At 42.1% G+C, this 57,481-nt stretch overlaps 2 protein-coding genes across 2 annotated transcripts; one reads left to right on the top strand and one right to left on the bottom strand.

Annotated features, from left to right (window-relative positions):
* Nucleotides 1–4,347: 4,347 nt before the first annotated feature.
* On the top strand, nt 4,348–48,557 carry LOC138361224 (uncharacterized). Its single transcript, XM_069320641.1, has 4 exons — nt 4,348–4,893; nt 4,996–5,122; nt 5,506–5,605; nt 48,413–48,557. The coding sequence occupies exons 1-4, from the start codon at nt 4,489–4,491 to the stop codon at nt 48,555–48,557; spliced, it is 777 nt and encodes a 258-aa protein (XP_069176742.1). The 5' UTR covers nt 4,348–4,488.
* LOC138361220 (zinc finger protein 543-like) lies at nt 46,787–50,504 on the bottom strand. Its single transcript, XM_069320635.1, has one exon. It carries the CDS (start codon nt 50,323–50,325, stop codon nt 49,366–49,368), a length of 960 nt encoding a protein of 319 aa, XP_069176736.1. The 5' UTR covers nt 50,326–50,504; the 3' UTR covers nt 46,787–49,365.
* Between the last annotated feature and the right edge of the window lie 6,977 nt (nt 50,505–57,481).

Genomic DNA, 57,481 nt, shown 5'->3' with positions numbered 1-57,481 from the left:
CCTCTACACCTACACCTGTCTCCTCTACACCTACACCCGTCTCCTCTACACCTACACCCGTCTCCTCTACACCTACACCCGTCTCCTCTACACCTACACCTGTCTCCTCTACACCTACACCCGTCTCCTCTACACCTACACCCGTCTCCTCTACACCTACACCCGTCTCCTCTACACCCGTCTCCTCTACACCTACACCCGTCTTCTCTACACCTACACCCGTCTCCTCTACACCTACACCCGTCTCCTCTACACCTACACCCGTCTCCTCTACACCTACACCTGTCTCCTCTACACCTACACCCGTCTCCTCTACACCTACACCCGTCTCCTCTACACCTACACCCTCCTCTACACCTACACCTGTCTCCTCTACACCTACACCCGTCTCCTCTACACCTACACCTGTCTCCTCTACACCTACACCCATCTCCTCTACACCTACACCCGTCTCCTCTACACCTACACCCACATACAATATAAATAAATCAAAATAAAAACGCTTGCATAGATTAATCAACATTACCTAGAACATCGTCAGTGGAGAACAATTGATATTACTGAGGAACAAGTAAGTTGAGAGCCAAGAACATTCTCATGAAGAACACTCTGGCGTAGAACAATGAACATTTCCCAGAACACTCTGAGAAGCAGGTGAGGAAACACCTCAGGAGGAGTTTTTCTCAGATGTTTCAAGAATACATGTCTGAAGATTTTCAAAGTTATTTTTTTTTCAGTTCAGTGTTGAAGCGAAAGTCTTTTATGCCTTTGATAAATTACAAAAAAGAGAGGAGGTAGTATAATAAAGTTTTTATGGAAGTATTTTAGTAATATTTCATGAAAAAAGGTCCTTTTTGACGAGTACGATAGCAAGGACTCCACGCCGGGGCGGCAACACATAAAACAAAACAAAAAAGCCAAACTGCATGCAACAAACAAAAGACTTCTCTTAATGCCTGGTAAGAATTGCTACAAAAGTTCGATTTTTAGAGCTTGTTGGAACAAAGAAAGAACTTTAGAGCTGTTGTCCTGCGACCTTTGAAGAAACGGGTTGTCTGGGAGAACTGACGGAGAACACTGCCCTAACTTTCTCACTCTCAGTCACAGCAATGTCTCGTGGTTACGAATGTTGCAGGTCACTGCTCGTGTTGGCCTTGGTGAGTTTCTGTATTTACTACTAGCTGTACCCGGCCATGCGTTGTTGTGGCTCAGCAACCCTTCCCTGTCCTCTCGTCCTCCCCGCCATTCCCCACTCTCCGGTCCCCGGTCCCCCTCGTCCTCCCTACTATTCCCCACTCCCTCGTCCCTTGTCCTCCCACCATCCCCCACTCTACTCCTTCGTCATCCCCACCATCCCCAACTTCCCCATCCCCTCGTCCTCCCTGCCATTCCCCACTCCCTCGTCCTCCCTGCCATTCCCCACTCCCTCGTTCCTTGTCCTCCCCACCATCCCCTACTCTATTCCCTTCGTTCTCCCCTCCATTCCCTACTCCCTCATCCGATGCATTCCCAAATGATCTGATGAGCACCCACTGTACACAGCCCACCTCACCACCGTAGGGGCGAGTGCCATTTCGTTCCTCCCTTCTGCTTAGCTGTGACTCCGTAAGCTCCTTTGCCATCACCTGGGAGAGAACCTAACTCACTTTTGTGACCCAGAAGCACAACGCACGCTGCCTCCTCTGCGTCCCACTGCGCTGTCCCACCCGAGCACGCTAAGAGGTTAGGACAGCGGGAAATTCTCTTAAAGTTTCAAAACGTCATGAAAAAACGTTAATTGAAAGTTTCCTCTCCTAACCTTACCGAGTAGGCCGGACGACTCAAACAGAAAACGGGACAGTACGTCACTTTCATGAGCCGATTTCATTTCATATTATGTCCAATTTTGGCCAAAGCAGACGAGCGAAAAGCGACATTACTTTAAGAGGACGGGATGTAGTGTTATCGTGTTTGTCTGTCTGCGTGACGAGGTTAATTGAAGAGTCAGTGAAGTAAATTAGTTGTGGTCATTAACTGTCCGGTGAGGCAGTGTAATTAGCGTAATTATGTGAGGTGACACATTCTTGTTTGGGAAGCTGTCTTGAGTGATATAGTTGTGTTAATGTAATTTGTCTTGATTAAGCTGTCCTCCGTGTGTCAGTACTAATTACTTACTGATTGTTTAATTGTCTTGATGACAGAGTAATTACTGTTAATTATTGCTTCAGTTGTCGGACTGAGTGACAGGTGGTCATTAACGTAAATTACTGTTGTTGTTAACTGTCTGGATGACAGTAATTAACGTAATTAATCATTGTAAATATCCCAAATTGTGGTTTTGATTAAACTGATTTGTAGTCAACTGTTCTTATCTGTGTGATACGAACAGATAAAGTAATTGTTTTGATTGTCGTCCTTAATGACATGTATTAAGGTAATTTGTGAGGGTTTACCACCCTGGAAACACAAACCGAAACTGTCTCTATTTTCCGCTTGTTACAACTTGTAATAACGTGGTTACATCGTGTTTATAACGTATTAGAACGTTGTTACAACTTGCTATATTGGTTGTTATAACTGGTTAGGTGTTAAAACTTGTTCCAACGTTGTACCAACGTCGTAGTTTCGGTGTGTGTTTGGTCTCCATGGAGACCGTCTCAGTGACCCAAATTCAAATTTAAAATTCAAATTAAAATTTTTATTGAGGAAAAGTACACACACATAGATGATTTACAACATAATGTTGTATTTATAGATAGAGCTAGTACATACATTACCTAGAGCCACTAGTACGCAGCGTTGTAGGCAAATAACATTGTTGTTATTGTTTTGTTGCAATTGTTTGGAGTTGCATCTTGAGTGCAAGTGAGCACCCGTATTGTTGAGTCTAGTTCAGGAGCCAGATTCACGAAAGCACTTACGCAAACACTTACGAACCTGTCCATCTTTTCTTAATCTTTGGCGGCTTTGTTTACAAATATTAAACAGTTAATGAGCCCTGAAGCACCAGGAGGCTGTTTATAACAATAACAACAGTTCATTGGCAATTTTTCATGCTTGTAAACTGTTTAATAAATGTAACCAAAGCCGTCAAAGATTGAGGAAAGATATACAAGTTCATACGAACATACGTTCATACGAACATACGAACATACGTTCGTATGTTCACTCAGCCACCGGCCCCCTGTGTGTGTGTGTGTGTGTGCTTGCAGGGGTTGAGCTCTTGTGGGATATTTGGGGCTTGATTGTGATTATTTAAATATTAATGTAGTAAATTAAATTACGAAGGACCACCCGCTTTTATAGTAAAGAGGGAAACTGAGAATTTCTGATCATTAGATAATTCCTAGATGAACCAGTAACTATGGATAAAATACTAGAGAATATGATCATAGAAATAATTAATGGGCTGTATAATTAAATGAATCAAACCCTCAAACACCTACATTGGGGGGTTATTACTGGAGGTAAGTACGTCCAGGAATTAGTGTGGTTCGTTCACTAATTCAATTAATAATAATCTAATCCTATAAATTTTATATTGAAACTGATATCATTACCATAAATGAGAACATAGATTATAAGTATAGTAATGAGAGTTACAGTAAACACATATTAATCCTGAGGAATTCTGCACATAAAGAATTGCAATAGATTCATGAAAGAATATAAAATCTTAGCTTAATGATGATTCCTCTAGACAAGCCATGGAGTTTCCTCTTATTCTCTGGACTCGGTTGGCTGACGAATGGGACGGATTAACATGGGAGAAGGCGGCAGGAAGAATTCTTCTCACGTGCTGCAAGACAAATATTTACAGTAGCAACTAATTTAACTACTGAATCTCTATATTCAAGAAATTGAGAGTTACAGGTGACAAAATTTAATCACCTGTTATTAGATGTTATCATGCGTCATAACGGTCAATCACCCAGCTACTACAAAACTCTTTACTAGATGCATCACATAAAGGGAATATACTTAACTGAAAGGGCACTGTATTAGTTTTAAGATTGCCGGAATTCGCGTCCCCAGGCTCCGTCTAAGCCTATCCTGGATAGTGGCGCACTTCGCTGGCTGGTCACGTGTCGTCAAGAACCAGGTTAAGGGGGCTTATCATCGCAAAAATTCGGAAAAATCGAATCTTTTTGAAAAATTTATAAAAATACTACAACGTTCTGGCAACACTTTGGCGCAAACCCGAGAATGTTATGATATAAATTAAAGTATTTATGGTACATTTCCATGCGTAATTGTGCAGAATCCGGTGCCCCGCGGCTGTGGCGCGCCAAGAGTATTGCGTCATATGTTCTAAACGTCATTTTTTTCGTAATAACGTCGGAAATAACTCTGTATATATGACAACAAATATACACTCAATGGCAACCGTCTGCTAGTGCAGGTGGGTGAGACTACCAGTCACATGTTGTGTCCTGTTGAGAGTGGAGGGTGTTGATGCGCGCTCCATTTTTGCTCCTGGAATCTCGCTTTTGTAGCGTCTAGCGCACAATGACCTATAAACGGAAGGGTCTGAATGCAAGAGTAGCCAATTTGACACGCGGTCGCCGTCGTTGGCTGGAAAGGAGAGACGCTGTAGCACAAGGGAGGTTATTATCAAGTGAAGCCCTCCCCGCCTCACCTGTGAGAGGCATGACGCAGCAGCCACACCCTGCTTCGACCCTCCTCACACATCCTCAACCCCTCGATGTGTATGGACCGGCCACGACAGTGCCATCTACATCTGGTGTGGCAGTGCCATCTACATCTACTGCTGTGGCTGGTGTGGCAGTGCCGTCTACATCTGGTGTGGCAGTGCCATCTACATCTGGTGTGGCAGTGCCATCTACATCTGGTGTGGCAGTGCCATCTACATCTACTGCTGTGGCTGGTGTGGCAGTACCGTCTACATCTGGTGTAAGTCATACAAGTCGAAGTCTGGTAATATGTATGTGCAGGATATATATATGTATATATATTTTTTTTTTTTTTTCAATTTTTTTTTTCGTTTGTTATCAGGGGATGTGCATGGAACTTGCACACCTTGCTCAATGGATGCCTATCTGCAAGGGTGCCAATTATGAACGAAATCGGTCGATGACACACTCGACTACAGGTGGCCGAACTTTGATCTTATTTTACTCAGGTAAGTAATTTACAACTTCAAGGTGTTTCTCAGCTTTCATTTATTAATCAATTTACATGCAAATTACACCTTATATGTAGAGTTTGTGCTTCTACAATCCTATTGAGACATTTTAGTCCAAAGTCCATTTGTTGATTTTATAAAAATTTATAAACATCAAATATTGCATATTTTTGGAAGGGTAACTTTGAATAATTATATTATTGCACTAAACACTTTTTTTGATAAAACTGCTCAATAGAATCCTTTATTATGTGCTAAATGTAATATCTGATTGTTATAGAAATATTTTTGTTGACACATGTGTTCCCTGAAATTATTTGAAAATGTTGAAAATTCGTTGCATAATACGTTGTGTATTTTTTTTCTCCTTTTCTGTTTAGGGTGTGATGCTGAAACTTGGACCAGTTGCAGCTCTTTCTATAACCATTTCATAAATAAATTTATAAACAAATTGAACAATTTTTACGAAACCCGTAATATGCCCCCTTAAAAGGTTCCTTATCTGACACCAACACCAGCTGAAGATATTATCTGCAAGGTTATTCACGCCTCACAGTGGCGACTTTCATCTGAGGATGGATAACGTCTGCCCTAGTGGCTGGGCAATGGCGTCTCCTTGTGAGTACGGTATGCGCAGGTCTGCCTCTGAGCGGCTCCACACGTGTACTGAGTTGGTCCTCTTCAACCCACGCCACGTCGCGCGTTCATAAAACAAATTATGTCACGAACATTAATATTTCTCGCATTTACGCTTGAAACGTTGAAGACTGGACGGGTTTATTATTTAGAGGAGGAAATTATTATTATTTACCACTTTAAGAATAGTTAATATATAAGGGAGAGGAATTAATGTCTCCCCATGGCATTCACTGGTGACGTTAGCTTTATTACGAGATAAACGTTATGACTCCAACGCTCTATTCGGCTTTTAGTTGGAAGTCAATTCATCTGCAATTAGTTATCATACAGAATGCCTTAGTTATAGAGAATCGATTTTAATTCTCACATACATTGGATATAATGTGTTTACTGTAAGGAAATCTGACGCAATACTGGCGTCAGGTGACGTGAGAATTCTAGCCTACTGTACAGATGGAATTATTAGTACATGAGAATTCTACGTGTTGTTAATTTTACTTACTACAATAATTAATATAGTTAGTAATAAGTAATGAGAATACAACAGTGTTGTATTCGGTGTTGGAAATATCCAACAGCTCTGGCTCTTTGGTCCCACCTCTCAACTGTCAATCAACTGGTGTACAGATTTCTGAGCCTACTAGGCTCTATCATATCTACATTTAAAACTGTGTATGGAGTCAGCCTCCACCACATCACTGCCTAGTGCATTCCACCTGTTAACTACTCTAACACTGAAAAAATTCCTTCTGATGTCCCTGTGGTTCATTTGGATACTCAGGTTTCCACCTGTGTCCCCTTGTTCGCGTACCACCCGTGTTAAACAGTTAATCTTTATCAACCCTGTCAATTCCTCTGAGAATTTTGTAGGTAGTGATCATGCCTCCCCTTACTCTTCTGTCTTCTAGTGTCGTGAGATGTATTTCACGCAGCCTTTCCTCGTAACTCATGCCTCCTAATTCTGGGACTAGTCTTGTGACATACCTCGGAAATTTTTCAAGCTTCGCCTTGTGCTTGACAAGGTCAAGACACATGGCGGTGATGTACCTTGGTAGAGTGTGTCTATAAGACACATGGTGTCAATGTACTATGGGAGAGTGTGCCTGTAAGACACATGGTGGTGATATACCATGGGAGTGTGTGCCTGTAAGACACATGGTGGTGATGTACCATTGGAGAGTGTGCCTGTAAGACACATGGTGGTGATGTACCATGGGAGAGTGTGCCTGTAAGACACATGGTGTCAATGTACCATGGGAGAGTGTGCCTGTAAGACACATGGTGGTGATGTACCATGAGAGAGTGTGCCTGTAAGACACATGGTGGTGATGTACCATGGGAGAGTGTGCCTGTAAGACACATGGTGGTGATGTACCATGGGAGAGTGTGCCTGTAAGACACATGGTGGTGATGTACCATGGGAGAGAGAGCCTGTAAGACACATGGTGGTGATGTGCCATGGGAGAGTGTGCCTGTAAGACACATGGTGGTGATGTACCATGGGAGAGTGTGCCTACCCATCAACATTGGTGTTCCTCAGGGCAGCATACTTGGCCCTCTCCTCTTTCTCATCTACATTATTGACCTTCCAAATGCCTCCCAACACCTCAAACCAATTCTATTTGCTGACGACACAACCTTCATTTACTCCAGTCCTGACCCTCTTGCTCTAAATGCCACAGTAAATACTGAGCTAAATAAAGTCCATCTTTGGCTAACTGCCAACAAACTCACCCTTAACATTGACAAAACTTTCTATATTCTGTTTGGCAATAAATCCTCTAGTCAAATAAATCTCAAAATAAACAATACCCAAATTTGTAACAAATTAGATGGCAAATTCCTTGGCATTCTCATTGACCACAAGCTGAATTTCCAGGGACACAGTCTAAATATATCAAAAAAAGTTTCAAAAACTGTGGGCATTCTTTCTAAGATCAGATATTATGTACCACGCCCTGCCCTGGTGACTCTCTATTACTCCCTTATCTATCCATATCTCAACTATGGTATTTGTGCTTGGGGTTCTACTACCCAAAATCACTTACGTCCTCTAATTACCCAACACAAAGCTGCTATTAGAACAATATCCAACTCTGGCCCCAGACATCACTCGGTACCCCTACTCAAATCTCTGAATATGTTAGATATTAAGTCACTGCACATTCTCTCATGTGTATTATACATATATAAAACGCTAAACTATAATGCCAATCCTGATCTCAAAAGCTTCATAGAAGGTTGTAACAGAACCCATGAGCACCACACCAGAAATAAATACAGTTTTGATATTCCTAGAGTACGACTTAATCAAACTAGAAATTCTCTGCAAATCAAGGGGCCCAGAATGTGGAATGACCTTCCCAACCATGTTAAAGACTGTACCTCTCTCAACCAGTTTAAGATAAAAACTAAACACTACCTAATAAATTCCCTGTAACCTACCTCACTCCTCTATTGTCAACCCATGTCTTATTTTCTTTTTTTTTAATCAACACTGTTTGTCAACCTATTGTATTTGTGCTGCTTTTTCAGTCATGTTCCCCCCCTTTTTTTTATCTTTATTTGTATTTGTTCTCAACACTTTTTATTCTTTATGCTCAATTAGTATTAAGTTCTAGATATTAATGTTTTTCTTGCCCGAAACGCATTGCGTAATAGTGGCTTTAGGCATTGTATGTACTAGCTCTATCTATATATCAATCCATTAATGTAACATCACTTGTATGTATATACCTTACCTGAATAAACATCTGTAAGACACATGGTGGTGATGTACCATGGGAGAGTGTGCCTGTAAGACACATGGTGGTGATGTGCCATGGGAGAGTGTGCCTGTAAGACACATGGTGGTGATGTACCATGGGAGAGTGTGCCTGTAAGACACATGGTGGTGATGTACCATGGGAGAGTGTGCCTGTAAGACACATGGTGGTGATGTACCATGGGAGAGTGTGCCTGTAAGACACATGGTGGTGATGTACCATGGGAGTGTGTGCCTGTAAGACACATGGTGGTGATGTACCATGGGAGAGTGTGCCTGTAAGACACATGGTGGTGATGTACCATGGGAGAGTGTGCCTGTAAGACACATAGACATTCACCCATAACGCTATGCGTGCTATTGGCTGTACAAGAATGTAAGAACCCTTGTATACAAAAATAATAAATAAAATACAGTAATATATCATAATATATTACTGTATTTTATCATAATTTTGTAAAATATCATCATTCCTATTGTTTAGCTTTCTAAGTTTTCTCAGCCATTACATGGGTTACAGTGTGCAGGTGTTTAACATTAGGGGGGGGGGCAGGGTTCATGCAGGCTTCACATACAGCTGTAATTAGGTCAGTTTCAGTCTCATCTGTCCTGCACCTCGCAGTGTTCTACAATGTTAAAGATTTTTCTTTTAAACCATTTCATATATTAATGGGCCCCGGAGACATCATCCATAACTTTTGTTACTCCTCTGCATGAACCTTTTTTTCTAATTTCACCCAAAAAATCATAAAACTTTTTCCTTGAAAGATTATCGACTACTTTTGATATCACAATACTATCTTTCTCTTTCTTAATCCTCTTTCTAGATGATATTGAGCCCTGGTGCCACACCTGAGCTGGGACCACCAACCATCTCTGTCCCCCCCCCGGCATCTTTCCGTAGGTCATGCCAAAACGTCTGCAGTATCATGCATCTTTTTGTGGGTTATGCCAAAAGGTCTGGCCGGGACACCCTGCATCTTTCCATAGCTTATGTCAAATGGTCTGGGAGCACCCAGCAACTTTCCATAGGGTTTTCCCAAAGATCTGGAGCACCCTGCATCTTTCTGTAGGTTATGCCAAAAGGTAGATCTATTTTGAAATTCCCTAACATGATTGTTCCAACCAGGCATACTACTTCTTTTATTGGTTATAAGATAAATACTCTCTTCCCCTGCCCTATCTAGCACTGAAACGACTGATATGAAAAAGTCCTTGAGATTGTTCTGATGCAAATTGCACTGAATAATATTGCAAGCAATTGCATCACTTGTGATTTGAGTATTCGTTAAGCAGGCATTTAAACTTATCCAGGTCAGCAAGAGTGGCCTTCCTACGTTTAGGTGTGTTCTAGGGAGGTTTATGTTATCTTTGGCAGCAGCAACTTGTGAGTGAGGTATATTGGAGGTGGCCATGGCAGGATGATACCAGGACAGGTTGTCATCACTGACAGCCTTATACTTAAAGGTGTGACCAGTTATATCATCAATAAGAAAATGATCAATATGAGACCTTCCATTCCTATCTCATGACATAAAGCTATAGTATTAGTAAATAAATTGCAGTCTCCATGGTGTAGTGGTAAGACACTCGCCTGGCGTTCCGCGAGCGCTATGTCATGGGTTCGTATCCTGGCCGGGGAGGATTTACTGGGCGCAAATTCTTAACTGTAGCCTCTGTTTAACGCAACAGTAAAATGTGTACTTGGATGAAAAAACGATTCTTCGCGGCAGGGGATCGTATTCCAGGGACCATAGGATTAAGGACTTGCCCGAAACGCTACGCGTACTAGTGGCTGTACAAGAATGTAACAACTCTTGTATATATCTCAAAAAAAAAAAAAAAAAAAAAAAAAAAAAAAAAAAAAAAATCATTAATAGCAGGATTATGTAAATTTTCAGCATCCATGAATGCATTAAACAAATTTAAGTATACATCTTAGCGGGTAAAATCAGTGTTAAAAATCACCTACCACCCATGAGTTCAGCATTATGATACAAATTAGTCAATTGATATATTCCTGATCATATATTTCCATACTCATCTGCACAGTTGATATTGCTTGTGGAAACCATGCATATACACACACACATAATCAAATACGCCTGAGCACCTTTCAGGCCCCTGAGCAAAGGGGCCTGACAGCTGAGCGGACTGCACATCGGATTTGTAGTCCTGAGGTTCCGGGTTCGATCCTTGGTGGAGGCGGAAACAAATGGGCAGAGTTTCTTTCATCCTGATGCGTCGTTTCACCTAGCAATAAATATGTACCTGAGAGATAGACAGCTGCTACAGGCTGCTTCCTTGGGATTGTGTAACAAAAAGGCGGCCTGGTCGAGGACCGGGCCGTGGGGGATGATAAGCCCCGAAATCATCTCCAGATAACTATAGGACACAAGTATAGCAGGAGTGAGCCCTGATACAATATTGACAACCTCAACTTTACATTGCATATTGTTATGCCCAGGATAGCAGCAGCACCATAGGGTCTTCCAGGACCTGACTAGTCAATAGACATGTCAATACTGGCAGTGAAAAAAGAACTATCAATAAATTTGAAGTGGTTTTGAAATTCATAAGATGTAAGCCATTCATAAGATGTAAGCCAGTGTTCTTGCAAAACAAGAATATTTTGCACATACCAAAATGCTTTTAACGTTCATATATTCAGGGTTTGTTATTTCTCTAATTACCTTAATAACCGGGAATTATAACTTTACAAATACTGAAGCATTGTCATGGGGGTAAATAAACCATATTACGTGAAGATCATTTATGTGCTAATTAAAACAACACTTATAGTAAGAGGACAGTAAATTGGAATGTTGAGACAATTGTCAAGTAATAATAATATAATAATTAACAGGTTTTAAGAGCCATCTATTGCACATTATTCTATCTATAAATAATCTGAACTAATAACAGAGCCTAAATAAATAATAATTAAACATCATTCACATCCATCAAGACAAGAAATTAAACGACCAATCAAAACCATATAGGTTACTCCTACACCTCATAATACAGGCCAATAATGATCATAAATATACTTATCAATTAAACAATATTCAAACTAAGGACTTTACATCAAATTTTTTAAATCACTAATTTAAAGCAAACATCCTTTTATATTAATAAATTGTCAGATTAAGGCATCTGTAAAGAAATGAAATAAATATTAGTAATTAAGCCTTCGATGAAATACTCCGCATTATAATACAAATTCTGGAGTCACTCATATATATGCAAAGTTTTGGTTTATAAAATACCAGATATAAGATAATACAAATATCAGAATCAGGCTAATATTATTGCCAGATTCATATACAGTACTGTATATATATATATATATATATATATATATATATATATATATATATATATATATATATATATATATATATATATATATATATATATATATAAATATATATATATATATATATATATATATATATATATATATATATATATATAAATATATATATATATATATATATATATATATATATATATATATATATATATATATATATATATATATAGAATTGCTTGCTACTTATATATATATATATAATTGCCAGATTCATTTATACATATATCGAATTGCTAGATCCATATACTGTAAATATAAAATGCCTGATTCTAGATAATGTAACATATTTATGATATATATATATATATATATATATATATATATATATATATATATATATATATATATATATATATAGCACATATATATATATATATATGTGCACATATATATATATATATATATAATAATAATAATAATAATAATAATAATAATTTTTATTTAGGCAAAGGTACATACATAAAGAGATTTTACAAAGTTTGTTGGCTTTATAGATAGGAGCTAGTACATACAATGCATAAAGCCACTATTACGCAAAGCGTTTCGGGCAGGAAAAAACACTACTGACTAAAGCTTAAAACTAATGGGTAAAAAGAAAAAAATGCGTTGAGTACAAATAAAAATAGAGGTAAAAGAGGGGGGAACATTGTTGAGAAAACAGCACAAATACAATTACAAATTATTACAGAAAATTACATTAAAACAGCGTTGATTTGAAAAACAAAAAAAAAAACAAAAAAAAAAAAAACATACATGGGTTGACAATAGAGGGGTAAGGTAGGTTACAGGGAATTAATTAGGTATAGCTTCGTTTTTAACCTAAACTGGTTGAGAGAGGTACTGTCTTTAACATGGTTGGGAAGGTCATTCCACATTCTGGGCCCCTTGATTTGTAGAGCATTTCTGGTTTGATTAAGACGTACTCTAGGAATATCAAAACTATTTCTGGTGTGGTGCTCATGGGTTCTGTTACAACCTTCTATGAAGCTTTAGAGATCAGGATTGGCATTACAGTTTAGCGTTTTATATATGTATAATACACATGAGAGAATGTGCAGTGACTTAATGTCTAACATATTCAGGGATTTGAGTAGGGGTACCGAGTGATGTCTGGGGCCAGAATTGGATATTGTCCTAATAGCAGCTTTGTGTTGAGTAATTAGAGGACGTAAGTGATTTTGGGTAGTAGAGCCCCAAGCACAAATACCATAGTTGAGATATGGATAGATAAGGGAGTAATAGAGAGTCACCAGGGCAGGGCGTGGTACATAATATCTGATCTTAGAAAGAATGCCCACAGTTTTTGAAACTTTTTTTGATATGTTTAGAATGTGTCCCTGGAAATTCAGCTTGTGGTCAATGAGAATGCCAAGGAATTTGCCATCTAATTTGTTACAAATTTGGGTATTGTTTATTTTGAGATTTATTTGATTAGAGGATTTATTGCCAAACAGAATATAGAAAGTTTTGTCAATGTTAAGGGTGAGTTTGTTGGCAGTTAGCCACAGATGGACTTTATTTAGCTCAGTATTTACTGTGGCATTTAGAGCAAGGGGATCAGGACTGGAGTAAATGAAGGTTGTGTCGTCAGCAAATAGGATTGGTTTGAGGTGTTGGGAGGCATTTGGAAGGTCATTAATGTAGATGAGAAAGAGGAGAGGGCCAAGTATGCTGCCCTGGGGAACACCAATGTTGATGGGTAGGGTGGGAGAAATTGTATTATTCACAGAAACACATTGGAGCCTGTCAGTAAGGTAGGATTTGAGGTATTGTAGGGAGTGTCCTCTGACACCATAATGATGTAATTTAAGAAGAAGGTTTTGGTGGTTGACAGTATCGAAAGCTTTACGCAGGTCCACAAATAACCCAACAGGGAACTCATTTTTATCAAGAGCTGTATGAATTGAGTTAAGCATACTAATATGTGCATCGTTAGTGCTTTTTTTGGGCCTGAAGCCATATTGGCAAGGGCTAAGTATATTGAGTTTGGCTAGATATGAGTAAAGCTGCTTATGGATTAGTTTTTCAAAAATTTTTGACAAGTTTGGCAGGATTGATATAGGTCTGTAGTTGTTAACATCTGTGAGATCACCACATTTGTGGACAGGCGTTACTCTCGCTTTTTTTTAGAATATCTGGAAAGGTTTGGAGTTCAAGTGACTTGTTGAAGAGCAAAGCAATAGCAGGGGCTAAAGATCTGGAGGCTTTTTTGTAGATTAAAGTTGGTATCTCCTCAAGGGCACCAGACTTGGTTTTAAGGGAAAGGATTATCTCATTGACGTCAATGGAATTAATAGGCTTTAGGTACAGAGACTGGGGATAGTTCCCTGTAAGATAGTCCTTAATGTCAGTACTGGAAGATGGAATATCATTAGCAAGGGATGAACCAATGGAAGAGAAGAACCTATTGAACTCAATAGCAGAATCAGAGGCTGAAAGCTGACCATCGTTATTAGACAGGAGAGTCGGTTTGTTATTTAAAGACTTCTTTGATCCCAATATTTGTGAAATTGTTCTCCATGTTTGTTTAACGTTGCTCTTTATTTGGGTAAATTTATCTTCGTAGTATTTAGTTTTGGCTTGTCTAATTATCTTAGATAGCAATAATGAGTAATTCTTTGAGAATTATTTGGAGACAATTCCTAACCTATACTTTTTCTCAAGGTCATGTTTTTTATTAATAGATTTAAGTATTCCCTTTGTAAGCCAGGGATTGTTAAGCCTTTTGGTTGTGACTTGTTTTGTAAGCATGGGACAGTGGGTATTATAAAGGCTAAGAGTTTTTTGAAGAAAAGATTGAACTGCTAGGTTGATGTCCTCTATGTTACCTAACTTGGACTCCCAGTTGACATTATCAGTAGCAGTTATAAAATTGTCTATAGCAGTTTCATTGTGTAGTCTAAAACGTATCTCTCTTGACTCAAGAGGTGGTTTGCTAATGTTAGTTAAGAGAAATGTGGGGTAATGGTCTGTAGTGCTATCGGTGATTATACCTGAAGTAAGCGGAGAGGTTATATTTGTCCAGATGTGATCTAGAGTCGTGGCAGTGCTATCAGTGATTCTAGTAGGTCTAGTGATTAAGGGTATGAGGAAGCAGGAATTCATACAGTTGAGGAAGCTAACAGCAGTAGGGTGTTCTGGCTCGCAGAGGTCAATATTAAAGTCCCCTGCGATAATTAGGTGGTTTTTGTTCAGTCTGTTATCAAGTATTAGATTTCTAAGGTTTGAGTTGAATTCGGACACATCAGTGTTAGGAATTCTATAAACTGCACCCACAGACAGGATAGACTCGGCACCCTTGACTCTGAAGCTGGCGAAGATATACTCCCCATAGCAGTCTCTAGTTCTAATTTCTTTTAAGCATGTTAGTTCTTGGTGATAGTAAAGAGCAGTGCCACCACCTCTCTGAAGTTGACGACAGTTGTGGATTGCTGAGTAGTTAGGCATGTTAAAGAGTTGAGTAGTATCATCTTTCAACCATGTTTCAGTAAGTATAATAAAAGAGAATTTGTTGTCAATACCTTCAATCAAGGCACTAACATCATTGAAGTGTTTACCTAGGGATCTAACGTTCAAATTGATTACAGAGATATTGTGACTATGAGTTAATACATTGTTTACATCATGTGCTGCAAAATATCTGCAATTTAGATCATTAAAGTGATTATTGTCATAGATAGTGGATAAGAGGTTAAGTTCTGGGTCTATACTTGACTGCATAAAAAAAGCTGATTGCAGGAAAAACAAGAAAAACAAAAAGAAATAAATGTACACAATACTGTACCAAACAAACACAAAAGGGGCTTACAGGGGTACAATGGAGTAAGGGAGTATGGCTAGGCTAGGAAACCTAGGTAATGAATGAGATTAAAGAAAAAAACATATAAACATGGACTATACAAAACACAAGATATAGATATACAAAACAAAAATATAAACAAGACTAAGCAATACAAAAAAAAAATTGAGCAAAAATGAAAAATGAGGTAGATTGCTTACAGGTACTCTCAGGTACACTGTAAGTAACAATAGACAGAAAATATATATCAATATAGAAAAGAATGTCACAATACAATAAGATAAGCAATTACATGAACAGATGAAAAACAAATCTGCTGTAAAATAGGAAGTAATTATAGCAAAACACAATATAATAATATAACAATACAATAAGAGCTTACAAAGTATTGAGTCTGCTAAATTAGAGAATAATTATGGCAAGACACAACAATAAATGCAAGCAAACAAGGAAGTGAAACAATATATATATATATATATATATATATATATATATATATATATATATATATATATATATATATATATATATATATACATATATACACTTTATATGAGTTTTATAATTGCCAGTCTTAGGATAATATTACTGCCAGATTCAGATTAATATAATTGACAGTCAGGCTTTGATACTGTAAGCCATACCTACCTTTTACTTAAACTTAATCATTACAGAATCTGAGGCCTTCCTGATAACTATATTCTATCATATCTTAATGATAGACACCAATATGTAGCCATTAATGACATAACCCCCCCCCCCCCACATCTCTACTGTAACCGTAGGAGTGCCACAGGGCAGCATCTTAGAACCTCTCCTATTGCTTATATACATCAATGATTTACCAAATGTCTCTAACATCCTTAAACCAATACTATTTGCTGGCGATACTGCCTTCATCTATTCAAACTCTAATGCATCACACAATAAGTAATTTTGTAAACAACAAATTGAAACAAAATGGATGTGGTTGGATGTCAACCAACAAACTAAATATAGAGAATACCTATTACATTGTATTTGGAAGTAAATTATCAAATGAAATTCACCTTCAAATATATAATGTCAACATTACCATTAAAAAGACGAAAAAGTTCCTTGGCCTATACATAAACAAGAGACTAAATTGAAACACTCACATACAGTACACAGGCAAAGTCTCAAAGTGTTGGTATATTCTCAAAAATCACATATTATATTCCCCACTCTTCTATCCTTTCACTATACTATTCCATAAGTTATTCTTGTTTAACATAATGATAATGCTAAAGATGATAATGTTTTTTTGAGAAACGTACATAGAAAATGGGTTACAAGCACAATGTTGGATTTCTAAATAAGGCAAGAATATACTATGCCTAACGCCACTAATATGCACAGTGTTTCAGGCATGCTGTGGATAAACACTTAAAATTAATTGGTAAAAATAATTGAGATGAAAAGCAAAAGTTGAACAAAAGTAGAAAAAATAAAAAGAATGACAATAATTACATGTTGAACGGAACAGCAAAACTGCAACAGAACAGCCGATGGTAATTTTAACTAAATAAACATGGTAACTTTTTTTGTTTACTTGGCATATAGCAGTATTACAAGTTCAGTCATTATTCATTATTGTTTAATAATAGGAAGACATTGGTTGACAATCAGTAGGTAAGGTAGGTTACATGGCATTTATTAGGTAGTACTTAGTTTCTCTCTTAAACTGGTTGAGAGAGGGACAGTCTTTGATGTTATTGGGAAGAACATTTTACATTTTGGGACTCTTGATTTGTGGAATATTTCCACTTTGGCTAAGTCGCACTCTTGGAATATCAAATAAATATTTGTTTCTAGTGTGGATTTCAAAGATTCTGCTACAGCCCCCTACCATGTATTTAAGAACAGGTTTAGCATTGCAATTCAGTGTTTCATATTTTTTATATATATATATATATATATATATATATATATATATATATATATATATATATATATATATATATATAACTGAAAACTCACACCCCAGAAGTGACTCGAACCCATACTCCCAGAAGCAACGCATCTGGTATGTACAAGACGCCTTAATCCACTTGACCATCACGACCGGACAAAATGAGGTGATAGCCGAGGCTATTTGAACCACCCCACCGCCGGCACTCGGATAGTTATCTTGGGCATAGCATTTTACCAAATCACCTCATTCTTTGGGGCAACACGTGAGGAACAATTTGTGTTCCTCACGTGTTGCCCCAAAGAATGAGGTGATTTGGTAAAATGCTATGCCCAAGATAACTATCCGAGTGCCGGCGGTGGGGTGGTTCAAATAGCCTCGGCTATCACCTCATTTTGTCCGGTCGTGATGGTCAAGTGGATTAAGGCGTCTTGTACATACCAGATGCGTTGCTTCTGGGAGTATGGGTTCGAGTCACTTCTGGGGTTTGAGTTTTTCAGTTGCATATGTCCTGGGGACCATTCAGGCTTGTTCGCATATATATATATATATATATATATATATATATATATATATATATATATATATATATATATATATATATATATATATATATATATATATATATATATAATGCACTTGACAGGGTGTGAAGTGACTTAGACTTAATACCTAAAATATTCAATGATTTAGATTTAAGAAAGGGCGGGGGGGCTGAATGCTGTGTGCTTCAGTTTGTTATTGTTCTAATTACTGATTTATCTTAAGTAATTAGAGATCATTGATAATTTTAGGGAGAACCCCAGGCAATGATACCAAAATTGTGATATGGATAGACTAGAGGCCAATAAAGCTTAACCAAGGTAGAGGGTGACGTACATAATATCTGATTTAGAAAAGAATGCCAAGTGATTTTAAAATATTTTTTAGCTATAATTTGTATGTGGCACTGGAAATTCAGCTTTTTATCAATGAGAACATCATGGAATTTACCATCTACTTTATTACCAATCTGGATATGCCAATTCTTAGGATTGGAGGGAATAAGGGTTGTGTAAACAGCAAATAAAACTGGTTTGAGGTATTGAGAGGCATTCGGAATATCATTAATGTTGATGAGAAAGAGTACGCAAGGTAAGGTAAGGTAATTATCAAAAGAAGGCACCAAACCGGGAAGGCTATGTAGCACCATCAAAGTGCGAAATAATTAGAGGGCGCTAAATATCACCAAGAATGCCAATACGAGAACAAAAATGCATAAGGCGAACGATATCAAAAGTATCCGATTCACCTAGAATTCTATCGAGGGACAAGTGACCGCGAGGGACGGTCGGAAAGCAAGACACACACTCGTCCTGGAAGTCAGGACATTCAACAAGTATATGCACAACTGTAAGAGGGACAATGCAATTCGGACAATAAGGAGCAGGGCGGCGCTCCATTAAGTGACCGTGGATTAAGCAGGTATGACCAACCCGCAGCCGTGCCAAAGCAGTTTCCCACCGCCGGTTACAGTGGTAGGAGGAAGGATGCATGCGGGGACACACTACGTTTGAGAGTACGCAGCTTGTTACCAACCACAGAGGACCAACAACCCTGCCAACGGGCAAGAATGGAAGAATGAATAACAGGATAAAAGTCAGAATAAGGAATACTTTTACGGGAGATGGGACAAGAACGGATAGCTTCCTTAGCGGCAGCATCCGCACGCTCATTGAAAGAAACACCAATATGGCTGGGAACCCAGCAAAACTCTACTGATTTAAATTTACTAGAAATAAGAAACAGCCAATGTTGAATCTCGATGACCACCGGATGGACAGGATTAAAGGACCCTAGAGCCATGAGGGCACTACGAGTGTCAACTACAACCACAAAGGAGGAATGATAATGAGAAAGCAAGAGACGAAGAGCATAGAGAATAGCATAAAGTTCTGCCGTAAAGACGCTAGCCTCTGAAGGGAGGCGACACATATAAGTACGGTCAGGAAAAACAACAGAGTAGCCCACACCGCCCGCAGACTTAGACCCATCAGTGAAGATGGAAATAGAGTGGGAGTGCGAAGAAAAGTGCTCAAGGAAGAGGCTTTTCAGAATAGTAGGAGGGGTAAAGGCTTTAGTAATACAAGTCAAAGACGTATAAAACTTGGGAAGGGGGACTCTCCACGGAGGTAAGGAAGGAACAATACGAGGAGAAACATTAGAAATATGAACAGAAAGAGAATCCTGTAAGCGAGATAACCGGACAGAAAGTGGGAGACAATGAAGAGGAACAGGAACCACAGGAGGAGGAAAAGTCAATGCACGACAGAGGCGAGAGGAAGGATGTTGGAAGGACCGCGCAAGATAGCGAAGACAGTAGCGATCACGGCGGTCCTGAAGAGAGAGAAAGCCAGTGTCAACATACAAACTAAAAGCGGGAGTCGAACAAAAGGCACCAGAGCTGAGACGCAACCCAGTATGGTGCAAAGCATCAAGACGGCGATGAGTAGAAGGAGAAGCAGAAGAGTATGCAGGGCAACCATAATCGAGTTTAGACAGGACGAGAGAGGAGTGCAAATTGAGGAGCGTGCGCCTATCTGCTCCCCAAGAAGTATGGGACAAAACCTTAAGGAGGTTAAGGGCCTTAGAGCATTCAACTCGGAGGTAAGAGATATGGGCTGACCAAGACAAACGAGTGTCAAAGACTAACCCCAAAAGCTTCGCGGAATCCCTGTACACAATGGGATGACCATAAAGCGACAAAGAGGGACGAAGAACGACATGCTTCCGAGTAAGAGTCATAGCACAAGTCTTAGACACAGAGAACTTGAAGCCATGATCGGTGGCCCAAGACGACACGGCATCAATTGCAAGTTGAAGCCGCTGTTGAAGGAGAGGGGAATCATCGCCCCGACAGCAAAGGGTAAGATCATCACCATAGAGAGCAGAGAAGACACCAGAAGGAAGAGAGGAAAGAAGACCGTTGAGGGCAACTTGAAAAAGAGTAGTGCTCAGAACACTACCCTGGGGTACACCCTCATACTGCTGAAAAGGGGCAGAGAGAGCAGTACCAAGCCGCACATAAAAGGAACGACGAGAGAGGAAGCTCCGGAGGAAGAGAGGGAGGTTCCCACGAAGGCCAAAAGAATGAAGTTGAGACAGAATACGATACCGCCAGGTAGTGTCGTAAGCCTTTCCCAGGTCAAAAAGGACGGCAACAACGGAGGTCTTCGCAGCAAAAGCAGTACGGATATAGACCTCCAAGTTCACCAGGACATCTGTTGTGCAGCGGCACTTGCGAAAACCAAAATGAGAAGGGAAGAGGTGGCGATAGTGCTCTAAGAACCACATCAAACGAACGTTGACCATACGTTCAAAGAGCTTGCAGACACAACTCAAGAGAGCAATAGGGCGGAAGTCCTTGGGGGATGACCCGAGAGACCCTGGTTTCCGAACAGGGAGGACAACAGCATCGAGCCAGTCTTCAGGGACTGACGACGACTCCCAGACCCGATTGTACAGACTCAGTAAATACTGAGACGTGCACGGAGGGAGATGGCAAAGCATTTCATAATGAATGCCATCGGAGCCCGCTGCCATAGAACCACAAAGGGCTAGGGCAGATTGAAGTTCAGAGAGAGAGAAGGGATCATTATAGGGAAGGTGAAGATAAGTGCAGAAATTTAAAGGACGAGATTCAAGGAGAGGCCTACGAAGAAGGAAGGATTGGGGGAGATGAGAACCAGAACTAACAGAGGAGAAATGGGAACCCAGTTCGGTCGCAACCTGCAACGGGTCCGCCACAAGAGTACCATGAAGGCGAAGGACCGGTGAGACATCAAGAACGAACCTACCCGCAATCTTGCGAATACGCTTCCAGACCAGTGGAAGAGGAGTTTCGGACGTAACGGTGGAGACATAAGACTCCCAGCAAGCATGTTTAGCCGCACGGATGGTCCTACGGGCCACCGCACTCGCCATCCGAAACAAAAGAAAAGACTCAACCGTCTGCCGGCGGCGATGTCTCTTCCAGGCTGCACGCTTACAGCGGACAGCCCGAGCACAGTCCATACTCCATCAGGGAACACACTTCCGCGTTCCCCGAGAGGAAGAGCGAGGAATAGAGTGGAGGGCAGCGTCAAAGACAGTGTCATGAAAAAGAAGGAGGGCGCGAGGGAGAGGTAAAACGGAGAGGTCGGAAACAGTAGCACGGAGAGTAAAGAGGCGCCAGTCAGCCTCGGCAAACCGCCACCTAGGGAAGGAGAGAGGAGGGCAAAAGGAGAAAAAAGTGACAAGGATAGGAAAATGGTCACTGCCATGGAGGTCATCAAGGACTCGCCACCCGAAATCTAAGGAAAGGGATGACGAGCACAGAGAACGATCGAGACAAGAAAGGGAGCGAGTCCGAGAGTCCAAATGAGTGGGCTCACCAGAATTAAGAAGGGACAGGGAAGAAGAGAGGGTGAAAGGTTCAAGGAGGCGACCCCGGGTGTTTGTCAGCACATCACCCCAAAGGGCATGACGACAATTGAAATCACCCAGCAGGAGCACAGGCTCCGGCAAGGAGTCTAGGAGGTGTTTAAGATCGGGAAGAGAAAGTGGGACAGTGGGGGGTAGATAAAGAGAACAAACCGTGTACCATCTACGCACAAAGATACGGGTGGCAGAACAGTGGAGAGGCGAGGAAAAAAGTAAGGGGACAAAGGGAACATCGGAACGAATCAAGAGAGCAGAAGAATTATGGACCCCAGCAACAGCTGGGGGAGAGGAGAGAAAAGAATAGCAACAGAAGCTACCAGGATGAGAACCAAGCATCGGCTCCTGGAAACAGACACAAAGGGGCGAAAACTGTGAAATGAGAAGTTGCAGGTCAAGGAAATTGGCGTAAAATCCACGGATGTTCCACTGGAGAAAAGACATCAGCAAAAAGAGAGAGGAGAGCAACAGAGAGCAAAGAAGAAACAAAGGTGAAGAAGGAACACAGCACGCTAAAAAAGCACAGAGTCAGGATCAGGGTCAGCGAAGTCAGGGTTAGGGGGCATGGGTAAACTGAGTAAAGAAGGAGGGCAAGAAGCAGGAGGACGGATCAAAGGTGGACGAGCAGGGTCTGGAGAAGAAGGAAGGGGAGAAGGGGGGGCAGAAAGAGGGGAGCGCACCTCAGCAAGGGCAGTAACCGAGATGGAACCAGGGGCTAAAGAAACCCCCACAGTAGGAACAGGGGGCACCACCACCGAATCGGGAGGGGAAGGAATGATAGAATCAGAGAGAGGGAGTGAAGAAGAAAGCGAAGCTTTCTTACCGACAGGGGAGGAGGAAGGAGAGGAGCCAGGTTTCCGCTTCTGACTCAAAGATACAGGCGTCCCAGCAGCAACGTACTGGGCAACAGACTCTAGTGTCTTGATAGGAGAAGAAGATCGAGAGCGAGCAACACAACCATCAGGAGAGCGATGGATGTCGGCCCGCACAGTCAGGCGGCGTGGAGAGCCAGGAGACGGAGGAGAAGGACGGGAAGGAGGACTAGAAGGAGAGGAAATAGAAGACACAGGAGACGTGACAGACTGGATAGAAAGAAGGGGAGCCCTAGACAGAGAACCAGGAGGGGGGCCCTTCGGAACAGAACGGAGGGAAACAGGGGAGGTGGTGGTGGGTGTGTCCGGGTCTAAGGCTCGGAAACGGTTGTGAGACTGAGGAAGGCGGGAAGGACGAGGAGAGGAAGAGCGCACCATGCGAGCATAGGAGACACCAGCGAAAGAGGGGAGACGATGACCTTGGCGCCAAGCCTCAGGAAAAGACAAACGGTCTCGGTGCTTCAAGCTGAGGACAGCCGTCTCAAGTTTGTAGCGAATACATGCATGGGAGAAAGTAGGGTGGGCCTCACCGCAATTGAGGCGGTGGGTCTGGGAAGGAGTGCACTCTAACTTAGAGTGACCTTCGCTTCCACACAGGGGACAGAGAGAGACAGGACTAGAGCATTTGAGGGTACCATGCCCAAACCTCCAGCACTTACCGCAGAGCCTTGGAGAGGGAATATATTCCTGAACGGAGCATCTGACACCAGCAAGAATGACAGAGGGTGGAAGGGACCTACCATCAAAGGTAACCTTCACAACCCTAAGGGGCAGATGGCGATGACCACGAGGGAGACGAGTAAATGTATCCACCTGGAGTACAGAATGACCCTGAGCCTCGAGGATATGCTTGATATCCTCGTGGTAGTCCTTGATATTCCTAACACCGGTCGCAACATGGTGCAGGGGGAGAACAGTGCCAACACTGGCATTCAATCGGGCGTTCTTCGAGACCCGAACAGGGGTCTCGCCAAGGCAGGATAAGGCGGCCAAGCAGGTGGCTGCATCCTGAGAAGGAGCAGCAACGACACGGGTACCAAGACGAGTGGGGTTGAAGGTGATAGAGGCACCCACGGAATCGACAAGATGCCTATGAAGGGAAAAATCATCAGGAGGAGTTGAATCCAAAGGTAGGAGGTCAAAGTATTTAGTCCATGTAGCAAGACCAAACAAAGCATGGAACGAAGTAGGATGGGAAGGGAGCATACGAGAGCGGCCATGGCAGGGACGGCGATGAGGACCCGTAGAGAGACGGGTCGAAAGATGCAGTAGTCACAAAGGATGGAGCCGTGCAAGGGGACGAGACAGTCACCACAGCAGGCTTGGGGCTCGACCCAACCACAGGGGAGGGAGGGGAGCAGGGAGGAAGAGTCCGGTTTGGGCCTAAACCGGGTCCTGTAGCGGGGGCTACAGATCCCGGTCTTCAAGGACGGTCCGACTCAGGGGCCTGGTCACCCACCCCATGAGCCTGGGTAATAGAAGGCAAGTCGTTATCCATATAGCAAACCAAACAAAAGAGATGGGACCTGGAACCAAGGGATACCACCTACCAGGGCAGCCAGGGAGGCCGAGCGCGGGCCAGTGCAGGAAGGGTGTGTCGTCCCCAGCGGTGCTCCCCCTTTTCAACAGGGGAGTCCTACTACTTCGTTCATTCTCCCACACTGGTGCTAAGACCCCAGTCCCCCTATCGCCCCAGCCTGGACACCCAACCATCCACTCAGGGCGGCCTCTCACAGGTGACCCCTCCAGCGGGTGGTCCGATGGCTCACAAGGCCCCTACATGGTGCCCTTCAGCACGTACACCACCCAAAGAGGGGGCAGGAGAGGGGGCACAGGCAACCCACACCCGTCCCAGGGAGGTGTACGTGAGCCCCTCACCAGAAAGAGTACGCAAGTAATTATCAAAAGAGGGAACCAAACATGGAAAGCTATGAAGCACCATCAACTGTGTGGGAAATAAAAAAAAATGGTATATATCACTCAGGATGCCATTTCGAGAACAAATGCGCATAAGGCAAACAATATCAAAAGGTATCTGATTCATCAAGGATTCTATCGAGAAACAAGTGACCACGAGGGACAGTCAGGAAACAAGACACACACACCTCCTGGAAGTCAGGACATTCGACAAGGATATGCATGACCATAAGAGGGACAATGCAGTTTGGAAAATAAAGAGCAGGGCGGTGCTCCATTAAGTGCCTATGAATTAAACGATTATGGCTAACATGTAATCTCGTCAGAGCCATTTCTCACCACCAATTATGGTGATGGGAGGAGGGCCATGGGGACACACTACCTTTAAGAGTATGCAGTTTGTCACGAGTAACAGAAGACCAACAATCCTGCCAATCGGTAAGGATGGAGGAATGAATAACTGGGTAGAAGTCAGAATAAGGAACACCTTTAAGGGAGATGGGGCAAGTGTAGATAGCCTCCTTAGTGACAGAGTCCGCACGCTCATTTAAGGACACACAAATATGGCTGGGAAACCAGCAAAAATCCACTGTCCTAAATCTATTGGAGATAAGAAACAACCAATGTTAAATTTCGACTACAACCGAATGAACTGGATTAAAGGGCTCCAGAGCCATGAGGGCACTGTGAGAGTCAACTACAACAATAAAGGAAAATTGACAGCAAGAAAGCTGTTGACAAAGAGCATACAAAATAGCACAAAGTTCTGCTGTGGAGATGCTAGTCTCTGGAGGCAGGCGACACATAGGTGTGGTGAGGAAAAACAACAGAGTAGGCTACACCATCTGCAGACTTTGACCCCATCTGTGAAGATGGAAATGGAGCGGAAGTGTGAAGAAAAGTGTGCAAGGAAAAGTACGACATAAGCGAGAGTGAGGAGGGTGTTGTACGGACTGTGCAATGTAGCAAAGACAGTAGCGATCATGGCGATCCTGTAGATACAGTATGCCTGTTTCATCATACCGACTTAGGGTAGGAGTCAAACGCAAGGCACCAGAGCTGAGGTATAACCCATTATGGTGCAGAGCATCAAGACAGCAAAGAGTAGGAGAGGCAGACGAGTAAGCAAGACAACCATACCTGAGTTTAGACAGCACGAAGGTGGAGCGTGCTTGTATCAGCTCCCCAGGAAGTATAACTTACCTTAAGTAAATTAAGGACCTTAGAGCATCCAACTCAGAGGTTAGAGATATGGGGAGACCAAAACAAACGAGTTTCAAAGATTAACTCCATAAGTTTAGCAAAATCTTTGCACAAAAGGGGATTACCATAAAGCAACAAAGGGGGATGAAGAACGACCTACTTCCGAGTAAAAGTCATCGCAAAAGTTTTAGTTGTAGAGAACTTGATGCCATGATTGGTGTCCCAGGATGACACGGCATCAATCGCAAGTTGAAGTCGCCGTTGAAGGAAAGGCAAGTCATCACCTTGACAGCAATGGGTAAGATTGTCAACATAGAGAGCTGATGAGATTCCAGAGGGAAGGGAGTAAAGAAGACCACTGAGGGCAACCAGGAAAATTAGTAAGTGCTCAGAACACTACTGTGAGGTACACCTTCATATTGCCGTAAAAAGGCAGAATGGTACAAACCATCACTAAAGGAACGATTAGAGCGGAAGCTTCGTAGGAAGAGGAAGAGATTACCACGAATGGAGTTGGGACAAAATATGGTATCTCCAGGTGGTGTCATATGCCTTTTCCAGGTCAAAAAAGGACAGCAACAACAGAGGTGTTTGCAGTAAAAGCAGTACATATATAGACCATGTTCACCAAGACATCAGTCATGACACTTGTAAAAGCCAAATTGAGAAGGTAAGTGGTGGCGATAGTGTTCTAAGAACAACATCATAAGGACATTGAACATACGTTCAAAGAGTTTGCAGATGCAACTCGTGAGGGCAATGGGGCAGATGTCCTTAGCAGCTATCCCTAGAGACCCTGGTTTCTGAATAGGAAAAACCACCACCTGAAGCCAGTTCTCAGGGACAGATGATGACTGCCAGATAAGGTTAAACAGATTCAGTATATACTGAAACCATGCATTGAGAGAGGCGACATTCATTAGGAGATGTTTCGCTTTCTGAGCCCGCTGCCATAGAACCGCAGAGTCAGGGCAGACTGGTGTTCGGAGAGAGAGATCATTATAGAGAAGCTGGAGATGCATGCGAAAATCTATAGGACAAGATTCATGAAGGTGCTTATGAATAAGGAAAGATGGAGGAAGACTAGAACTGGAGCCACCAGTCGAAAAAGGGGAACACAGTTCGGTGGCGACTGACACAGGATCCGCACAATAGAATCATGGAAGTGAAGGACTGGTGAGACATCTGGAACAAACTTACCCGCAATCTTACAGGTTTTCTTCCAGATCCGGGGCAGAGGAATATCAGACGTAATGGTGGAGACAAAGGTTTCCAACTCTCAAGTTTAACCGTACGGACCGCAGTCACCTTATAAAACAAAAGAATACAGCCGTCTGTCTGCATCTGTCTTTCTTCCAGGCTGCACTCTTACAGAGGACAGTCGAAGCACCCAGCATTCCACCTGGGAACGCACTTCTGCATTCCCCTGGAGGTAGAGCAAGGAATAGAGTGGAGGGCAGCATCTAATATGGTGTGATGAAAAAGGAGTAGGGCTCGACGGTGAGGCAGATAGGAGAGGTCAGAAAGAGTACCATGTAGAGTGAATAGATTCCAGTCAGTCTTGGCAAACTGCCACCTAGGGAAGGAGAGAGAAGGGTGAAAAGAGAAAAAGGTGACAAGGATGGGGAAATGGTCACTGTTATAGAGGTCACGAAGAACCCGAAACGTGAAATCTAAATAAAGAGAAGACGAAAAAGAGGGAGGTGGTGATGAAGAAGAGGAACTACAGGAGGGGTAAAAGTCAAAGCATGACAAGAGGCGAGAGGAAGGATGTTGCAAGGACCGCGCAAGATATCAAAGACAGTAGCGATCACGGCGATCCTGGAAAGATAGGAAGGCAGTATCAACATATAAGTTGAGGGTGGGAGTCGAACGAAAGGCACCAGAGCTGAGGCGCAACCCAGTATGGTGCAAAGCATCAAGACGACGAAGAGTAGAAGGAGACGAGTAAGCAGGGCAACCATAATCGAGTTTAGACAGGACTAGAGACAAATGTAAAGAGAGGAGTGTGCAGCTATCAACTCCCCAAGAAGTATGGGACAAAACCTTAAGGATGGTAAGGGTCTTGGAGCATTCAACTCGGAGGTAAGAGATATGAGGCGACCAAGACAAACGAGTGTCAAAGATTAACCCCAAAAGCTTAGTGGACTCCCTGAACACAAGGGGATGACCATAAAGCAAAAGAGGGACAAAGAATGACATGCTTCTGAGTAAAAGTCATAGCACAAGTCTTAGACATAGAGAACTTGAAGCCATGATCAGTGGCCCAAGATGACATGGCATCAATCGCAAGTTGAAGCCACCGTTGAAGGAGAGGCGAATCATCATCCCGGCAGGAAAGGGCAAGATCGTCGACATAGTGAGCGAAGAAAACGCCAGAAGGGAGGAAAAAAGACCATTGAGGGCACCTAGAAAAAGAGTAGTGCTCAGAACACTACCTTGGGGTACACCCTCATATTGCCTAAAAGGGGCAGAGAGAGTGGCACCAAGCCTAACTCGAAAGAAACGAGAGATAAAGCTTTGGAGGAAGAGAGGGAGATTACCACGAAGGCAAGATGAATGAAGTTGTGACAGAATATGGTATCTCCAGGTGGTGTCATAAGCCTTTTCCAGGTCAAAGAAGACGGCAACAACAGAGGTCTTCGCAGCAAAAGCAGTACAAATATAGACCTCCAAGTTCACCAGGACATCTGTTGTGCTGCGGCATTTGCGAAAACCAAATTAAGAAGGGGAGAGGTGGTGAGTATTCTAAAAAACCGCATCAGACAAACATTATCCATACGTTAAAAAGAGTTTGCAGACAACTCATGAGGGCAATAGGGTGGAAGTCCTTAGGGAATGTCCTGAGAGACCCTGGAAACATAACAGGGAGGACGGGGAGGACAACGGCATCGACCCAGTCCTCAGGTACTGAAGACGACTCATAGACCCGATTATACAGACTCAGTAAATACCGAGACATGCATAGAGGGAGATGGTGAAGCATCTCATAATGAATGCCATCGGAACCTACTGCCATAGAACCACAGAGGGACCGGGCAGACTTAAGTTCAGAGAGAGAGAAGGGATCGTTATAAGGAAGGCTGAGATGAGTGCAGAAATCTAAAGGACGAGATTCAAGAACAGGCTTATGAAGAAGGAAAGATTGAGGAAGATGAGAACCAGAGCTAACAGACGAAAAGTGGGAACCCAGTTTGGTCGCAACGGGTCCACCACAAGAGTACCACGGAGGTGGAGGACCGGCAAGACATCAGAAGCAAACTTACCCACTATCTTGCGAATACCCCTCCAGATCTGCGGCAGAGTATTTTCGGACGTAATGGTGGAAACATAAGACCTCCAACACTCACGTTTACCTGTACAGATGGTCCTACGGACCACTGAACTCGCCTTCCGAAACAAAAGACAAGAATCAGCCATCTGCCGGCAGCGATGTCTCTTCCAGGCTGCACGCTTATAGCAGACAGCCCAAGCACAGTCCACATTCCACCAGGGAACGCACTTCCATGTTTCCTGAGAGGTAGAGCGAGGAATAGAGTGGAGGGCAGCATTGAAGATGGTGTCATGAAAAAGGAGGAGGGCGCGAGGGAGAAGCAAAATGGAGAGGTCGGAGAGAGTAGCACAGAGGGTAAATTGATGCCAGTCAGCCTCGGCAAACCGCCACCTAGGGAAGGAGAGGGGAGGGTGAAAAGAAAAAAGGTAACAAGGATGGGGAAATGGTCACTGCCATGGAAGTCATCAAGAACCTGCCATGTGAAATTCAAGTAAAGTGACAACAAGCAAAGAAAAAATCAAGACAGGAAAGGGTGCAGTCCAAGAGTCCAAATGAGTGGGCTCATCAGAATTCCTTAGAGACAGGGAAGAAGAGAGGATGAGCGGTTCGAGAAGGCGACCCCGGGTGCTTGTCAGAACATCACCCCAGAGGGTATGTCGACAACTGAAATCACCCAGCAGCAGCACAGACTCTGGCAAGGAGTCCACTAGGTGTTTAAGATCGGGAAGAGAAAGGGGCACATTTGGGGGGAGATAAATGGAACAAACTGTGTACCATTTACGCACAAAGACACGGGCAACAGAACATTGGAGAGGTGATGGAAAAAGTAAGGGGATGAAGGGAACATCAGAACGAATCAAAAGCAGAAAAGTTATTGGTCCCAGCAAAATCTGAAGGGGGGGGGGGGGCAGGGGGAGAGAAAGGAATAATCACGGAAGCGACCAGGACGAGCACCAAGCATCGGCTCCTGGAGATGGACACAAAGGAGCGAAAACTGTGAAATCAAAAGTTGGAGTTTATGGAAATTGGCGTAATATCCATGAATATTCCATTGAAGAATAGACATCGACAAAAAGAGAAAGGACAGGAACAGAGAACAATGAAGAAAAAAGGTTAAAATGGAACACAGCATGTCAAAGAAGTGCAGGATCAGGATCAGGGTCAGCGAAGTCAGGGATAGTGGGCATGGGTAAACTGAGTAAAGATGGAGGGAAGGGAGTGGGAGGACAGACCACAGGCAGATGAGCAGGGTCCAGAGGAGGAGGCCACCGAGAGGGACTGTCAAGGACAGCAGGAGGGGCAGAAACCGGGGAGCACACCTCAGCAAGGGCAGGAACCGAGAGGGTAGCAGGGGCCAAAGAAACCTCCAAAGCAGGAACAGGGGGCTCGACCACCGAAATGGGAGAGGTGGAGTGATAGTCAGAGGTAGGGGGCGAGGATGAAAGTGAAGCTTTCTTACCAGCCAGGGAGGAGGAAGGAGATAAGCCAGGCTTTCGCTTCTAACTCAGAGACAGGTGTTCCAGCAGCAACGTACTGGGCAACAGACTCAAACGTCTCAACAGAAGAAGAATGAGAGCGAACAACACGATGATCACTAGGAGAAGGATGGACATCAGCCTGCACAGACAGGCGGCGTGGAGAGCTAAGAGAGAGAGGAGAAGGATGGGAAGGAGGATCAAAGGGAGTTGAGAAAGAAGACACAGGAGACATGACAGACTGGGTAGAAAGAAGGGGAACCCCAGACAGAGAACCAGGAGGGGGACCCTTCGGGTCAGAATGTAAAGGAACAGGGGAGCAGGCGGTGAGCGTATCTGGGTCTAAGGCCTGGAAACTGTTGTGAGACTGAGGAAGGTGGGAAGGACGAGGAGAGGAAGAGTGCAACACGTGAGCGTAAGAAACCCCAGCGAAAGGGGAAGGAGGGGGATGGTGAACTTGGCGCCTCGCCTCAGGAAAAGACAAATGTTCCCAGTGCTTCAAGTTGAGGACAGCTGCCTCATGTTTGTAATGGATACACGCGCGAGAGAAGGTAGGGTGGGCATCACCGTAATTGAGGCAGCGAGCCTGGGGAGAAGTGCACTCCGACTTAAAGTGACCTTCGTTCCCACACATAGGGCAGACAGAGAGAGAATACTGGAGCATTTGAGGGCACCATGTCCGAACTTCCAGCATTTATTACAAAGCCGAGAAGAGGGTATGTACTCCTGAATGGAGCATCTGGCACCAGCAAGAATAACAGAGGGCGGAAGTGTCCAACCATCAAAGGTAATTTTCACAAGCCGAAGGGACAGACGGCGACGGCCATGAGGGGGTCGTGAACGTGTAAACCTGGAGAACAGAATGGCCTTGAGCCTCGAGGACATGTTTAATATCCTCGTGGCAGTCCTTGAGGTTCCTAATACCGGTTGTAACATGGTGTGGGAGGAGAACAGTGCCAACACTGGCACTTAACTGAGCATTCTTGGAGACCCGAACAGGGGGGTCACCTCAATGTAGGACAAAGGCGCCAAGTGGACAGCTGCATCCCAAGAAGAAGCAGCAACAACATGCGTACCGAGATGGGTGGGGTTAAAAGTAACAGAGGCATCTACTGAATCAACAAGGTGCCTATGGAGGGAGAAATTGTCAGGAGTAGAATCTAAATGATGGAGGTCAAAGTACTTAGTCCACGTAGCAAGATCAAACAAGGCATGGTATGAATTGGTATGGGAAGGAAGCATGCGAGAGCAGCCATGGCGGGGACGGTGGTGAGAACCCTCTAGAGAGAGAGAGAGAGAGGGGGGTCATAAGGTGCAGTAGTCACAATGAGAGATGGAATCGTACTAGGGGACGAGGTAGTCACCACAGGGGGCTTGGGGCTCAACCCAACCACAGAAGAGGAAGGGGAGCAGGGGAGTAGTCCAGTCTGGGCCCAATGTAGCGGGGGCTACAGAGCCCAGTCTTCCAGCACAGTCCGACTCAGGGGCCTGGTCACCCACCCTCCATGAGCCTGGGAAAGAGAAGTCGTTTCATTATCCATGCAGCAGTCTTTCTAAAAGTTTGGGGCCTGGAACCAAAGGATACCACCTACCAGGGCAGCCAGGGAGGCTGAGCGCGGGCCAGTGCAGGAAGGGTGCATCGTCCCCAGCGGTGCCTCCCCCCCTTTTTAACAAGGAGTCCTACTGCATAGTTCATTCTCCCACACTGGTGCAAAGACCCCACTCCCCCTATTGCCCCAGCCTGGACACCCAGCCATCCACTCAGGGCTACCCCTCCAGCGGGCAGTCCGATGGCTCACAAGCCCCCTACGTGGTGCCCATCTGCATGTACAACACACAAAGAGGGGACAAAGGCAACCCTCACTAGTCCCAGGTTGGTGTACATGAGCCCCTCACCATGACAAGGTGACACCACAGAGGGAAGAGGCGAGAAGAGCAGATGTACTCCTGAATACAGCATCTGGCACCAAGAGTTACGGAAGACGGAAAGGACCTATCAAAAGTGATTTTCATTACACAAAGAGACTGGCCACAACGACCACGAGGGAGAGCGAGTAACATATTAATAAGGAGGATAGAATGGCCTTGGGCCTCAAGGACATGTTTATTATGGTAGTCTTTAAGTTCCTTATCACCAGTCGCTACATGGTATGGGAGAATAACTGTGCCAATCCTGGCATTTATTTAACCAGGCATTTTTTGATATTCGAACCGGTGTCTCCCCAATGCAGGACAACGAGGCTAAGTGGACAGCTGCTTCCCGAGAAGGAGCTGCAACAACACGTGTACCAGTATGGGTGGGGTTAAAAGTGACAAAGGTATCCACCAAATCAACTAGAGTAGGAGTAATTAGGTCAAGTGGAGGAGTAGGTCTGTATATTAAAGAGGAGCTGGAATGCACAGAGCTCCTGAACTTGACCAATGAGGTGGTAGAGGTACTTGGAATCAAGGTAGAGAATATAAATCTAATTATTATTCTAATATACAAACTGCCAGATGCAACAGTTCAGGAATTCACTGAGCAGATCCACAAAATAGAAAATAGCCTTGGTAACCTAGCAAACCCAGTACCAGATATTATCTTCCTTGGAGACTTCAATCTACCCAGTTTACAATGGAGAATAGTAAACAGTAATACTATAGCATGAAATCAACCTGGAAATAACCAATCACAGGTCAGAGAACTACTGAGATTCTGTGACAAATTCTCGCTCAGTCAGCAGATTACAGAACCGATTAGGAATGAGAACACGCTGGACCTCATATTCACGAACAATATCATTGCTCATTGAAGTGGAAACTAACATTAATAACGGTAGTAGGCCCAAGAGAAACAACAAGCGAGAAGGGCTATTCAACAAATTAAATTTTAATAATAAAAGGATAGACTCGGAGAAAATAAACAAGGAGCTTACAACATTCAATGGGAAAATGTTTAAGTAATAAAAATCCTACACAAGGTCCAACGTAGAAAGAGAACACAGACAACATTACAGAAGAAGAAAAAAGTTAACATAAGTGCTGAAGCAGACACGACTTTCCATACAAAGAAGGAATAATTTAAACAGTGAGATTGAAGAAATCGAACAGACTGAAGCATTCATATCAACTTGACGAAAGGCAACTAAAACAGAAAGCAATTCAAAAAATAAAGAAATACTCAAAATATTTCTTCACATATGCTAAATCTAAACCACTGCCAGTATTGGACCTATTCGTACTAGTGAGGGTTCATACACTGAGGATGACAAAGAAATTAGTGAAATCCTAAAAAAGCAATATGAGGACATGTTTAGCACCCTGATACACAGCATGAAAGTGGAAGATCCAGACAACTTCTTTATGCGTGATATACAAACCCCTGTAAATATAATTGATATCAACACGAGCGTGGCAGGTTTTGAAAGAGAAATTGACAATATGCCCATGCACTCAGCCCCGGGTTCAGACTCATAGAATTCAATATTTATAATGAAATTCAAAGTGCCAGTAGCACAGGCACTCAGTATAGTGTGGAGAAAGAGCTTGGACACGGGGGAGATACCAGATGCGCTTAAAGCAGCAGACATAGCCCCTCCACACAAGGGAGGTAGCAAAGCATTGGCAAAGAATTATAGATCAGTTGCACTTACGTCCCACATAATAAAATTACTGTATTTGAGAGAGTGATCAGGAGTCAGGTCACTAGTTTCATGGAGACCAATGACCTCCACAATCCAGGCCAACATGGATTTAGAGCAGGAAGATCATGCCTCTCACAGCTACTTGACCATTACGACAAAATCACTGAGGCATTAGAAGAAAAACAGAGTTCAGATGCAGTATACACAGATTCGCAAAGGCATTCGATAAATGTGACCATGAAGTGATAGCACACAAAATGAGGTCACTGCGAATAATTGGTAAAGTAGGACGCTGGATACTCAGTTTTCTGTCGAACAGACCACAGAGAGTAACAGTTAACCATATAAAATCGAGTCCAAGAGCAGTTAAAAGCTGCAGTACCTCAAGGTAGTCCTTGCACCATTGCTTTTCCTTATTCTCATATCAGATATAGACTCAAATACAAGGCACAGCTTTGTATCATCCTTTCCAGATGACACAAAAATCAGCATGAAAATTACCTCTGCTGAAAATATTGAAAAACTACAAGCAGATATTAATAAAGTTTTCGACCGGGCTACAGAAAATAACGTGATGTTTAACAGCGATAAATTCCAGGTACTAAGATACAGTAAAATTGAGAACCTTAAACTTAATACAGGGTACAAAACACAATCTAATTTGCCCATAGTAGGAAAGAAACATATAAAGGATTTGGGAATAATGATGTCTGATGACCTAAATTTTAGGGAGCATAACCAAGCAAATATTGCGGCAGCCAGGAAAATGATAGGATAGATTACGAGAACTTTCAAATCCAGGGATCCCATCACAATGGTTGTACTCTTCAAATCACTTGTGCTGTCCCATCTTGAGTACTGCTCAGTACTCACTTCCCCATTTAGAGCAGGAGAGATTGCTGAAATAGAGGGAGTACAGAGAACATATACGGGATACATAAGCGAGATAAAGCATCTAAATTATAGGGATCGTCTCAAAGCTCTCCGAATGTACTCGCTAGAAAGACGATGGGAGAAATATCTAATAATATACAAGTGGGAAAATACTGGAGGGCCAGGTCCCAAATCTGCACAGTAAAATAACAACATACTGGAGTGAACAATATGGTAGAAAATGCAGAGTACTGTACAACCAGTGAAGAGCAGGGGTGCCATAGGCACAATTAGAGAGAACTATATAAACATCAGAGGTCCATGGTTGTTCAACATCCTCCCAGCGAGCATAAGAAATATTGCCGGAACAACCGTGGACATCTTCAAGAGGAAACTAGATAGTTTCTTCCAACGAGTGCCGGACCAACCGGGCTGCAATGGGTATGTGGGCCTGTGGGCTGCTGCAAGCAACAGCCTAGTGGACCAAACTCTCACAAGTCAAACCTGGCCTCGGGCCGGGCTTGGGGAGTAGAATAACCCCCAGAACCCCATCAACCAGGTATCAACTAGGTGTTTATGGATGAATAAATCATCAGGACGAGTAGAATTAACATGACCGAGATTAAAATACTTAGTCCATGTAGCAGGACCAAACAAAGCTTGGAAGGTATTAGAACCGGAAGGAATCGTGTGAGTGTGACTGCGGAGAGGACGGCACCGAGCACCCCCAGTAAGAGGGGGGGTAAAAGGCGCAGTTGTTACAATGAGAGATGAAGCCACTCCATGTGATGAGGTGGTCATTACTGGGGGCTTGGGGCTCAACCCTGCCACAGAGGTAGAAGGGGAGCAGAGATAGTCGGGACTGGTAGACCAAGCTCTCACAAGTCAAGCCTGGCCTTGGGTCGAGCTTGGGGACTAGAAGAACTCCCAAAACACCATCAAGTGGGTATCAAGCAGGGAAAGTCCGGACCTGCTTGGTCTGGGACCAAAGTAGCAGGGGGCTACAGAGCCCGGCTTTCCATCACAGTCCGACTCGGGGGCCTGGTCTCCCACCCCACGTCTGAGAAGTTAACAATAACGGTCAGATATCAGCATGTAAATGAACAGGTAATCATTTCATCAACAAACAAGCCCCCATACCCACCATGGCGCCACAATTAGAGGATAGGACACCTGATAAGACGTGGGCTCCCCCCAGGGGTGCATCGTGGATATATGCCCTGCAATCACCACTTTAAGAACCATCAGTCCATCAAGATTGGGCTCAGCAATGAAGGAAAAGAGTGACAATAAAAGTGTCCCTTTGCTCAACAATTTCGGGTACCACAGTTTTACGGGCGAGAGACTGTGCCTCACCTAACACCCAGTGTCAAAACAGAAGACGACATCTAAAAGAATGATCAAGAATAGCAAAAAGTCGCTGGGAAATAGCAATTAAAAAGGAGAATTGGGAAGGAAAAATTAAACTTAGTAGGAAAAAGCATTCAGCACAATTAGTGAAGAAGGCAGCAGGAGTATAAGGCTTCAAAAGGACTGAGGACACTGTCCCATGGAGCATCACACTCTAGCATCCGCCAACCAAGCCCCCTCAAAATGGAAATGGGCTGGAAAGGGAGGGAAGAGATGAAAAAGACGAGAGGGCAAAGAATACTGCCCGGTTGGACACCAGTGTTAATGGGTAGAGTGGGAAAATTGGAATCATTCACAGAGATATACTGGAGTCTGTCACTGAGGTAAGATTGTAGGTATTGGAGGGAGTGACTTCTTACTCCGTCATGTTGCAATTTAAGAAAGTTTTTGTGTTTACAGTGTCAAAAAGTCTTATGTAGGTCAACAAATAAATGAATAAGGTACTCATTTTTTCCAAGAGCTGCATATATGAAATTAATCAAACTAACCAGGCATGATTGGTCCTTTTTTGGGCCTGAAGCCATTATGGCAAGACCTTAATATAAACAGGAGTAAGGCTGCATGTAAATTAAGTCTTTAAAATATTTTAGACAAAATCGGCAGAATTGATATTGGTCTATAATTGTTGACTTCAGTGAGATTGCTGCTTTTATGGACTAGGGTTACTCTTGTTTTTTTTTCTCAAAATATCAGGAAAGGTTTAGAGTTCAAATAATTTGTTGTAGAGCAATGCAATGGCTGGAGCTAAAAATCTACAGGCTTTATTTGTAAATTAGGGTTGGTATCTCAACATACAGTATCTATGCATGTGGTTCATTCATCCACTGCAAATTACCTCAAGCCAATCATCACCCAAGGAAAATCTGCTATCAGAACAATAAAACGGTCTTCAAAAAACACACAACCTCTCTGTTTAAATCCCTGAACATGCTACATATACACTCGCTGTACACATTCTCTTGTGCTATTTACAATACAAAACCTTGTTCCTAAATTCAACCTAAAATAAACCCACATTCAACACATAACTAAGAAAGTCTCTAAGACAGTTGGTATACTCTCCAAAATCAGATATTATGTTCCTAACTCTGCTCTCCTCTCACTATATTATGCACTAATCTACCCCTATCTTAATTATGGTATCTGTGCATGGGGGTCTACCACTGCAAACCACCTTAAGCCCATCATCACACAGCAAAAATCTGCTATCAGAATAATAACTAACTCTGCTTTCAGACAACACTCAGCTCCCTTGTTTAAATCCCTAAACTTGCTAAATATTAACTCCCTCCACACATTCTCTTGTGTCAACTACATTTACAAAACCCTGTTCTTAAATGCAAACCATGCTCTGAAACTCTCCCTGGACAGATGTAATAGGACCCATTATCACCACACCAGAAATAAATATCTCTTTGATATCCCCAGGGTCAAACTTAATCTGTGTAAACACTCTATGCAAATTAGGGACCTAGTCTATGGAACTCACTCCCTAGTGAATTGAAAAACTGTAAAACTTTTGCCTTATTTAAAAGCAAAACCAAAAAGTACCTAACTTCATCTTCTTAAGTTTCCTACACTGAGCTTTAAATTTGCTCTGTACCTAGTGTTACCCAATCTCCTAATTTTTATGTAATATCAAACAACCTTATCATTGTGTTCATTGCTGTCTTCTTTTATGTGCTAGCCATATGCTGTATTGTGACTACCAATTTTTGTCAACTACCATTCAAGCTGTCATTGCAATCAATTTTATATTGTTTCTGCTGTATTGTGCCTACCAATTTTTGTCAACTACCATTCAAGCTGTCATTGCAATCAATCTTAGCTACCATGTGCTTTAATATACTGTACCTACAATTTTCTCTCATCTTTTTTTTTTATTTCATGTAACTGTTATCATTTTTTTGTCTATAAATTTTGCAAGTATTTACCTCCTTAAAATTTTCTTAGATTAAGGACCTGCCCGAAACGCTGCACGTGCTAGTGGCTTTACAAGACTGTAATTACCATATTTGTATCCTCACATTCCTTATGTACATTCTTGTATATGCATAAATAAATAAATAAATAAATAAATAAATAAATAAATAAATAAATAAATAAATGCTAACCCTGATCTGAAACTATTGATAGATGTAATAGAACCCACAAGCACCACAACATAAATAAATATCTCTTTGATATAATTTTTTTATATAAACTGAGTCAGGCTAATATAATTGCCAATCAGGACCTAGATTCAGGAAGCTCTGTGTATTTCTTCGTAAGGGGGTTTGCTACGAAGGTTCCTAAGTGCGCCCTAAGAAGATGCTTAGGTGCGATTCAATAAGGTATACTTAGGAAGAAAATTGTTGGTTCACCTGCGTGCCGATAGAGGTCACTACTGTGTTTCGTTTGGCCAATCAGAGAGCAGCAACATTCTTCATATTGAAGATTTAGCGCTGGCTTATCGGAGCTCTACTGCCTCCTATTTACGTCGAATATTCTTATAAAATTAGTATATTTCGAAGTAAAACAATGTTTTTTCAACTTCTACAGCCAGCACCGACATTGTAGTAAACAAATATGTTACATTTGTTGTTTACCTACGTAATTCTAAGAGATACAGTGTAGCTGTCCTTGTTGCTCAGAAGATGAGCTGAAAATTATTGTATATATTTACTGAATTTACCCAAGGGCCACTAACTATCTAGTGACCTCGAAGAGGACAGAAAGCCGGCAGCTTGTTAAAGGGCCCGCCAATTGTCTTAATGATATTTTTTTGCTGGAATTTGGCATTTACGGCTTCAGCGGGTAGGCGGTTCCATAAGTTTATAGCCCTCTTGGTGGAAAAAAAAACATCTGTTTTCAGTCCTACTTGAGAGAACATACTCTCCAACACTATATCTGTGATTGTCCTGTTATCAGTGACTTCATACCAAATGGTATGAGGTATTTTGAGCTCTGTAATTACTTCATACACTCAGGAATATTGGAAGATATTCTTGTGCTGCACCCAGATTTTGCCAGTGGAGGCTAATAGATCAGCATTAAGTATTTTGTTCTCTCCTAATTCTATGTATGACTGGCCATCCTGTGAGGTGAGGATGTTGGGTGAGCTTGTAGCTGGTTTTTGATCTACACTGTGTGGTCCTTTATACAGAATAGGGAAGTAAGTAAGTAATTATCAAAAGAAGGCACCAAACCGGGAAGGCTATGTAGCACCATCAAGTACGCAAAATAATCAGAGGGCGCTAAATATCACCAAGGATGCCAATACGAGAACAAAAACGCATAAGGCGAACGATATCAAAAGTATCCGAGTCACCAAGAATTCTATCGAGGGACATGTGACCACGAGGGGCGGTCGGAAAGCAAGACACACGCTCGTCCTGGAAGTCAGGACATTCAAGAAGGACATGCACGACCGTAAGAGGGACAATGCAACTAGGACAATAAGGAGCAGGGCGGCGCTCCATCAAGTGACCATGGGTTAAGCGAGTATGGCCAATACGCAACCTCGCCAGAGCTGTTTCCCACCGCCGGTTACGGTGGAAGGAGGACGGCCACGAGGAAACACAACATTTAAGAGTACGTAGCTTGTTACCAGTAACAGACAACCAAGAAGCCTGCCAACGGGTAAGGACTGAGGAATGGATAACCGGGTAAAAGTCGGAATACGGAATGCCTTTGCGAGAGATGGGACAAGAGCGGACAGCTTCCTTGGCAGCAGCATCCGCACGCTCATTTAAAGACACACCAATATGGCTGGGAACCCAACAAAACTCAACCGACTTAAATTTACTGTGAACGAGAAACAGCCAATGCTGGATCTCGACAACTACTGGATGAACCAGATTAAAGGACCCGAGAGCCATGAGGGCACTACGAGAGTCAACAACAACCACAAAGGAAGACTGACAACGAGAAAGCAGGAGACGGAGAGCATAGAGAATAGCATAAAGTTCCGCTGTAAAGATGCTAGTCTCCGGAGGCAAGCGACACATATAAGTGCGATCAGGAAAAACAACAGAGTAGCCAACACCGACCGCTGACTTAGACCCATCGGTGAAGACAGAAACGGAGCGGGAGTGAGAAGAAAAGTGCTCGAGGAAAAGGCGTTTTAGAACCGTAGGAGGGGTAAAAGCTTTAGTGATACGGGTCAAGGATGTACAAAACCGCGGAAGAGGGACCCTCCACGGGGGCAAAGAAGGAACAACACGAGGAGAAACATCAGAAATACGAACGGAAAGAGAATCCTGTAGGCGAGATAACCGGACAGAAAGAGGGAGGTGGTGAAGAGGAACAGGAACCGCAGGAGGGGTAAAAGTTAAAGCACGACAGAGGCGAGAGGAAGGATGTTGCAAGGACCGCGCAAGATAGCGAAGACAGTAGCGATCACGGCGGTCCTGGAGAGACAGGAAGCCAGTGTCAACAAACAAGCTAAGGATGGGAGTCGAACGAAAGGCACCAGAACTGAGACGCAACCCAGTATGGTGCAAAGCATCAAGACGGCGAAGAGTAGAAGGAGAAGCAGACGAGTAAGCAGGGCAACCATAATCGAGCTTAGACAGGACGAGAGAGGAATGTAAAGCAAGGAGAGTGCGCCTATCTGCCCCCCAAGAAGTATGGGACAAGACCCGAAGGAGGGTAAGGGCCTTAGAGCACTCAACACGGAGGTAAGAGATATGGGGAGACCAAGACAAACGAGTGTCAAGGAATAACCCCAAAAGCTTCGCGGAATCTTTGTATTCAAGGGGAAGACCATAAAGTGACAAAGAGGGACGAAGAACAACCCGTTTCCGCGTAAAAGTCATGGCACAAGTCTTAGAAGTAGAGAACTTGAAGCCATGACCTGTGGCCCAAGACGACACGGCATCAATGGCAAGTTGAAGCCGGCGTTGAAGGAAAGGCGAATCATCACCCTGACAACACAGGGTAAGATCATCGACATAGAGAGCGGAGAAGACACCAGAAGGAAGAGAGGAAAGAAGACCATTAAGGGCAACCAGAAAAAGAGTAGTGCTCAGAACACTACCCTGGGGCACACCTTCGTATTGCTGAAAAGAGGGAGAGAGAGCCGTACCAAGGCGCACCCGAAAGGAACGACGAGAGAGGAAGCTGCGGAGAAAGAGAGGGAGATGACCACGAAGGCCAAAAGAATGAAGTTGAGATAGGATATGATAACGCCAAGTGGTGTCGTAAGCCTTTTCTAGGTCAAAAAGGACGGCAACAACGGAGGTCTTCGCAGCAAAAGCAGTACGAATATAGACCTCCAAGTTCACCAGGACATCTGTCGTGCTGCGGCACTTGCGGAAACCAAATTGAGAAGGGGAGAGGAGGTGATGGTGTTCCAGGAACCACATCAGACGAACGTTAACCATACGTTCAAAGAGTTTGCAGACACAACTTGTGAGAGCAATAGGGCGAAAGTCCTTAGGGAAAGTACCCAGAGACCCCGGTTTGCGAACAGGGAGGACAACGGCATCGAGCCAGTCCTCAGGGACTGACGACGACTCCCAGATCCGATTATACAGACTCAGTAAATACTGAGACGTGCTCGGAGGGAGATGGCGAAGCATCTCATAATGAATACCATCGGAGCCCGCCGCCGTAGAACCGCAGAGGGCCAGGGCAGAACGAAGTTCAGAGAGAGAGAAGGGATCATTATGGGGAAGCTGAAGATGAGTGCAGAAATCTAAAGGACGAGACTCAAGGACAGGTTTACGAAGAAGGAAAGATTGGGGAAGATGAAGACCAGAGCTAACAGAAGAAAAGTGGGAACCCAGTTCGGAAGCGACCTGCAACGGGTCCGCCACAAGAGTATCATGGAGGTGAAGGACCGGTGAAACATCGGGAACGAACTTACCCGCTATCTTGCGGATACGCTTCCAGATTTGGGCCAGAGGGGTTTCGGACGTAATTGTTGAGACATAAGATGCCCAACATTCACGTTTAGCCGTACGGATGGCCCTACGGGCCACCGCACTCGCTTTCCGAAAGAAAAGAAAAGAATCGGTCGTCTGCCTACGGCGGTGCCTCTTCCAGGCTGCACGCTTACAGCGGACAGCCCGAGCACAGTCCGCATTCCACCAGGGAACGCACTTCCGTGGACCCCGAGAGGAAGAGCGAGGAATAGAGCGGAGGGCAGCGTTGAAGACAGTGTCATGAAAAAGGAGGAGAGCGCGAGAGAGGGGCAGAAGGGAGAGGTCAGAGAGAGTAGCACTGAGGGAAAATAGGGTCCAGTCCGCCTTAGCAAACTGCCACCTAGGGAAAGAGAGGGAAGGGCGAAAAGAGAAAAAGGAAACAAGGATGGGGAAATGATCACTTCCATGGAGGTCATCAAGAACCTGCCACGTGAAATCTAAGTAAAGAGAAGAAGAGCAGAGAGAAAGATCAAGACAAGAAAGGGTGCGAGTCCGAGAGTCCAAATGAGTGGGCTCACTAGAATTCAGAAGAGACAGGGAAGAAGAGAGGAGAAACGGCTCAAGGAGGCGACCCCGGGTATTCGTCAGAAAGTCACCCCAAAGAGAATGACGACAATTGAAGTCACCCAGCAGGAGCACAGGCTCCGGCAAGGAGTCTAGGAGGTGTTTCAAATCAGGAAGAGAGAGCGGGACACTCGGGGGGAAAATAAATGGAACAAACTGTGTACCATTTCCCCACAAAGATACGAGCAGCAGAACAATGGAGAGGCGAAGGAAAAAGTAAAGGAACAAAGGGAACATCAGCCCGAATCAAGAGAGCAGAAGAATTAGAAGCCCCAGCAATGGCTGGGGGGGGAGAGAAAGGAATAGCCACGAAAACGACCAGGACGAGCACCAAGCATTGGCTCCTGGAGACAGACACAAAGGGGTGAAAACCGCGAAATCATAAGTTGGAGTTCGAGGAAATTGGCGTAATAACCTTGAACGTTCCATTGAAGAATGGACAACGACGAGAAGAGAAAGGACAAAAACAGAGAACAAGGAAGAAACAAAGGCGAAAGAGCAACAGAGCACGTTAAAGAATATCAGGGTCGGGATCAGGGTCAGCAAAGTCAGGGTTAGGGGGCATGGGTAAACTGAGTAAAGACGGAGGGAAGGAAACGGGAGAACAGATCAGAGGCGGGCGGGCAGGGTCCGGAGGAGGAGGAGGAGGAGGAAGAGGAGGAGACAACGGAGAGGAGCAGTCAAGGACAGCAGCAGGAAGAGGGGGAGTAGAAAGAGGGGAGCGCACCCCAGCAAGAGCAGCAACCGAAAGGGAAGCAGGGGCCAAAGAAACCTCCATAGCAGGAACAGGGGGTGCAAGCACTGAAACGGGAGGGGAAGGAGCAACAGAGCCAGAAGGAGGAGCTGAGGAAGAAAGCGAAGCCTTCTTACCCGCCGGGGAAGAGGAAGGAGAGGAGCCAGGCTTACGCTTCTGACTTAAAGAGACCGGTGTCCCAGCAACTACGTACCGGGCAACGGATTCCAGTGTCTCAACAGGAGAAGCCGAACGAGAGCACACACGACGGCCGTTAGGAGAGCGATGGACATCCGCCCGCACCGACAGGCGGTGGGGAGAGCCGACAGATGGAGGAAGAGGATGGGAAGGAGGATCGGAGGGGGACGAGGAAGAGGACACAGAAGACACGACAGACCGGGTAGAAAGAAGGGGAACCCCAGACAGAGGACCAGGAGGAGGATCCATCGGGAGAGAACCCAAAGGGACAGAGGAGGGGGCAGTGGGCGCATCAGGGTCCAAGGCCCGGAAACGGTTGTGAGTCTGAGGAAGGCGAGAAGGACGAGGAGAGGAAGAGCGCAACACGCGAGCATAAGAGATATTAGCATAAGGCGGGAGCCGGCGAACCTGGCGCCTCGCCTCAGGAAAAGATAAACGCTCCCGGTGCTTCAAGTTGAGGACGGCTGCTTCAAGCTTGTAATGGACACACGCACGGGAGAAGGTAGGATGGGCCTCACCGCAGTTGAGGCAACGAGCCTGGGGAGAAGCGCACTCCGACTTAGAGTGACCTTCGCCACCACACAAAGGACAGAGAGAGACAGTCCCGGAGCAGCGGAGGGCACCATGCCCAAACCTCCAGCACTTGTTGCAGAGCCGAGGAGAAGGAATGTACTCCTGGACAGAGCACCTGGCACCAGCAAGAATGACAGAGGGTGGAAGGGTCCTACCATCAAAGGTAATCTTCACAACCCGGAGGGGTTGACGGCGACTACCACGAGGGGGACGAGTAAACGTGTCCACCTGGAGAATAGAATGGCCCTGGGCAGCGAGGATATGTCGAATATCGTCGTGGCAGTCGCGCAGGTCCCGAACACCGGTCGCAACATGGGGCGGGAGCAAAATAGTGCCAACACTGGCATTCAACTGAGCGTTCTTCGAGACCCGAACGGGGGTCTCGCCAAGGCAGGATAAGGCAGCCAAGCGGGAAGCAGCATCCTGAGAAGGAGCAGCAACGACACGTGTACCGAGACGAGTGGGGTTGAAAGTAATGGAGGCATCCACGGAATCAATGAGATGTCGATGGAGGGAGAAATCGTCAGGAGGCGCAGAATCAAGAGGGAGGAGATCAAAATATTTGGCCCACGAAGCGGGACCAAACAAGGCTTGATAGGTAGCAGAACTGGAAGGAATCGAGCGAGGGCGGCCGTGACGAGGACGGCGGTGAGAACCCCCAGAGAGAGAAGGGTTAAAAGGTGCAGTAGTTACAACCAGAGAAGGAGCCGCGCCAGGGGACGAGGTAGTCACCACTGGGGGCTTGGGGCTCGACCCAACCACAGAGGAGGGAGGGGAGCCAGAGGAAGGAGTCAGAGAGGCCAAAGGAGGAGCAAGGTCGGGGCCCAATGCAGCGGAGGCTACAGAGCCCGGTCTTCCAATACGGACCGACTCGGGGGCTTGGTCGCCCACCCCACGAGCCTGAGAAGGTAAACCAGAAGAAGCCGAGGCAGGGGTTGTCATCTTGACGAAAAGAAGAATTCACTCACGAATGTGCCCCCACACCCACCATGGAGCCACAATTAGAGGCAGGACACCCAACAAGAAGCTATCGCCGATCTTGTTGGGGCCTCCTAGGGGTGCGTCGTGAGTATACGCCCCACAAACGCCACCTTAAGAAACCGACAGTCCGTCGAGATCGGGTTCAGTGACGAAGTGGGGATTGACAATAAAAGGTTCCCCTCGCTCTCGACGTCGGGTACTGCAGTTCTACGGGTGCAAGAGTATGCCTCCTCAAGCAACCGGGCGTCAAAGTAGAAGAAGTCCAAGGGAAGAACCAGAACGAGCAAAAGGTCGGCAGGAAACGGCAAGCAGATAGAAGAGGGGGGAGAAAAACGAAACAGAAGGAAAAGGAAAAGATGCCCAGCAGAATTGGAGAGGATGGCAGCAGGAGCACAAGGCTAGAAAAGGACAGAGGACTGTCCCAAGGAGCATCACACTCCGGTAGCCGCCCACTAAGCCCCCAGACGGCGACAACGAGCTGAGCGGGGAGGGGGACAGAATAGGGAAGCAGCACATTGCTGTGTATACCTAAACATGTTTAAAAATACATTGTTTGAGAGGAGTTTTGTAGAAACTGGTAAGAGTAATTATAATATAATGTTTCCATGATTCAGTGCTTACCTCTTGTGAAAATTGCTTAGAGTTGTTTAGTCAGAGTTGATTTGTTTTTTGTATTGAGGCTGGTATTTTCTAAATTGATTCCATGTACAGTATGTCTAACCATCCTGTGAGATGGGAGTATTAGATAAACTTATAGCTAGTTTTTTATCTACACTGTGTAATATTCCATATAGAATAGGGTAGCAGCACATTGCTGTGTATACCTAATCTTCTTAATAAAAAAAATCAGTAATAAAGATTTTAAATTATAGTTTGTATTATTACAAATACAGTACTGTATTATCCTTATTAAATCATGTTGACCATGGATCATTAAGATCTCATGTTGATATGTAATACAAGTCATATTTCTTTTGAACTGCTAATCCATGCTAATCATTCATTAAATTGTGCATTATGTCTCAATTTTTCACTTCCTTGGATATACTGTCCAGTACAAAAAGATAGGATAAAAATAAACCAGTAATATTTCTTTCATTATATTTTTCATTTAAATAACTGCATCAATATTTTTACAGCTGACAGGATTTGTTTTCCCATACAGGTGTATTATTTGTTAAAAAAAATTTGGTTTATTGTTACACACAATGGTGCTACACAGCCTTCCCAGCTTAGTGCCTTCTTTTAATACTTACTGATTAAAAAATAAATAATAAATACATTTTATTCAGGAAAAGTACATACAGTTGATTTACGAACATAATGTTGGATTTATAGGCAGAGCTAGTACATACAATACCTAAAGCCACTAATACTCATAGCATTTCGGGCAAGGTGTGGGGGGAAAAACACTTAGACTAAAACTTAATAGTAATCGGGATTAGGTATAATTTGTGTTGAAAGAAGGAATAAAAAATACAAAAAGGGAGTCAACATAGCATAAATCAGCAATTGCACATGTTGGTGAACAGCGTTGTTTAAAAAATAGCAAGACATGGGTTGACATTTAGGAGGTAAGTTAGGTTACATGGAGTTAATTAGGCAGTACTTGGTTTAACTCTTAAACTGGTTGAGAGAGGTACAGCCTTTGACATGATTCGGGAGGTCATTCCACATTCTGGGTCCCTTGATTTGTAGAGCACTTCTAGTTTGGTTACACACAGCCAAATTGAGTAACAGGAAGAGGTCTTGGACACAAATTTGTTCCATGCTAAATGTAGAGGAATCAGCTGAGTATTCCTCAAATAAAATAAGTTGCCTCAGCTTATAAGGTAAATAAAATAAGCATTTCTCAAATAAGTAGCTGCCTCACCTCACTGCCTTACTGCTACATAGCCTTCCCGGCATGGTGCCTTCTTTTGATAATTACTTGTTCCACACCCAAATTGTATAACAGGAAGAGGTCTTGGACCCCTACTTCCCTCTCTCTTTTTTAATAGTCTATATAGTCATAATTATAGCTTTAAGTATTCAATGAATAAAGTTTTTGACATTTTTACCCTTTTCCTTACCTAACATCATTTGTGCAGCATATTTTTATTTTGTCTCACCCAGATTTAATTTCAAAATAAAACCAAACTAAATAAATTAGAAATGGGTATGTATAGCTAAGGTACACCCTTACTACTAGGTGAACAGGGGCATTTGGTGATAGTAAATGATTCCATCAGGCAGGGCTCATCACCTTCTCTCATATTTCATGTTCACCAGTGTTTATTTACTTAATAACTACTGGTATAATATCTTGCTATTATAAAACTAATTCTACTATCATCAAACACATATTTACTTCAAGTTTCAAGCAGAGAATGCATATATAACTAACACGAAGGATTCTTCTTCACTAGATTCATCAGCTATAATATTTTGGTCATGTTCCAATATCATAAATCGATCCCAGTGTTATGTAGTAGAGAAAAAATGACTTATATCCAGTTTACGTAAAGCTACGAGTGGTCGAAACCACACTTAAATCCCGGAATGAACTTACGAAGGTTTTTCCACTTAGGGTAGTTAATTGAATACAGACGTAGCCGCCACGAAGGCGCTAAGACGGAAAACGCTCTTAGCTAAGAGGAAAAACCTTCGTAAGTACCTTCCTGAATCCGGCCCCAGGCTAATATAACTTTGAATCAGGCATTTTCACCAACAGGGTTATTCATCAATGGAACTGCCTATCCACCAAAGCCATAACTGCCAAAACTGTGCAGAATTTCAAAATATACCTGGAAAAAATCATGAAGGCAAATGGTTGGGAGGGAACCTTCAACAAGCCGACGACTTCCTGTTCTCATTGAGGCCACTCGGGTTAGTGGCCCTCTGGTAAATCGGGTAAAATATTATTCCCAGACAATTACAGTACAGTATAACTGATAAAGTTAGGTTAGAGTAATAAATTTCTGGTAAATTTAGAGTGATAAATTTCTAGAGTAATATAAATTTAAATTTCATATTAACTTGACTGACAGCTATAAATGCCAATCAGTCTTCAATATACTCTTCGGTGAAATATTTATAATCAAGAATAGAACTCATAAATAGGCCTAAACAAAAAATGAAAAATGGACATCAGTTTGCATATGAATCTGATGAGAAAATTCCTTGATTAATATACATTTCCTTACCAATCAAATGGTCTCACCTTAAATACATCTCAGATTGTCTTCTTCACCAACTCCAATGCTAAATAAAAAAAAAAAAAAATATTACAACAAAAATGTCCATAACTTAGCTACAGAGTATATTACATTTTAAATAAATTTCCACAGAAAACAAAAAAAGGAAGCACATTATTTACATAACTATGAAGAAAAACATTTAAATCCTTGTTTTACCTTTGCTAAATTAAAGAGATATTTCTATACTTATAAGTAATTTTGAGCTTTCCTAGCGACAGCTTCTCTAGTTCTTGCTTGGTCATCTAAGTTTCATAAAAGAACAATATAATAAAATATCTTCAGATCTTTACCTTTCATTGTGAAGTGTATTTCTCAAACGAAATATAATTACCTCTGAAGAACATCCAACTGACATTGTGATAGCACACTGTTAGATTAAAGGTAAGTTAATATACCATTATGTGCCTCATTATCCTTCAACATTCTCTTAATTATCTTCCACACTCAAAGTGTTTAGCCTATTATCTGCATGTATCATCTTGTGCCTCTTCATATGTCCAAGACGACTGAATTTCTTCCCACACTCTGGACACTCGTAAGGCTTGTCACCTGAATGCACTAACATGTGAGACTTCATATTTCCAACACGACTGAATCTCTTCCCACACTCTGGACACTCATGAGGTTTATCTCCTGAATGCACTAACATGTGCTCTATTATAATTCCACGTAATCTAAATTTTTTGCCACACTCGGCACATTGAAAAGGTCTCTCATCCGAATGCACCATCCTGTGAGTCTTCATACTTCTGCGATGACTGAATCTCTTCCCACATTCTGGACACTCATGAGGTTTATCTTCTGAATGCACTAGCATGTGAGTCTTCATATCTCCAAGACGACTAAATCTCTTTCCACATTCTGAACACTCATGAGGTTTGTCTCCTGAATGCACTAACATGTGCCTTATTATAGTTCCACGTTCTCTAAATTTTTTGCCACACTCGGCACATTGAAAAGGTCTCTCATCCGCATGCACCATCCTGTGACGCTTCATATGTCCAGGACGACTGAATCCTTTCCCACACACTGGACATTCATGTGGTTTGTCACCTGAATGCACTAACATGTGCTGTATTATAGTTCCACGTAATCTAAATTTTTTGCCACACTCGGCACATTGAAAAGGTCTCTCATCCGCATGCACCATCCTGTGAGTCTTCATATATCCACGATGGCTGAATCTCTTCCCACACACTGGACATTCATGTGGTTTGTCACCTGAATGTACTAACATGTGAGTCTTCGTATCACTAAGACGACTGAATCTCTTCCCACACTCAGGACACTCGTGAGGTTTATCACCTGAATGCACTAACATGTGAGTCTTCACATGTGAAGGACGGGTGAATACCTTCGGACACTGTGGACACTGGTGAGTCTTCATCTTCTTTATGACAGGTGGAGTTTGTGTGAAGGTTTTCTCCCCCGGATGTTGGGAGAAGCGTCAAGGCTTGATTGTTGTTTCTTAGAGTTAGACTTGATGTGAGCACTTGGTGGTCAATGCTGGTGCTTCTTCTTTATGATAGGTGCAGTTTGTGTCAAGGTTTTCCCTTAATGCTCGTGCTGGACCTCACCGGCGGGCGCTACTAAAATGGCGGCGGTTGTTTACCCCTCTCATCACCTGAGCGTTCCAATGTTTTGGTCTGGTTCCACATATCATTTTTCCAACCTCTTATTTTTGTTTATATCTAGTCATTTAATATTAACACTTGTATTTATTCTCATGTTTTGGAATCAAAGAATGTACTTGGAATTGTTTCTTTAAACATAATGCCACACGATTACACTTTTTGAAGGAAACAGCTCTCCCACTGGGATACAAGATACTCCTTACATTGACAACACTAATTTTTTTGCCATTTCGGACACCAGTTTTGGACGTTTCGCTTATGTGTACGTGTTCAATATTAAATCGACTATATAATGCTATTAATAATTAAATTATTATAAATTAAATAATTAAATTATTTATTATAAATAAATACTTTAAAAATGTATTATGTATGTTGTATTAAAAATTAAAAATACGGATGTACACTATTTCACTCGAGATATTTGCATATTACGAATTATAATCTGAAAATATATACATATAACAATGTATAACCATGAATGAAAAATCAAACAGGAAATTACTTAAGCACTTGCGTGATAATCAATTCAATTTCTTACTTTATTATGCACCCCATACCCATCCAGTGTGCGGTGGTGTAAAGGATTACAGAGGCACATAATCGGTTCAGGAACTGAACCCTCTAGTTCGTTTAGCTAAGCAAATAACAATGTTTGACGCTAGTTATAAAATTAACAATGTTGCATACACATGTACACACCCTCATATATACATGTACATATATATATACGTATACACATATACATACACATACATATCTAATCACCCACACAAATACACACATCAATAATCTTTGTGTCACAAGTGATCAACAAGAGGCTCACAACAGTCACTATACTTTACATCTATAGTGAGTCACACAGTTACTAGTCTTGCTCCACACCCACCCAACTGGGCGGCAGCTTTACAGTCATGTGCTCCACACCCACCCAACTGGGCGGCAGCTTACAGTCATTTGCATGCATTACCTACAGTAAGCAAATTTTGGATACTTGACTAAGATTTCGGGCAGCACATCATTATGAATGAAGTACTTACACAATTCTTGGACACTATTAATGGTGTTATCTCTAAATTCCGCAATTTTTTCACATTCCATTATATAATGACGCGAAGTATGCGAATAGTTCTGCTGACAGAGTTTACATTTAGTCAAATCTACATCAGCAGATGTTACAAACTCCCAGAGGTATTTGTAGCCGAGCCTAAGCCTAGCAGTGGTAACATCTAGAAGTCTGCTAACATTATTGGATGACCCATAGACGTGCGGTTCTTCCTGCATAATAGAATGATGATAGATGGAGTAACTGGTGTGAATTTCACTTTGCCTCAAGTCTCCGTAATATAGTTGAGGTTCCTGGGATATTGCTGCCTTCAGGCTGCTCAAAGGCAGTCCAAGTTGGTAATCAATTCCCTCTTTACGAGCAAAAGTCTTGGCTAGCTCATCAGTTCTATCATGCATTCGGAGACCAATAATCAACACGTCATAATATACTTTGGCTGATATGTTCATCAACATGGAAGTGCTTAAGTTTTTTCCTTTCATAATTTTCCTTCGTGGTTATACATTGTTTTCAACTCTACATTGTCATACTATTCATTACGTGTTAATTTTTTCATGAAGCCTGTGAGGTGCGGATAAAAGATAAACTTATAGCCAGTTTTTTTTATTTACTCTTTGTAATTCTTCATATAGAATATCGTAGAGTTATATAGAATAGGGTAGCAGCACAATGCTGAGTATACCTAAGCTTATCAATGAAAAAAAGGGATTTATATACACACACACACACACAAATATATATATATATATATATATATATATATATATATATATATATATATATATATATATATATATATATATATATCGTACCTAGTAGCCAGAACGCACTTCTCAGCCTACTATGCAAGGCCCGATTTGCCTAATAAGCCAAGTTTTCATGAATTAATTGTTTTTCATCTACCTAACCTACCTAACCTAACCTAACCTAACTTTTTCGGCTACCTAACCTAACCTAACCTATAAAGATAGGTTAGGTTAGGTTAGGTAGGGTTGGTTAGGTTCGGTCATATATCTACGTTAATTTTAGCTCCAATAAAAAAAATTGACCTCATACATAATGAAATGGGTAGCTTTATTATTTCATAAGAAAAAAATTAGAGAAAATATATTAATTCAGGAAAACTTGGCTTATTAGGCAAATCGGGCCTTGCATAGTAGGCCCTTGCATAGTATAAATGTGGTATTAATAGGGTATTAATTTCATCAACACAAGACAGAACAAGAGTATTAATAGGGTATTAATTTCATCAACACAAGATGAATAGGGTAATTAATAGGGTATTAATTTTCATCAACACATCAACACTTGTGTTGATGAAATTAATACCCTATTAATACTCTTGTTCTGTCTTGTGTTGATGAAATTAATACCCTATTAATACCACATTTTGTTCTGTCTTGTGTTAATGCCACATCACCCCTTCCACCTCACTCAAATGTAGATATAAAATCGGAGATACGTAAGTTCTATTCAGTTGTGTATTTGTGAACTAAAGTCTTTGAAAATGTAATAAGTTTTACGAAACGCGCCCGTGTCGCGTCAGACTAGAAATAAAAATGAATTTTGGAGAATTGATTTTTGATTTACCTCCAACAGTGAAGCGTAATGTACGAAAGATTGAGAAAATTCGTGTTAGAATTATTAATCTTACTTTTTCGGTCATATTTAATAATATATATATATATATATATATATATATATATATATATATATATATATATATATATATATATATATATATATATATATATATATATATATATATATATATATATATATATATATATGTCGCACCTAGTAGCCAGAACGCACTTCTCAGCCTACTATGCAAGGCCCGATTTGCCTAATAAGCCAAGTTTTCATAAATTAATGTTTTTTTCGACTACCTAACCTACCTAACCTAACCTAACCTAACTCTTTCGGCTACCTAACCTAACGTAACCTAAAAAGATAGGTTAGGTTAGGTTAGGTAGGGTTGGTTAGGTTCGGTCGGATATCTACGTTAATTTTAACTCCAATTAAAAAAATCGACCTCATACAGAATGAAATGGGTAGCTTTATCATTTCAAAAGAAAAAAAACAGAGAAAATGTATTAATTCAGGAAAACTTGGCTTATTAGGCAAATCGGGCCTTGCATAGTAGGCTGAGAAGTGCGTTCTGGCTACTAGGTACGACATATATATATATATATATATATATATATATATATATATATATATATATATATATATATATATATATATATATATATATATATCTATATATATATATGTCGTACCTAGTAGCCAGAACTCACTTTTTGGCCTACTATTCAAGGCCCGATTTGCCTAATAAGCCAAGTTTTCCTGAATTAATATATTTTTTCTAATTTTTTTCTTATGAAATGATAAAGCTACCCATTTCATTATGTATGAGGTCAATATTTTTTTATTGGAGTTAAAATTAACGTAGATATATGACCGAACCTAACCAACCCTACCTAATCTAACCTAACCTATCTTTATAGGTTAGGTTTAGTTAGGTAGCCGAAAAAGTTAGGTTAGGTTAGGTTAGGTAGGTTAGGTAGTCGAAAAACAATTAATTCATGAAAACTTGGCTTACTAGGCAAATTTGGCCTTGCATAGTAGGCTGAGAAGTGAATTCTGGCTACTAGGTACGACATATATATATATATATATATATATATATATATATATATATATATATATATATATATATATATATATATATATATATATATATATATATATATATATATGTCGTACCTAGTAGCCAGAACCACTTCTCAGCCTACTATGCAAGGCCTGATTTGCCTAATAAGCCAAGTTATAATATATATATATATATATATATATATATATATATATATATATATATATATAGTCGAAAAACAATTAATTCATGAAAACTTGGCTTATTAGGCAAATCAGGCCTTGCATAGTAGGCTGAGAAGTGGTTCTGGCTACTAGGTACGACATATATATATATATATATATATATATATATATATATATATATATATATATATATATATATATATATATATATATATATGTCGTACCTAATAGCCAGAACGCACTACTCACCCTACTATTCAAGGCCTGATTTGCCTAATAAGCCAAATTTTCATGAATTAATGTTTTTTCGTCTACCTAACCTACCTAACCTAACCTAACCTAGCTTTTTTTGGCTACCTAACCTAACCTTACCTATAAATATAGGTTAGGTTAGGTTAGGTAGGGTTGGTTAGGTTCGGTCATATATCTATGTTAATTTTAACTCCAATTAAAAACAATTGACCTCATACATAGAGAAAAGGGTTGCTTTATCATTTCATAAGAAAAAAATTATAGTAAATATATTAATTCAGGAAAACTTGGCTTATTAGGCAAATCGGGCCTTGAATAGTAGGCTGAGAAGTGAGTTCTGGCTACTAGGTACGACATATATATATATATATATATATATATATATATATATATATATATATATATATATATATATATATATATATATGTCGTACCTAGTAGCCAGAACGCACTTCTCAGCCTACTATGCAAGGCTCGATTTGCCTAATAAGCCAAGTTTTCATGAATTAATTGTTTTTCGACTACCTAACCTAACCTAACCTAACTTTTTCTGCCACCTAACCTAACCTAACCTATTAAGATAGGTTAGGTTAGGTAGGGTTGGTTAGGTTTGGTCATATATCTACGTTAATTTTAACTCCAATAAAAAAAAATTAACCTCATACATAATGAAATGGGTTGCTTTATCATTTCATAAGAAAAAAATTATAGTAAATATATTAATTCAGGAAAACTTGGCTTATTAGGCAAATTGGGCCTTGAATAGTAGGCTGAAAAGTGAGTTCTGGCTACTAGGTACGACATATATATATATATATATATATATATATATATATATATATATATATATATATATATATATATATATATATATATATATGTCGTACCTAGTAGCCAGAACTCACTTTTCAGCCTACAATGCAAGGCCCGATTTGCCTAATAAGCCAAGTTTTCATGAATTAATATATTTTCTCTATTTTTTTTCTTATGAAATGATAAAGCAACCCATTTCATTATGTAAGAGGTCAATTTTTTTTTATTGGAGTTAAAATTAACGTAGATATATGACCGAACCTAACCAACCTTACCTAACCTAACCTAACCTATCTTTATAGGTTAGGTTAGGTTAGGTACCAGAAAAAGTTAGGTTAGGTTAGGTTAGGTAGGTTAGGTAGTCGAAAAACAATTAATTCATGAAAACTTGGCCTATTACGCAAATCGGGCCTTGCATAGTAGGCAGAGAAGTGCGTTCTGGCTATTAGGTACGACATATATATATATATATATATATATATATATATATATATATATATATATATATATATATATATATATACAAAGCCAGTGTACAATTAAATTTTTTTCTTTATTATGCACCCCATACCCATCCCGTGGGCGGTGGTGTAAAGAATTACAGAGGCACATAATTGGTTCAGGAACTGAACCCTCTAGTTCGTTTAGCTAAGCAAATAACAATTTTGACGCTAGTTACGAAATTATTAGTGTTGTATATACATGTACACACTCTCATACATACATGGAAATTCCGGGCTGTGACGGGTTCAAAGACTACACAACAGGAACTATAACAATGGGTGGACCTAAGATAATAGTGGCAGTCATTTACAACCCTCCCCTAAATGACAGAAGACCTAGACAGGAGTTTGATAGGAACAACATGGCAACCATTAATATAATAAGAGAGAGCAGCTTCAGTTGCCTGCAGGAATGGCTCAAGACTCCTAATCATGAGCGATTTCAACCATGGAAAGATAGACTGTGAGAATGGGGACCCACATGGTGGTGCAGATACGTGGAGAGCTAAACTCTTGGAAGTGGAAACAAGGAATTTTCTGAGCCAGCATGTCAAGAAACCCACAAGAGTGAGAGGCAATGATGAACCAGCTAGACTCGACTTGATATTCACCCTGAATGAGTCAGAAAAAAGAGAAGTCAAAGTTGAAGCCCAAATAGGAATGAGTGACCACAGTGTACTTACCTTTGAGTACTTGGTGGAGGTAGGAATAACCTATCCAAGGATGGGATCAGAGGGAAAAAGACTGAATTACCGAAGAGGAAAATATGACGAGATGAGGAACTTCCTCAGGGGAATACCATGGGAAACAGAACTTAGAGACAAGAATGTACAGGTCATGATGGATTTTGTCACCCAGAAGTGCCAGGAAGCTGCAGACAGGTTTATCCCTGTCCAAAAATCAAATCAAATCAAATCAAATCAAATCAAATGTTTATTTAGGTAAGGTACATACATACAAGAGATTTTACAAAGAGTGATGGATTTATAGATAGAGCTAGTACATACAATGCCTAAAGCTACTATTACGCAAAGCGTTTCGAGCATGAAAAACTTAAATGACTAAAGCTTAATACTAATTGAGCATAAGGAATAAAATGAGTTGAGAACAAATAAAAAAAGAGTTAAAAAGGGGGGGGGGGAGAACATGGCTGAAAAAGCAGCACAAATACAATTCGGTCGACAAACAGCGTCATTTAAAAAAAAAAGACATTGGTTGACAACAGAGGGGTAAGGTAGGTTACAGGGAATTTATTAGGTAGTGCTTCGTTTTTATCTTAAACTGGTTGAGAGAGGTACAGTCTTTAACATGGTTGGGAAGGTCATTCCACATTCTGAGTCCCTTGATTTGTAGAGCACTTCTAGATTGATTAAGTCGTACTCTAGGAATATCAAAACTATTTATTTCTGGTGTGGTGCTCATGGGCTCTGTTAC

Source organism: Procambarus clarkii, unplaced genomic scaffold, assembly GCF_040958095.1.
Source record: "Procambarus clarkii isolate CNS0578487 unplaced genomic scaffold, FALCON_Pclarkii_2.0 HiC_scaffold_263, whole genome shotgun sequence".
NCBI lineage: Eukaryota > Metazoa > Arthropoda > Malacostraca > Decapoda > Cambaridae > Procambarus > Procambarus clarkii.
Note: the sequence above shows the minus strand (reverse complement) of the source record. Positions and strands in the feature narration are given on the sequence as shown.

Excerpts from the sequence above, each read along its gene's own strand:
- LOC138361224 (XM_069320641.1), top strand. The coding sequence starts at position 4,489 with ATGACCTATAAACGGAAGGGTCTGAATGCAAGAGTAGCCAATTTGACA. Across the intron at positions 4,894-4,995 it reads CAGTACCGTCTACATCTGGT|GGGATGTGCATGGAACTTGC; the intron begins GTAAGTCATACA and ends GTTTGTTATCAG. Across the intron at positions 5,606-48,412 it reads TTTTACGAAACCCGTAATAT|GGTTATTCATCAATGGAACT; the intron begins GCCCCCTTAAAA and ends TTTCACCAACAG.
- LOC138361220 (XM_069320635.1), bottom strand. The coding sequence starts at position 50,325 with ATGAAGACTCACCAGTGTCCACAGTGTCCGAAGGTATTCACCCGTCCT.